This window comes from Miscanthus floridulus, chromosome 5 (genome assembly GCF_019320115.1).
Source record: "Miscanthus floridulus cultivar M001 chromosome 5, ASM1932011v1, whole genome shotgun sequence".
Classification (NCBI taxonomy): Eukaryota; Viridiplantae; Streptophyta; class Magnoliopsida; order Poales; family Poaceae; genus Miscanthus; species Miscanthus floridulus.
This window is the reverse complement of record NC_089584.1, coordinates 105,462,027-105,522,974: the sequence shown is the minus strand read 5'-3', so window position 1 is coordinate 105,522,974 and position 60,948 is coordinate 105,462,027. Positions and strand designations below refer to the sequence as shown.

The window sequence follows — 60,948 nt, the reverse complement described above, 5'->3', positions numbered from 1 at the left end:
ATCCAAACTGCCAGACTGCAATCTTGTTGCAGCTTGGCCGCATTGGCCTTAGACACCTTTTTTTTTAAAAGAAAAAAATGGCAAGAACACTACTTAAATGCCCAATTTTGTAGGATTAATTCACGCCGCCCAAAATGCTACCAATTGACTGAGTCGCAGGAGCCGGCTGGGAGGCCACCTCGAGTGTCTTTGTTTAGCGCGTGCAGATGAGGCCACCTCAAGATCGCAAGATGCATGCAGGATATTACTCCCTCCATCCTCTTTTAATTTTAACTGTTGTTCTCACTTTTTGAAAAGTTAAAGGTACTAAACTTTAGTTAAATATATAAAAAATAATATTTATAGCACATAATTAGTATAATCAAATATTAGATCGTTAAATCTATTTTTATAATATGCTTATTTACATATACAAATATTGTTAATATTTTTATAAAGCTAGATAAAATAAAAAAATATATGACCAATAAAAATGCATAGCTTTCCCTCGGGAAAAATAAAAATACCATAGTGATATTTAAAAAAATACAGAGTAAGTACTCCTTTCGTCCCAAAATATCTATCGTTTTTTTCCGTGTCATAAGTTTAATTGAATTTATAGAAAATACATACAATATTTATATCTCCAAATAAATTTATTATAAAAATAGAATCAACCATCTATCTAATAATATTAATATGTATCATAAATATTAATATTTTTATATAAAATTAGTTAAAATTATTTCTGGGATAATTATCTAAGGAAGGAGGGATTATACGATACTCCAGGTCGCATCGTCTCCGGTCCTTGTGTCGCATCGCATCAGTCACATGAGCAGCGGCCGAGAGAGAGAGAGCACCAGTGCGCACTGCTTGCCTTGCGCTGCTGCGTGCCAGACTGCCAGTGACCGTGAGGCGCGAGGAGTCGTCTTTCTCTTCCCTGTATGGCTGTACTATACACTATACTACACGTCTACTGTATACCTGTACCAAGGCGAGCAGAAGGGTAGGCCTAGGCCATGCCGTGCCGTGCTACTGTTGCGAAGATTTGTAGCTGCGCCACCACTTGCCGTCCCCGCCTCACCCTCGTCCACTGTCCGCCAGTCCGCCCCGAATCCTACAAAATTCTACTGGCCCGCAGGTGCTTGAATTCACTTCCCCGCCTACGTCCTACCTACCCAACAAGGGCGTTTTCCCGTTCCGGGACGGCGTTTTTTTGGGCTCTTTGCCTGTCATGTCCGATTCGCGCCCCCAACAGGCCAACAGTTCGTGTGGAGCTAGGCGCGATTCCTAGCTCAAACGGGAAACTGGAGCCCGGCCGGAGGCTTCCACGATCGACGTGTAGCTCAGGGATTGCGCAAGATTAAGGGCCCGTTAGTTTAGGCTGATTTTCAGCCGGAACGCTTCCGGTGATGATTAACGGGTATAAAATACAGCTGCCTTTCGGTCCGGATCGGTTTCGGCGCTCCGTTCCGCTTGAAACGAACGGGCCCAAAGGGGAAAAAAAAAGGTACTCAGTCGACTAGGAAAGGGGGGGCCAGAGACAAAAGTTGCTTGAAGTCACAAAACTAACATCTAAAAACACTAGATTAAAAAAAAACATCTAAACCTAAAAACACTCATAAGAGTAGCAATAGTGGGGGTTGACAGCTCATGTGGATCTCGGTCGGAATCGGATGGGCGCGCGCGGATGGCCGTGGACCAGGGAGGCAGGGAACACACTCATTCTACAGTATCGATCGGGCATTTGTTTTTTGAACTGTGAAGTGATCATATGTACTAGTACTATGCTGTATGCATGCTAGTAGAAAAGAGAATACCCTGTTCATTTGTCTTATAATCTGTATTTTTTAGCTTGTTTTATTTCAGTCGGAATCGTATTTTTCTCTCACAGTAAATCAATCGAAACAGTATTTCGGTTTGTTTTTTCAACAAAGCGAACGGGACCTATCTTACCATCGTTAGTTTTGGCCGATGATTCGCTTTACTTTGTATGTGACGTGAAGCCACGATAAAATTATGTATGATGTCTAATGTCTTGACCGATGGAAGAATGAAAATAATGGAGTGGTCCATTCTGTCTTATCAAAATCTACATCTATATGTACTTTAATATTAAAGTTCGTCCATTAGTCTCTCAAACATAAGACCAAGGGAGAAGTCGTTCCTCATTCCCATGTTTTTTTTCCTCTCACCAATGGTAACATAGAGTCATAGACCCACCGAAACGAGGAGAATGGTGCAGAAGTCCGAGGAACGACAGAGGGGTAGATTGTATCTTCCTTCATCCCATACTTCTCACTTTCACGAATGGCAAATGTAGACCCATGGCGTGATGGCAAGGATCACGAGTTCAAGACCACCAGAGGTACATTATATATCTTCTTCCACAAAAATTGCACACAATATAGCTAGCCATCATTTAAGCTGAGTCATTCTTCGGATAATTTCTCATACGAAAACAATTATTGCACCTAGTATTCATTATGGGTGTTGAAAGTTAGAGTTAATTGAAGTAATTAAGATTAAGTCAAGCACAAATAAATTCAACAAAGATATCTAGCTCAGTTATCTTTGGTAAGGGCATCTCTAGGTAACCACACAACAACTTTTACGTCTCGTTACAATGCACATACATATTTGCTAGTAGAAGTAAAAGAAGACAAAGCTTATTTGGTTGATGAGGAAATATGTGGTGGAAACTGCTTACTACGTGGAAACATGAAAAAAACTAATTTAAAAAATGCACTCTTGTGACTTGATTTTTTTTTTAAAACTTGACACATATGTAGTGCATCTATATATCTATTCACATGCAAAAGTTGGGATGTAAATTCATTTTTGAAGAAGTCATAAATTTCACTTGTATGTGCACTACAAGACAACCAATTGAAATATGACTTTGCATCTCAGCTTTTTGGTGTGAGTTTATATACGTATGGATGGAGTACATATGTGTTTCCAAGTTATCCTTATCAGAGAAAAAGCAATGCAAAGAAAACGCGAAGCGCATGGGTCACGTCTACTCCTGTATCGTACTCCGTAGGTGCGTGTGCGTACTTGTAATAATACAGCAGCCACCACTATATATACTCTATACTCTACAAGCCTACCGTCACTCCTACGTAGGAGTACTGTAGGATATGATCGATGGATCCACTGTACTCAGCCCTCGACACGTCTCTGTCCCTTCATGCACGTCGCAATGCCAGTCCAGCCATGCCCGTGCTCGGTGCTCCCTCCTTCCCCTGCAACTGCAAAGCTGCAAGGCCTGCAGTACAGTGTGCGACTTGCAAGTGGCAATGGCAACGGGCAGGGGGCAGGGGCCAGTGGGGAACGAACGACCAACCAACTGCCGGCGGCCACGCACTACCTGACACAACGACAAAGCTACCTAGAGGCTAGACAGAGCGTGGAGCAGCTAGAGTAAAGTCACTAGACTATCATGTCTCGCTGCTACGAGCACTTGGCCTCATACTCCTAGGCCACGTTTAGATTGAAAGTTTTTTCAACCTGATGAATAGTATCACTTTCGTCTTATTTGACAAATATTGTCCAATCGTGGATCAGCTAGGCTCAAAAGATTCATCTCGTGATTTCCAACTAAACTGTGTAATTAGTTATTTTTTTTTACCTATATTTAATACTCCATATAAGCGGCTAAAAATTGATGTGATGGAGAGAAAGTGAAAAAACTTGAAATTTTGAAGGTAACTAAACAAGGCCCTAGGCCTCGTTTAGATCGTGAAAAGATTTCAACCCGATGAATAGTAGCACTTTCGTCTTATTTGATAAATATTGTCCAATTGTGGACCAACTAAGCTCAAAAGATTTATCTCGTGATTTCCAACTAAACTGTGCAATTAGTTATTTTTTTTACCTACATTTAATGCTCCATGCAAACGGCTAAAAATTGATGTGATGGAGAGAGAGTGAAAAAACTTGGAATTTTGAGTGTATCTAAACAAGGCCCTACTGCCTTTTGCCACCACCAGTACCCTCGCCGGCTCACCCTCGGGCAACGAATAGCTCGGCTCGGCACGCACCGTCTCGCTCGCTCGCTTCGCCTCCGCTCTCAACTGTTACATCCAGCGAGCAGCTCACGGTGCCGAGCTCAGCGAGGTAGAGCTAGCTCGGTTTCCATATTCTCGCAACAACGCCGTGGTCCGTGGCGGCGCGCGGGGGCAGGGGCTGCGGCGCCGCGCGTTTGCGAGTTGGGGACGAGGAGGGGAGCGACGACGACATGGGTCGGGGCCGCAGCGAGATAAAGCGGATCGAGAACCCCACGCAGCGTCAGTCCACCTTCTACAAGCGCCGGGACGGCCTCTTCAAGAAGGCCAGGGAGCTCTCCGTTCTGTGCGACGTCGACTTGCTGCTGCTCCTCTTCTCCACCTCCGGCAAGCTCTACCACTACCTCTCGCCCACCGTCCCCTCTGTTAAGGACCTGGTCGAGAGGTACGAGGCCGTGACGCACACCAAGGTTTGGACCGACATTCGCCAGGTAATTTTGTTAGTGAGTAGAGCACGTGGCAAAGCATGCATGCTCTTATTAGCAGTAATGAACTAATGATGATGCTCTTGCTCGACGACGACGGCGGCAGGAGCGGCGCGCGGAGCTGGAGAAGGCGGAGCAGATGTGCGAGCTCATGGAGAAGGAGCTGCGGTTCATGACGGTGGACGACGGGGAGCAGTACACGGTGCCGTCGCTGGAGCTGCTGGAGCACAACCTGGAGGCGGCCGTGCACAAGGTGCGCTCCGAGAAGGACCGCAAGATCGGCAGCGAGATCAACTACCTCGAGAACATCGTACGTATCGCATCACGCCTACTGCACACCTCTGCTGTGATGATGTTGATGTGCCCTGGCCAGTCTTCCCCTAGATTAGTTAGATTAGATGGTTGATAGCTTCTCTCGATTCTGCTTGCTGCAGATCAGAGGACGCCACGAGGAGCGCTACGGGTTGTGGGACAAGGTGAGCAAATGATCTTTTTGCAAATCTTACTGTTCAGTCCCTTCTTTCGTGTTCCTATTCCACTATTCGCAAATCGTAACGCACGGCGCACGAGTGCCTCTGCACAAATATGGCATCTTATGACCTGTTCGTTTGGCTGAAAATATTGGCCGATTTGTTTTGAGAAAAAAATAATGTTCGTTAGCTGAAAAAGTATGACTTATAAGTCAAACGTAGCACTGAATTTTTTTTTTTTTGAGCCAGACGCTCAGAACCCCGATACTGCACTAGCATTGCTGAAATAGGCCCATTCTACTTCTACCGGTAGTCCCCGGATGGCGGCTGGACAGTCCAGCCCAGTTTCTGTTGGATACTACAATTTTAGAAGCACTGTTCATATCCATAATTTAACTTGGAAACCACCTGTTATTTTCTGCTACTTGGGTAGATGTGTGGCTACCAAATACGTACTCCTTCCTTTTACAATTTACAAAAGAATGCAACTACTTGATTTATTCAATTCAAACTACTTTAACTTGATGAAATTTATAGTAAACAATAGTATAACATTTATGTCTCCAAGTAGATTTTGTACGAAAAAATATATTATTATTATTAATTAATTAATTTAATGACACCTGTTCTGTATTATAAATTTTAGTATTTTTTATAACTTTGTTCAACTTTAAATTTGTTTGACACTTCAAAAAACGTTAATTGCATCTTGTGGACAGAGGGAGCAGTATAAAGAGGTAGCATGTGAGCTTAACTCTCTTAAGTACATTTCTTTGTCTAAGAACATTTCGGCCTGTTCGTTTGAACTTATCAGCCGGCTTATCAGCTAGAATCTACAGTATTTTTCTATCGCAGCAAAACAGCTTCAGCCGGCTTTAATACCAGCCGAACAAACCATTGATTCGTTGCACCATCCAAACAACCCAACAGATAGTTTATAACAGGAAAAAAAATCTTCCTACCTACGGCTTAGGCTTCTCTTTTTTACCTGTAACCCTAAGTGCCATGTAGGATCGGATAAAAAAATAGGTGCTCTATATTTGTCATGGTGGCTTGCACAAGCTACATATGCTTGAAGAGAGAATGTGATCTATGCTAAAAAAGAAGAGGAAGAGGAAATAAAGGTGATGTATGCTGAAAGAAAAAAATTTCTTTACAAACCACAAGTAGTGATAGTTCACATTCTGTAAAGTAACAGTCTCAACATTTTCTAGTCTACGTGGATCATTTTATTTGTACTAAAACCACTAGGAGTGTTAGTCTTCATTGGTGACGCCCTTAGCCGCTTATAGCAGATAAACAAACAATCTTTCTGAGCTCAGCTTATTTGGGAACTTTATTCAGCAACTCGAGTTCAGCTTTCATCGTTTTGGTGACGGTCGGACTTCTCCCATCTTTCCTTTTGAGATGGAGGAGAGTACAACTTGATAGTTGAAACCGAGCCAAGAGTATGTATACAGATTGTAGCAACTATACGAGTCTATCAAAAATAGGCATTTCCTTCATGCTTGCACACTCAATCCAATGAAATAGGATACTGGTTCCCTACAGAAATAGACGCTCAGTGAAATGGGACGGTGGTTCCCTACGAAAATAGACACTCACAATGGAGTAGTAGGATGGTGATTTCCAGCGAAAATGGAGTATAGGCAAAGAGAAATAGCTGTCCATCCATTCAGAGGAACCATGCGCTACTCATGCTATTGGCCTGTTCGTTTGACTTATAATCTATACTTTTTTAGTCAACGAATAATATTTTTCTTCTATAATAAATCAGTCAACGATACTTTTAGTCCTCGCTTATCAGCCAAACGAACACCAGCGCTGCTCCATTAAGGCCGAAAAAGTGACGCAACGGTCGCCAGGCTACAACATGTAGACCCTTCATGCTCTTGCTCTTGAAGGTGGATTGGTGTAACAGCTTTCGGCTTTCGCTTTACTACAGACTACAGTGCTACTACAAGCAGCTGCATCATGCTATGTACAGGTAGCCGATGCAGCCTAGGTAAAGTGAACTAACAGCTATTCTTGGCTTTGTGAGCACATCAATCAATTTTGTTTCCTTTGTTAATTCTGATTTTTTGTGCGTTTGTCTATAGAAATTTCTATTTTCGTATGTTCTGCATCTAGTGCAGACTATGTTAATTTTGACTTTGTGTACTATAGAAATTTCTATTTTCGTATGTTCTTGCATCTAGTCTCTAATCTGTGCCGAATTTCTTGTATTTTTTTGCCTGCAGCTTGCTCATTCTCAGGCCTCGAACAACAACGGGGAAGGAGGGTCGACCCCACCAAGCAGCGGCCTGGAACTCAAGCTGGGTGGGTACAATCCAATCCTTATGCGGCGGCCTTCTCAACTTCGTTTCAGACCAACTATTTTCAGTAGCAGTACCTAACCTGAAGCTTTCTGCAAACAAGTGCAGGTTTCAACTAACGCTGGCTGGAAGCTCGAGGATGGATCGAAGATTATGCTCTGTTTCTTAGTACTGTTTTGAGATTCAAAGTCACGTCAATTCTGCGATCGATGCCTCTGTACTCTTGTATGCTATGGTTGAGTGGTTGTTGTCCTAGTTGATCAAACAAGTCTCAGCTTGGTGTTAATGTTTTTATTCAGACGGGAGAAATTACCTTTAGCACTTGAGTCTTTCTTCGATTCAAATATATCCTTGTTAGTGGCCAAAAGAAAACGCTACAACCAGGAATGGGGGAAACAGCGCCAAGAATATCGCAGGAAGATAAATTTCTGCGTTTCTGAATCCAAGAGTTATCACGCTAAAACCAGATTGAACCCTGAATCCAAATAGAATATAGAACTAAAAATATGTGCGCATGGTGCTAGGAGCTCAGCAAGAACGTAGCAATATAGAGATCGATAATCACATCTCAAAGATCATACTAAAATGATCTCATCACTGCTCCCAAGATTAAGCAACGAGAAGCAAGGAAGAAGACGAATAGCAACGAGAAACGAGAAAACAAAATCAAACGAAAGAAGAAACATAAACATAGCGTAAACGAATTTGGGGTATCACAATTCACAACCAGTCCGCCGCGCAACGCCTCAGCCGGCACAGGCAGCCCCTCCTGGCCTTTTAACGGCGGCTGTGCTATGGGCGGAGAGGAAACCCTAAGGATGTGTGAAACGGCAACCGTCTGATCATGAGTCGATGAGCAAGATTTTGTTGCTGGCAAGGACTCCACAACTGGGCCAAGCCCAACAGTGTTGGTAGAAGATTGGGCCTGTCTGAAAATTCTGGAATTATACTCTGCTCAATTTTTTTTTTGAAAAATCTTGAATTATACGGTCCAGCCGCATTGTACAGAGCTATCATGAAAGTGGACCATGTCCAATTATTAGGATAGCTAGCTTTCTTTCTTTCTTTCTTTCTTTCTTTTTTACTTGGGCCCAGGTTGAGCAAAATTCAGCCTATCTAGCTAGAGGAACTTGGCACAGCACGCAGGTGTACAACAAGCTTATGTTCCCCGAGTTCGTTCAATAGTTGTCACTTTCTTCTAAGCATACAATTTTTTTTCTAGTTGTATATGTTTTTGTTCAACGAATTTCATGATTTTGTTCCATGTGCATAAATTTTAATGTTCTATGTGAGCAATGTTTTTCCCTAACATAGAGTTTTGTTCCACCCAAATAAATTAATCACAACTAAATAATTCTTCTGTCAATCAAATATAAACTTAGGGAATAGGGAGTGCACAGCCCGAAACGGAACCACGTAGAGAAACAAGCAACCACTCTCTTGCTTATCACAAGACCGTTCAAAACACGAGTGCTGGGCCTTGCTGTCCTTGAGAGAGCAAGAGAGCCAAACAGGGCCTCTCCCACACTAATTCCAATCCCACGGTCGCTCACGCGATTCTAGTGTGGTGAATGACCGTACCTGCCTGGATTGGTTCGTTTTCTTTTCCTTGTCCTATTTTTCTTTCCTTTTCCGGTGCATCACGGTGAATCACAGGCAACGCTGTGTTTAACGGACGCGGTGGGGCTACGCTCAAACAAATTTTTTATGCGACATGTACGGATGTGTCTTATTCATTTTTTTTTACTTTTACTTTCACGTGTACAACCTTTATAGACTTAGCCTTTTCTTTTTTTTCTTATCTTTTTATTTTTATTTAGTTTTGTTTTATGTGATTTTTTTAGTATTCTTTTCATTTTTCATTTTTATCCTTCTTTTAATTATTTTTTTCAAGCGTTGGCAAGTTATATAGAATAACTTATATACACAAGTTGTATAAAGTAACTTATGTACACAAGTTTTGTTTGATTACTTTTTTACATAAGTTGTGCTTCCAAGTTTTGGTATAAGTTATAGTTTTGTATTCTTTTCAATTTTTATGTTTTCTATCCTTCTTTTAAATATTTTTCTTTTAATTTTTTTTGTCAATGTTGGCAAGTTGTATAGCATAACTTATGTACACAAGTTGAATAAAATAACTTATGTACACAAGTTGTGTTTGATAACTTTTTTTAGATAAGTTGTGTTTTTATAACTTTTTGTATTTTTGAGTTTTGTTATAAGTTATAAGTTAATTTGTTACTTTGTGTTAAATAACTTTTGTGTTTCTAAGTTTTGGCATAAGTTATAAGGTAATTCGCTCTTTTGTGTTTAATAACTTTGGTACATATAGGTTATGTTTCATAAATTTTGTGTTTCTAAGTTAATGTTATAAGTTATACGCTAATGTTATATGTTATAAGTTATATGTTATAAGTTGATACATATAAATTGCTACTAGAATAAAATTCTTCGAAACATATGTAAGTGGGGGTCTAATTTTGTTCGTCTCGTCGCATATAACACATCGGTGCAAACAGAATTAAAAAATGGTACACCATTTAGCAGTTATAGTATTTTAAAATAAATATTATGATTTTTTAGATTGTGTCAGGGTGTTGTCAAAGGTATGGGCGTAGGGGTGTCCGTCGTGCACTCACCAAAAGATTAAATCGGAGCGCATAGCAGTATCAAATATGGTAAGACATGGGAATTATTTTTTTTTCTAAAAGAAGAAATTGTAGATGTTCGAATGTCGTTCGCTCAATTCATTGTTAGTGAGCGTTCGCCGATTAGTTCGGTCGCCCTCCCATCTCAAGTATCAAACTAGGAGATGTCCATTAAAAATTCTTCCACAGGAAAATTAACACGAGGAGAAAAAAACACACATCCAAAGGTTGAGGTAGGGGCGGGTTGGGCAGTTTCGAGGCCACTAGGCCTAGTGGGTGCTTGCGACTAGCAGGCTGCAGCGAGCGAACACCCGCTATGCCTGCAAAATATTTTTGTGGGCCGGCTCCGAGACACTGATTGGTGGGAAAATGCAAAGTGAACTAGTCACGCTCCAAAAGGCTGACTCTTTTGAGGGGCTAGGCATAGTTCATCTTGGAAATTTTATAAGGGCCATGAGATTAAGATGCTTGTGTCATGAATGGAATCATGAAGAAAGGGTGTGGGTTGGTTCAAACACCCCATGCAACTCAACAAACAGGTTCCTGTTTTGAGTAGCAACATCCATCTTATTGGGAGAAGGCAGGAGGACCTCCTTCTTGAACAATGCTTTGCTACATGGGCAACGACCTCTAGACTTTGGCGTCAGACATTCTCAATATCTCCAAAAAGAAAAAGATTTCGGTCCACAAAGCCTTGCAAAATAGCACTTGATAAGCGATCATGCAAACTTCACAGCTCAACATTTTTAGAATTTGTCCCGTTTTGGAGCACTGTAAATCAAACATAGCTACACATTGGCCAACTTTAATAGCCTAATTTGGAAAGCCTGGGCACCCTCATAGTGCGAATTCTTCTCAGTGGCTAGCTATCAAAACCGTAGATGGACATCAGATAGGCTTCAAGCTAATGGGTGTCTGATAACGATGAACCTTTTTTAGGATTGCTGCTTCACTAGGCATATTTTGCAGGGTGCTGCAACTTGGTTGGGCAATGCAGAACTTCGACCAATTAGGTGGACACGACAATGATGGTGGGAAAACATGGAGCACACCCCCATAATCGCTAGGGAGTACGCTCGATCACCATTTTGGTGTGTTGGGAGGTGTGAAAAGAAAGAAACTCAAGGATCTTCGAGCACAAAGAGGCTCCAAATCACCTAATCTTGCACAATATCGAAGAGGAGGCAGCACTTTGGGCAATGGCGGGAGCAAATCATTTATCTACGCTCAGACATCACTCTTAAACCCAATTTTTTCTTTGCGGGCTCAATTTCTTTCTTCTTTGATGAAATCATGTACAATTTTTTTAAAAGTCTTATATAGTACCTATTTAGATTTACTTTTTTTAATATAACAGGCAATTCTCTTGCCGGCTCCCTCTCACAAAAAGAAAAAGTTGCCCCATCCAAGGTCTACGTTAGGAACAATGATCGGTAGTGCTTCATAAAAGTAGAGACAAGACCTTGTAGAGTTAGTCCGTCGAGCTTGTTTAACAAGTTTATTAGCCACTTTGTTTATCTCCCTTTTGATCTGAATTCAGCTAAGATTGGTCTTATGGGCCAATGGCCAGGTCTACATTGTGGGTGATCTTCTTTGTGCAGCTTCAGCGACTATTGGTCTGTCGATGAGAAAATTGACGTCTTATAAATTGACATCCTGTCTCTTGCTTCTCCTACATTGCAGAGCTGGTCCTGTTCACTTCATTTAAAAGCTAGACTAAAAAGTACCGTTCGTTGATTTATTTTGAGAAAAAAATACTATATTATAGCTTATAAGTTTAAGTGTAATTCAGGCTGTTCGTGGTCTGGGTTTTTCGGCTTTAGGCGGGTTTGTAACCCAAGCCGCACGCTCGTGCTTTGGTCCGCTTTGGTTGAGGTCTCCAATGATTTGAGATAGAATTGAATTATCTAGTGGGTTGGTCTGGTCCGGGCAGTAGGCGGTTAAGCATTCAATAATATATCCTACAAAAGAACAAAAGTAAATAAGATTATTTTTTTATGTGACTTTTTTTTTTCGCTCTTCCTCCCGTCCGTGCGTTCCGCGTCGCGCCGGCAAAGGAAGGTCAATCACCGCCGAATAGAAGGATGGTAATCACCGGGAAAGTTAACGTCCACCCCGACTCTCTGCCCGCCAGTGCGATCCGCACTTCTCCCTCGCCGCCGCGCCCGGCCGCCGCCTCCTCTCCCTCCCCGTCGCATCCGCGCCGCGCTCGCCCATGCCGCCGCCTCCTCGCGATCTCCCCACGCGCGCGGACGTGGGTTCGATTCCCCTCCCCCTCCACCAGGAGTGCAGGGCAGCCCACCACGCCGGCCAAGTTGGTCACCAGGCCAGTGCTGGCCCCGCCACCAGGACGCCAGGGAGCCGGCCACCAGGGCGCCAGGGAAGGGGAGCGAGACGTGAGGAAACCCTGGTCTCCGGATCCGCCACGATGGGCTGCCTCGGCGGCGACGCGGAGCCGCAGGGCGCGAGGCGGCAGCCGCGGAGCCGCAGGGCGCGAGGCGGCAGCCGCGGTTCCTGTGCCCTCTCTCCCACGACAGCGGCGGCGCCCCCATCCTGCAGCGGCGTGGACCAGATCCGGCGGCGGCACCTCTCGATCCTCACAGGAGGCGGCACCCACCTCCGAGCACCAGCAGCAGCGCCCTACTCGACGTCAGTCACGGCGACGACTTCCTCTCCCCGACCGCCGCCATGCTGCCTGCGCCCCCCCGCTTGGTCGCCTCCCTCTTCCTCTCCCCGGCCAGCGACGCTTCCTCTCCCTCGGTGCCAGCGCGCGTGGATGCGGCGCTCGCCCCGCCACCGCCGATGCAGGCGCCCCGGCTCCGTCCACCCCTGTCGCCAGGCCGGCGAGTGAGCCACGCCTGCTGCCGTGCTGGTTGCCGCGCCGAGCTGGGAGGACGCCACGCCGCCGCGCCTGCTGCCACGCGTCTTCATCTCTGCCCAGGTCTGGTGCACCCCAATTTTTATGTCGCCGCTGTCTTCGACTACATCGACGCCGTCGAGGTTTGTGTCCGCTTCTTCTCGGTCTGGATCTGGGGTTCAATCTCCATGGAGTTGTCGTGGCCCTCCATTTTCATCTCTGACCAAAAACCCGGCGACCTGGTGCCTACATCAGCAGGCGTCTCAGGGTTCAGGTCCGCCGCAGGGACATCAGATTCGAGGCCTCTCCATTGACTCCCCTGCCTGGGCCTCAAGTAGCTAATCTCCGTTAATCCCCAAAGCCTGTTTGTGCGTGTGCAGGACTAAAAGAAATATTCATCCCAATTGCTGAGCCTATTGGCATCCTCCAAACTTCAGATACTTAAGTGCTTCTTTATGATTTTGAACAATCAAAGGTACCACTATAGTACTGGCATATGTGTAATGACAGCTTTTCCCATGTATTTTTCTAACCCTTTTTATTGTTACATCACACAATGAAATCACCTGATACTTTTAGGATATATATACCCTGCATATAGGAACTGAATTAGAATGTCTTTCATGTATGCTTCTTTTAACAATTTTCGTTACAGCAGACCATGGTGCAGTCCTGTATCAGGTCCCTGTGCTTTCCGTGTTCTCAAACCTTTATGGTCAGGATTGGTTGCAGGTGTGCACATCGGCTGTTTGTGCAAATGACTTATCCGTACGCCTACAAAGAAAACAGCACACCGGAGGTTTGTTTCAAACTTGCTTCTTGACTAGCTCGGCTATATTGTGCTTTCAGTGCTAACTGGTGCAGTTTGTTGTTCATGCCCTTTATCAGTTTGTTGGTTAAGTACACTTTCCATTTCTTGGAAAAAACATGCATCGTTAGATGATGTTCACTGGATGAATATAGCAGTTTTCTTTCTCTTTTGGCTTCTACATATGTGATATAGCTACGTTGTATATTTGTTTGTAGAGACTTACAGTTTGGGTCCAAAACTAAGAAGGACGAGTCATGATAACAAATACACATGTTTAGATTTTTACTCTCTTCGTTTCTTTTTAGGTGCAGTTGTGTATGCTTCCATTTGTTTTCATGCCGCACACTACCTGCTACCCTTGCTTTCATGCCTATAGTAATTAGAATTTTACTCTCCTCGTTTCTGTTTATGTGCAGTTGTGCATGGCTCCATTTGTTTTCGTACCACACACTACCTGCTGCCCAATTTCATGCCTATCGTAATCCTACATGGTCAAAGCAATACACTGTTCTTTCTACAGGCAAGCAACAGCATGCCTCTTTAGTTAATCTGCAGATGACTCAGATACCATACTGGCCTGTAGATTTGAAGGATGGCCTGCAGCTATTTTTGGCCTTTTATCCTTTTCTTGCGTATCAACGTATCTTATCATATGCTTCCACCATCGCCTCCCTTCCAAACCAATTTTTTTTTTTTTACAAATGAAGGTTTCCAAGTCACTGTTAGACATGCCCCATGTTCTCTTTAGTTTAATTCAGTTCTCTGTTGTTTGTTATACATGGATCATTTTTCTGAAAAATGATGTATGACGCCCCCATTCCTCCTACCTGCTCAACCTGCTGGTATTATTGGTTACCTATTTTAACGTTTCCTTTCATCTCCCCCCTTGTGTTTTCCTTGCTCTGTTTCATGCCTCATGATTGCAAACCACTAGCCCTAATGGATGTGTTACGAAACCCATCATGTTCATGTTTCTTATTGAAATCATGATAACTTTCCCCCCTTTGCTTCTCTTTGCTATCACATTGACAGTTCGCTACATAGGCTCTTTATTTTCCTTACTAACTTTGTACAATTAATATCTAGGTATGATATTCTATTTCTTACAAGTCTCAGCCTACCTTACATAGTGCAGATATCAAATTTTGGACTATACATCTCAATTTTGTGGTCCACAAGGCAGCATGTTAGTCGATGCCGGCATTCAGCTACCCAAGCTAGAAGGAAATACTTCTACTCCAGCAAGAAAGGCACTCCCTGCCTTACTCCATATCTCCATATTATCACGATACATCTAATGACATGTAAAAATTAGATGAATAATAGTGATAGTCAACGTTCCAAAGAGATATCTCGTCATTTTGTTATTAATCATGTAAATATTAGCTATGCAAAATTTTACCTTTGCTTCGTACATTTCTATTGATCTCTCGGCACCATGTCAATACTAGATACGGTAAACACAAAAATATTTACCCTGTTCAAAGCGTCACTTTTCCTTCAGGTGCTCTAGCTCCAAATATAATATACTTGTTACATAATGATCTCTCGGTACCATGTCAGTTCAAAAATTTCCATCTTCAATATAGCTAAATAATATTATATTGTTGTGTTTGATATTATCACACTGCAACTATTGTGCATGGAAAAAACACTGGCTAAGCTCGTTGATAAGTAAGGTCTGAGAAGAGGTTTACGCTATTTTTGACTAGCTATCAGTATAGGGATTAGCACTACCTATTATATCACTCTATTCTTAAATATGAGTAGTAGCTTGTCAGTTTGAGTCTCTATTTGCAGGTGTATTTGGTTCTAATCAGTTCTGCAGTAGGCGACCTCAGTCACCACCATGCATGGCCGTCCTGGTGTTGCGAACGCAACTAGGAAACCTAGGGGTCTTCTTCGGGCGCGGCTACGTGCAGTGCATGTCCTTTAACGAGGCAGAGCTCGCCCTGGGGTTTTAGGGTCTCTACAGGCTTGTGATGGCCGGAACGGAGCTTGCCGTGGTGGTGCTCCGGCCATGGCGAGCCTTTGGAGCGGTTCATTGGCACCGGCGTTCTAGAGCGTTGTGGGCTCGACAAGGCCGTGCTTGTGCTCGTGCGAGTGCAGAGTGCGAGTGCGCGTGTGTGCGTGTTATGTACCGTGACAAAGAAAAAGGCAGGGTCTTGGGCCTCTTAGGTGGAGAGACCATGGCGGTGGCCATGGCGAGCATATACCGGCGAGCGAGGCAAGTGTGGGGGCTCACTATGGGCTTGAGGTGGCTAGAATGGCGGTGCATTGGCGAGGTGTGGCCGTATGTTATCTTATTGTGCGATCTGTGTGTTTTTAGTACAAAAGTTTTTCTGTCCCGTAGTAACACACGGATACGCTACCTAGTATATATAATATCTATAGATGATGACATCCAGCTGACGTCGATCTCAGAGGAAAGCACCTGCAGGCGAGTGGAGGGCGCCGGCACGACGGGGCCACCGCGGCTCCGAGACGGCGGCCTGGGTGGTCATACATGCGGAGGCCACCGAGAGGGACAGAACGAGCACGAAGACTACCGTGGCGGCCAGCACGAGGACGAACTCCATTGCTGCCAGAATTTAAAATATTTTTCTCTCGTACTAAAACACCTTCGATCGGTTTATCGGTCAGCTTTAGGGCTTTAGGGGGTGTTTGGTTCCAGAAAATTTTAGTCTCTGTCCCATCGAATGTTTGGACACATGCATGAAGTATTAAATATAGACGAAAAAATAACTAATTGCACAGATTGTGGCTAATTTGCGAGACGAATTTTTAAGCCTAATTAGGCCATGATTTGACAATGTTGTGCTACAGTAAATATATGCTAATGACGAATTAATTAGGCTTAATAAATTCGTCTCGTAAATTAATCTCCATCTATATAATTAGTTTTATAATTAACTCATATTTAGCTCTCCTAAAAAGCATCCAAACGTCCAATATAACATGCACCAGTCCCTGCAACACCCCCCTCAATATCGGCCAGACCGCAAGACGCCCTTCTCGGCGTGAGAATGCTAGTGCTAGTGTTTCTACGGTGAAACGGTCAGCGCCGCGATCGATGAAGTTACTACTGGTACTTGCACGTCTTGCACCAGCTAAGCACCTGACACGCAATAAACCAGCGTGTGATGGAGCAAATTGCAGATAAACTAGCGATGCATTTATTGCCGGGGCGCTTAAACAACTGGTTGGCACGCGGAGCTGCTGCCCGCAGGAGGCGCAATGATCGTTACGGTGCGGTCAAACCAAGTCTCTTCTCCGCGCAAACCGATCCGGCCTCGCGCATTCATACGTATTCAGTGCACGAGCGTGTCGATTTCTTTGAGTTCTACGATGCATTCAACCCGCAAAACGAGCTTTCTGAATTCTGACGGGAGAACGAGGCGGAGAAGAACGTTTCTGCCTGTGCCTGATGCCCGCTGGTAAAACCTCCCATCGAACGGGACTTTTTACCGTTCTCTGTTCTCACTCATTTGCTCCAGACAGCCGAAATGGCAATGCGATGGCAAGCTTCTTCTCTACTCCTAGATCAGAGCACTGGACTTGTCTCTACTCCTAGTCTGGCATTAATGCAGCCTGCTCTCTCAAGGCCAACAAAGTCATTCAGCCTGTTCGCTGGTTGATTTTTAGATTGATAAACCCAGTTGATGTTTGTTTGTTGTGAGAGAAAAATATTATATCATGACTGATAAACTCTGGTTGAAATCAACAAGCGAATAGACTCATTAACTGTGAAGGGAATCTGATTTGAGCTGAACTTGCGCGCTGTTCGTCTGGTCAAACGGCAACAAGCTGCCATGTGGACGGAGGCCCAGTGGCTCAGATCGATCGCCCTATAAATTACCTCGTGTCCGAGACTGAGTCCAAGAGCACGCAAGTCACCCACTTCAATATTCCCACTCCAGCTCTTCAGTTAAGAGCTACGGAGTAGTAATTGTTAGTCAAATTAAGAGCGTGCCAAGCCAAGAACCCAGATGGCCTCCGCTTCACTGAGTAGCCGGGCCTTTCTGGCCGTAGCGACGCTCGCCGCTGCGGCGCTGCTGTACCCCGCCCGCCACGCGAAGGTCGCCGCCGACGACAAGGCCAGGGCGCCGACATCAGCCTACGACAGCGCCATGCCGCCGTCGCCATCGCCGCCCGTGAACAATGGTGCGTCACCGCCGCAGTCGTCGCCCGGCGACAATGCCGTGCCGCCTTCAGCCTACAGCAACGCTACGCCGCCGTTGTTGCCCCTCGTTCCGCCGCCGCCGCCGCTTCCCTTCGTCATCGTAGAGGGCACCATCTACTGCAAGAGCTGCAAGGGGAAGGGCTACAACACCGGCATCGATGCGTCGCCTCTGCAAGGTACGCACGCATTATTATGCATAGCTACGTGTGAGCGACAAACGCTAGCTGTTGATCTCCGAGCATATAATATGCACGCATTGACATCGTTGCGCATGCATTGCATGCATGCAGGGGCGACGGCGATGATGGTGTGCTACGGGCGGAAGGTGGTGAATGCGACGGGGACGGTGACGGACGCCAACGGCTACTTCCTCATCATGTTCTACGACATGAAGAACTTCAACGGCAGGACGTGCAAGATGTACCTGCTCTCGTCGCCGACGCCGCAGTGCAGCAAGCCCTACTACCCGCCCAACCAGTGGATCGGGCTCTCCCTGGTGAGGGAGACCAGGACGATCCCGCCGGCGGGGCTGCAGGGCGTCTACACCCCCACCAGCGTCCTCTTCTACGCCCCCGCCGCCAAAGGCCAGTGCCCCTACTGATGACGACGACCTCCTCGTTCAGATGACCACCACTGGTCGGCGCATGGGGCGTACGTGGCCGACGTGCACGTTCAATTCGACGCCAGCCAGTAAGTGATAAGTAGCTGGCTAGGCATTGCGTTCTTAGCTCAATTACATTACATTCTAGCAGTGGAAGTTCAGTTCTAGCAGTGATGACGATACTTCGGTTAATTTATCGTCGATTGTTGTCGGTGACATTGAGTTCTCATAATTGGCTACATTTTTTTGTACTAGTTCTTTATTTCTTTTAAAATTTGTCATTTGTCCTTTCTCATTTTTGTATGTGTGTGTCTATAGTGTGCGGTGTTGACATCGCCGGCTTTGCAGCGGCGAAGTTGCATGCTCGATCTGAACACTACTAGATCAGATCTCGAATCACGCATCTGGACATTGGAAGCATCTGCGCAACGCCGCAACCATGGTTTTTAACCAGCGAGCTAGCTGGACCTCTTGGTTTAATACATTCAGGTCGATCTTCTAGAAGAGTGCATAGCTTCCAATAAACAATCTTAGATGTCACGTGCAAGCGATCCCGTTAAGCATGGCAAATGTTAGTGTCACGTATTTGGAATTTTTTTCATTGTGGCTAGCCGTACCACGAAAACTCTTTCTAAAGACGGTTGAAATAGATTTAGATGCGGCTGCTTAGCTCGTCTCTACCTATGTGCCTCTAGAAATCAATGATTTCTACAGGCGAATATCTAGCCGCTTCTAAAAATTAATTTCTAGAGGTGGATCGAAATCCATAGAATTTACAAATTAGACCAAAAACTTTTAAGCCTTGGGAGAAGCCCACCAGGAGACTCTGCACGTCGCAAGTCACGAGTTAGGTGATTTTTGCTCAAAATACACACAACTCACGGCCTCGCACGTCCCTTTCTAACATAAGAACTTCATGGGCCATTTTAACAAATATTGAAAACCTAGAAATTGGCTATAAGGTAGGCCCAAGCTTTTCGTGCTATCATCATGGGCCTAGCTATAAAGTTCTTACCATATTAAAACAGTCCAGAAGTAACGCTTTTGTTTTCTATATTATGATACCATTTTCTATATTATGATACCGTTTCTGAATTTTGCCAAACATAAAAATTTATTATTTTCAATGGGTTTTACAACCATTTTCATCCATTTTTTTTACTCTTTAATTGCTAATATAGAAATATCCCGAACCGACCGCTTCCGTTTTCTATATTGTAATACCGTTTTCATCCTGTTGTTTCTAAAAAAAACTAATCTCATCTGTTAGACTGTCTCCAACAACCATGACCTAAAATACAAAAATTATTCGTCTTTTGGGTAGCGCTATAAGCAAATGTTTCAATACCTATTTTTGGTCTTCTCCAACAACAATACCAAAAAGACAACCCTTTCTGCAAATGGGTCTTCAGTAGAGAGAATAATCGGATTTGGGTTATGCCTCTCCTGGCACCTAAAATAGGTCTTACATATAGATACTCTGTTGGAGGCTATAAGTATTGCGTTGAAGACCCATTTTGGGTTTATGTTTCGCAATGGGTCTCCTTCGAGCAGTAGCAAAAGAAAGAAGCTGAGTAGCTGAAATCTCAAGAAAAAGAAAAAGCTGACATATACGAATACACCTGATGGTTCCGCTTATCCGATCATGTTACAATGTCCGCAGTTGACCGAGGGTCTGTGTACAAAGTAGCAAGTACACGCATGCGCTAGTGCTAGAGGGAATCATTGATCGTATCGCCTAATCCCTACAGGTATTTTTGCATCACAAGTGTATCGTCGTTCGGTTCCTGGAATAGATTTTCTGCCGGAATGATCGGCTAAATTTGTATAATATTGATCAACCGGAATGGTTTCTAATCCTGTTGGTCTAAATAACGGCCGCCTCTCTGCTTGCTTTAGCGTTTGGCAAAACACAGCTGCCACGAGAGCCCAACTGGGGAAACATGATCTTTGGGTTGACTTTTGCACGCGCCCTTTGGTCGTGGGGCGGCGGCAATTATGTGAACCCAATTGTTGCGGTAGTGATCACCAATCACAAATTTAAAAAAAGGACATCCCTTTGATTTGTATGCAAAGAAAGAAGTATGGCCGCCGCCTTTGCTGCTGCCTGCTGGCAAGTGGCCAGAGCACCTGCAAAAAGTAACGAAATCCTTGCGTGCATGGGACTGTGGCAGCAATGCTGCATGCATGCATCAGCGCGAGAGAGGCTTTCAGGCTTCAAATAGCTGCATCGTGATTAGTTCGTGAGGGTAGTAAGAATGCTTGCTTCACCGGCCGTCGGCGTATCACATAATTTAAGGCCCTCTAAGACTGTTTGGATCCATAGTTTAAAGTTTAGCAACTAAATTTTATACTATTATTTTAGCTCTTAAGGTTTCAATAATAAGAAGTCTAACGTGTCATCGTCTAAAGTTTAACTAACCTCAGAAAAAAACTTTAGACCACATAAGTAGTCTAAAGTTTCTGTCTTTAACTTTAATAACCCACTAAACTTTAGACCATATGATCTAAACATGACCTACCTAAATATTGTGATTAAAATTGGGTTGACCTTTTTTAGCATCTAGGTGTAGTACAGTTAAATAACTGGAACATAATCCACTTATGCAGTTTCCGCATGCAATGCACAGCCGAATCACATGCATATGAATGTGTGATCGGCGGCCAACGTGTGAGCCCCGTTTCCTCAACCAAAGCTGTCACACACAAGCTGACACGCATATTCCTTGCAGAGTGAAAACCTAAACGATCATTTGTTCCTAGCACGGAATCTGTCTGACAGTGACCCACCCCGTCCACCTCGTGCTCCTATAAATTGAACCATCTCTCAGCACATCGTTAAACAGCATAGCTTCTGGCTTCTTCGATATATAGGAGTGCACACCAGCTTACGATCATACGATGGCTTGCGTCGCGAGATGCCTTGTGGCCTCCCTGTCCCTCGTGATCCTCGCCGTGGGCTGCTTGCCATCCCGCGGCGAGGCCATGGGCCTGCCCCAGCCACCGCCGGACATCAACTTCACCGTCGCCGTCGAGGGCATGGTCTGGTGCAAGAGCTGCCGGTACGGCGGCTACGTCCGGTCCATGGACGCGTCGCCTCTACCGAGTACGTAGCTTAGCTAATTAATGTTCGGCCGTCACTATCGTCGTCTTCTCATCTCTGCCTGCCCCGTATACTGATACGACGTACATGTGACCTTTTGATTTTTATGCACGTATTGATGCAGATGCTGCGGCGCTGCTGCAGTGCCAGCGTGGCGACGACGGCAGGGCGGTGTCCGTGTGGAACACCACGGACGCCGGCGGCTACTTCCTGATCCTGGCGGATTGGCAGTCGGCGGCCTTTAAGAGCAAGGACTGCGAAGTCAAGGTGTACGTGCCACGGTCGCCGGCGCGCGGCTGCACAGTGGCCGTCAAACCCAACCCGAAGGGGGCGCCGCTCAAGTTTCGAAGGTTCGTGCCGCTCTCCGGCGAGATGCAGGCGCGCTATTCGGCCGGCGACTTCACGTTCGCGCCGGAGGACCCCACCAAGTGCTAGCTACTACAGTACTCCGTAGCTGCGTAGCCGACTCTGGACGTCGAGAAGCGCGCAACTAATCAGATATATACGGGGTATCTTACATATGTTTGTAGGGAAAATAATTGACGATGTAACATTAATCTGGCCACGGAAAACATCTATATCGCCATTTTTTCCAGCAGCTTGAAGTGTGTCTCTTTTTAGAGGAACATTTTTAGTAGAAATCTCTAAACGTGTCTCATTTAATTTCAAATATCTTATTCCAAAAGAAGCCTCAAGCAAATTCTCAAACCATTTCTACGTTAAAAAATAAAATAAAATACCCCTCTACATTCTGATAAAATTTCACAAAAAATAACCAAGAAATACACTTATTCTATTTCTCTATTTTTACCAATGCAATGCTATTATGAAAAAGTGCACTACTACAATAACTAATTCCAGAGACGATCAAGAAGATTAAAAGGATCCGACAACTCCCTAGCCTTTGATTCAATGTCTGTTAACCAAAGTTTTTCTTTAGAACAAAGAAACTTTATATTACTTCAGTTCTTAACAGGATACATTGAGATAAAAAGTTGGGTATATCATACAACCACATATATTCAGAATTTGAAAGCAAAGCAAACTTGGCTGTATAATGCGCAACCATGTTTGCTTCCCTCCTCAGATGAACTAAAACAAAATGTGTGCATTGTCGACTAAGCTGTTAACCAAAGTTTAATTGTATGACCGTCGCCTTTGTTAATAAAATAAAAGAAAGAAAGAAATGAGCCGCGCGGGGCGTCGATCTATAGGCCTCAATTTGGGCCACAGCCGTGGGCATCAATCTGGGCACCGCCATGCATACCGAGACGTGATGCACTTTGCTTCCACGCCACTGCGCCTATGAGGAGGGGGAGAGAATGAGAAAGAGGGACAAAGGAGAGGAAGACATGGAAAGGATTCGCTCCTGATTTACAATGTATTCACCGGACTCGAGCTCCTCCATGTCAGATCGGGCCTCTTTCTCATCGGATCCGGTTACAGAGTGGTGGGTGGAGCCGTTGACGACGCCTACATTCCTGTGCACCTCTTAACCCAATAGCGCCTCGGCCCAGAGCCCCCTCCCCTAAGCGCCTTGGCTCCAATCTCCGCCATCGCGACGTCCTCCTAGGCTCGGAGCCCCTGCAAAGCCTTGGCCTGCTAGCAGCAGCCACCTTCGGCTCCCTCAAGACCCCGCCATCGCTAAGTTGATGGGTTTAGTTGATCTGTTGCTGAACAAGGCGTCCCTGCCCATCGTCATCCTCTTCATCTCCAACGATCCCCACCATCCTGATGGATTCGTAGTCACTAGAGGTAGGATCGAGGTCCCAGACCCCCTCCATTGACCTGGCTTGTTCGGTTGGCTGGTTCGTATCGTTGCTGATTCGTTTACGTGAAAGAGTGGTACTGCTGGCTTGTTTGCTACTACAGTGCTCATGGGAGGGGGCTGGCCAGCCAGCCCAGCCAGCCCCAGCCCAGCGAACGAGCTGGCATCGGCATGTCAGGTACATTAATGGCACATGCAGCACAAGCACGATGGAGCCATCGACCAACAACCCAAGAAATAAAGCAAACAAGAGCAAATGAGGGACGGGAATGGAGACCAAAGAGAGGTCGAGCGAAGTGTGATGCTACAAGAGATGGTAGGAAGTGGCTGAGTGGAGAAATGACGTTAATTAAGGTGTAAGGTGGGATGCGTCGGCTGACGGGGCGACATTATATACTCCTAGGGTCACGTGCCTCTACGAACCAACTGTTCTATCGTATCGTACCCATGTCATCCAGTGTGTCTCTCTAGGGCCCCCAAACACAACACTAAAGCATCGGCGTGTGCCGCCCCGACACTATAAGAAACAGGCATGCTCATGGTTAGGGACGAGCCAAACATATACAAGCCTCGTGCTGGCCTATTATATTTGGCCGAGTCCCATCTAGACATCTATAATTGCAGCACTATTTTTTTTTGGGTTGACTTGCGCATCTACATCGTGGCACTGGCGGAGGTATCCATCGGCCAACCTGCTCCGCCCAAAGAAAAGTTTACGAAGAGTTCAGCTCATTCGAATGATTCAGATGTTCAAACATGCAACAATTTTAGTATGGTAGTGCTCCATCTAGAAGTCTAGAACTAGAATCAAACACAAGCCTTCGTGCCGTCGCTCACCAGTGCCGCCATAACGCGGTAACCGCGAGCTAACTACTGGTACCCAATTCCATTCTTACAGCCATTCACTGCTTTTCAATCCAGCGAACGATCCGACAGCTGCAGCCTTTCCCACTTGCTCAAGTGATGGGTCACGTTTACCTCCTGGTTCACTCGTTCGCTTTTCCCGTGTCCTTTCTCATTCCCGTGACTTTTCCATCCCCTTCATTTTTCTCGTGTTTTTCATTTTCTCTCTTGGTGTGAGGTCTCGGTTCTCGCCTGGCCACCAGCACTCGGATGTCAGCCATCGGCGACCGGAGGCGGCCACCCGTCCGGCTATCGGCGACCGGAAACGGCGGATGTCAGCCGCACGTCCGGCCATGGGCGCTCGGAGGCAGATCTCGGTTGGCCTTCGCATAAAGTTTTCCAAACGGGCCGCCCGGGCACGGTACGGCACTAGCACGGCGCGACACGGCACTATCAGGCACGGCACTATCAGGCACGGCATCCTGACCGTGCCGTGCCGTGTAGTGCCGCCGTGCCACCACTCCGGTCCAGGCACGACACTAAGGAGTCCAGGCAGTGCCGTGCCGTGCCACAAGGCACGACAGCCCAGCGGATTAGTGCCGTGCCTGGGCACTAAAACCTCAATAACACTTAAAATGTTCACAAACAGCAGCACAATTCTTCAAATCTTCAATCAAACTATCACGCTTAGAAGGGCGATTAGGCCTGCTGCTTGAGCCGTCATCACCAGCGGCTTGAGCTTGAGCGTCGCCCTGGAGAAGAGATGAAGAACATCAAGAAGAAGAAGAAGAGATGAAGAACAAACAATTAAGAACAAGAAGTGAAGAACACCGAATCAAGAACAAGAAAAGAAATGAAGTGAAGAACAAGAAGCAGATCTGAGCTCACCTCGCTTGACGGAGCACCAGAGGCAACGGCGACACCGACGTCGCTCAGATCCGGCGTCCTGGTACCTCAACGCATCCTTGCGGAGCCCCAATGACGCCGGAGTCCGGCGAGGTCGACGAGACCGACGAGAGAGAGACGACGAGGAGATGGAGACAACTAAGCTACATCGCCGGTCAAGGAGAAGAGGGGGGGGGGTGTAGAAGGCCGTGCTGTGTGCCCGTGCCCGCCACCGCTGCCGTCACCAGCCACCGGAGGGCGGGAAGAAGAGAGGAGATCGGGTGAGTGAGCGGCTAGGGTTTCGAAGAAGAGAGGAGAGCGGAGCGGAGCGTGGAGCGGACTGGGAAGCGGCCGAGCGGGGGAGAGAATGAGCACAGTGCTCAGTGGCTCAGCGCAGCCAGGAGCGGCCGCTGGCTTATATAGCCACTCGTCCCAACCCTACATCCAACGGCTAGGAATCGCCGGGGTCTCCATCCAACGGCTCCAAGCCGTGCCGACCCCGTGCCGGCCTCTGGAGCGGGTCGTGCCCGTGCCGTGCCAACGGGCTGGCATCGCGGCCCAGGCACGGGCACGGGGCCGTGCCGTGCTTGGCACGGGCACGGGAGAGGCCGGGCCGGGCCGTTTTCGTACCGGGCCAAATCAGCATCGTGCCTGTGCTGGCCCGATGGGCCTGGCCCATTTGGAAATCTTTACCTTCGCATCACCAACACTTGGAGGCGCTGGATCTCAGCTGCCCGTCCGGCCACCAGCAACCAGAGGCGGCGGATCTTGACTGCCCGTCGCATCATCAGCACTCGAAGGCGGCGAACCTCAGTCGCCCGCTGCGACACCCGCGTTTGGAGGCGACGGATCTCAGCTTCCCATCGCGCCACCTGCGCTAGGAGGTGACGGGTCTCGGTCTCTCATCCGACAACTAGCACCCAAAGACGGTGGACCATGGGCGCCCATCCCACCATGGGTGCCTGGAGGTGGCAGATCTTGATCTCCCGTACAAGGACCAGCGCCCTGAGGTGGTCTGCCACTGTCGCCCATCCGGCCACCGGCTCTCGGAGATAGCTTCCACCTCCTTCAATCTCGTCAGGCCTTCGCTTTCATCGTACATGCATCATGGTGAGCTTAAGCAAACTGATGAGATTTGATACCTTTGTTCCTTTTGGTGGATCAGTTATGTCTATCATGCTTCTGCAAATTAAATTTCCGATGCTCATGGGTTGTGCTTAAATTCATTCATCAGTTGTATTGAAACTTGCAAGTTCTAGCATCAATTAGTGATAAAAAATCTGCTAACTTTGAACAACTATACTGAAACTGGTAACTTGCAAATTCTAGCTCCCAGTTAGTGATAAAATGTCTACGTACTTTGAACAAATCTATTGAAACTAATCATATATAAATCTAAATTATCACTTAGTTATGTATTCTCCTTTTTTGCTTAATATATGTTTTGCATCTCTTGATTGATGAACACTCATGAATTATTAGTGTCGGGTATCGATATTAGGGATACCAAAAGCAAGAAAGTTAGCGCCCACGCTGACTTCCCCGGATGGGCAAGACGTATTAAAAAGTCTCGCCTGACCTCAAGGCCACGGGCTCCGCCTCGCCCGACCCCAAGGCCACGGGCTTCGTCTCGCCCGACCTCGAGGCCGCGGGCTCCGTCTCGCCCGACCCCTAGGCCGTAGGCTCCGTCTCGCCCGAGCTCGAGGCCGTGGGCTCCATCTCGCCTGACCTCAAGGCCGCGGGCTCCGTCTCGCCCGACCCCTTGGGTTCGGGCTCCGTCTCGCCCAAACCCTCGGGTGCGGGCTCCGTCTCGTCCGACGAGAACCCATACCGCCGACAACCACTCTAGATCCAAGCGTATGGGCCTGGGTCAAAACCCTGACACCAGGGAAGAGACTGGCATGCCTTGATATAACCCACGGCCATGACGGGCCATATCTGAGGATTCACATCAAGAACAGCGTCGGGCCTGCCGGTGCTGTTCTGTCTAACCCTCGTACGAACGCTGACAGGCGCGTCAGTTCACCACGACGTCCACTAGGATAGAATGGAATGCCATGACTGGCAGATGACGCCTGCGCCAATGACGAACAGGGTCGCGACGTGAAGCCATCACTGTCGACATCTACAGGATCGGTTGGACCCGCATGAAGGAGTAGAAGGACCCGGCGATCCTGGAAGCCTTCTGCTTCCTCTCGTTCTTCTCCTTTTTCTTCGCTGTAATCCACGCTTTCCCTTCGCCTATAAAAGGGGAAGCAGGGCGCCCCATGAAAAGGGAATCCAGATCCACACGAGATTGAACCATGAGATAAAAACACAAGAGCACGAGACGAACACATGCCTGAGGGGCGATCGAGCTCTTAGCACCCGTTCACTCCTTCCATCAGAGACTTGGGATCCTTTCTCTCTGTCGTCTGTTTGTAACCCCTACTACAAATTAAGTGCCAGTAACACGAGCAGCAGCAAACTGGACATAGGGGTGTTTCGTCCGAACCAGTATAAACCCTTGTGTCCTCTGAGCACACCATCCGAGGCAGACGCGCAAATACAAATTTACTCATCGGTGGTCCAAAAACACCGACAATTAGCTTGTATTTTTAGGTCATTGTTGAATGATTTTTCAAGGAGTAGGTCATTGTTCCATTAATAATGTCTTCAAGTAATGTCATTGATTATTCACTTTGAAGATTGCAACGTAGTAACACAACTTTATTCATGGTACAGGTTCCTGATTCCCTTTGAAATACCAGTTATGCAATTCATTTTCATACTGTGTTCCAAGTTACACCTGTAAACAATACTTTTGCCCAAACAGGTGAGATTTGTTGTCATCATATAATGTCTTTTGTCCTTCGATAATAGTGACCCTAGCTGAAGTTTCGGATGAAAGAATTTTGAAAGTAGAAATGGGTAAACTAATGAACTTTTATGTTTGATTGATAGTGAATAGGCAATGTTTATCCATAGCTTACCTGATTGGAAGTGTTAGGATGATGACTTTCTTTACATATTCTATCCCATAGTAATAAGTTATGCAAAGTTATACTACTAACTTTTGCCACTAAGTTATACCGCCAACTTTTACCATTAAGTTATAATGTTAATTTGTAAAACTTAGATTATGCTACTAACTTATTCCACTAAGTTATGCTATTAACATATTCCAATAAGTTATACGACTGAACCTTTTTCATTAAGTTATGTTACTTAATATATATATAGGTTCCTATGAACACTAGCATAACCAATTAGGTAATTACCATGCTTCAATTTGAAATACATGGATATTGGCTTTTCTTCTAGCTACAAATGAACAGGCATTAAAACTTTATGAAGTTGTCTGTACTTATTTACACATAACTTGTATGTATGAAGTACAAGTAGCAACTGCCCTAATATTTTTCTTGTATCGAAGTTGGTTTTTTAAATTATATGCATGTAACTTCTATATTCAAATTACTATACTAAAGATTCTACATTAACTTATATGTTTAAGTTTTGTTTGCAACTATTATGTTTGACTTAATATATATACTCAAATTGGTATGTTAAGTTCTTGACTAATTATTGTAACTAAGTTGTTTTATATGAAATAAAAGTTCTTCTTCTTTATACTTAGAATTTTGTAGTTTTGTCTAAGTGACCTTGAGGTTGTTGCCTTTTGGTAAAGCTATTTCTTATTGATCTAGGTCGTAATTGCCTTTGATGTGCGGGTTCTCGGATCTTGGTACCTGTTCATCAATTTTTTTTGCATAGTGATAATCTAATAGAGCACCTGAAAGGGTTTTTTTCTACTTAGGTCATATCATTTTCTTATGTTTTGATTGGATTGGGTCATACGTATTAATTTTGTGTTCCTGATGGACTATTAAAGTAAAAGCAAATTAGTTGGTCTCCCTACCTAGTTGCGTGACAACAATTATCTAGAGTAGGATGAGCATGTGGTGGTATTAGAAGTGACAAATTTTTCTTCATTTTTCTTGTCATGTTATTCAAGTATAGTTTTGGTAAACTAATTGTTTTTGGTTCAATGTTTTCACGCAAGGAAAATAATTTAAATTAAGGCTACCTATGGTGGTTATCTTTGTACTTTGCAAAGATCTTGTATATCATAGTTACAAGATAACATGTACAAGTTATGTACATAGCTCGTGCTGTATAGCTTATGAATATAAGTTGTGTAGCATAATTTATATACATAAGTTCCACAGACTGACTTATGTGCATAAATTGTTCTTCATAACTTATTTGATTAGCTTATTGTACTTAGTTTATTGTTTATCACACTATATATGTTAGATAATCATCTTAGTTTTGCTATTAGCTTGTGTTTGTTGTTGTCAAATTTGTTATTTTTATTTATTATTTTAACTGGAAACATACGGAAAACTTCACAAGCTTTCCAAAATGTTAAATAATATAGTTTTCTGTGTTCTAAAACTCTTGCTACAATTTATTCTTTCGACTGTACTGCTGCTGTCATGAAATTTTAGATCTTGTAATTGCATGATTTTCCTATTTGTATAGCTTCAGTAGAGCAACTTGTTTGATTTGTAGTTATGTACATACAAGTTGTATTGTGTAACTTGGTTACACTATTGCTGTCTTTGGTAGTTTTTTTGGTTTAGGATCCTTGTTAGATTACAATTGGTATTACTTGATGACCTTCAGGTAGTTATCAGGGTGATGAGTTAACTTGGCATTAGTTGTAGTTTGTGATTTGAAGCATTTGGTTGTTTTTAGGTAGGCCAGTAATTCATGTTCATATTTTTGCTCTGAGCAACTGGTCTTACCCTTTAGCCATTTCTTCAGAAACAACGGTTGAGCTCTTAGCAAGTTGATAGTTTCAGAGTTAAGACTTGTGCAATTTGCTCTCTTTTGTTCAATCTGTGCTTGTGGATGTGTGTTTGGGTGTTAGTGAGATCATCACTCACTTTTTGAATTTCATGCTATGAATTCCATGCTTACATGGGATGGCCGACAAAATCTTCCTATTCACAATCTATGTTCGTCTTACAATATTGATGTTTTATTTTTTTCTTTAGAAACTAATTCCCATGTCTTTATACTTTCTTTTCTTTTTTTGCAAGAAGATATTTACAATCTTAGAGTAAAGTATGGTGCATTCATGCTTACACACAGAGGAAATGTGCACTTCTTGCCGGGAGATAAACCTGGTAATATGTATGATTTTCTACTTAACTTATTACATCATTGTTATTGAAATAGTTTCTTCTGTGCTTTATGAGATTTCTTCAATCAATGATGCTTCTTAATTTGTATAGTTATGTATCTAACTTATGCTTTCATGTGTATGTTACCTAACTTATTTAACTAAGTTATTGTACATCGTTATGTGTCTAACTTTTCTTTTCTTGTGTTTGCTACCTAACTTATTTGACTAACTTAGTGTTAAGAGTGATGTCTTTAACTTGTGTTTTCATGTGTATGTTACATAGTAATCTTACTTTTCCTATTGACTTATGTTTTTTTTTCTTTTGGTGTCATCTTTTTTGTTTTGTATTTGTTATTTTAAATATTAAAATATTTTACAGATCTTTCAATTGAAGAAACAGATATGCTCAATGTTATAGTGATAGAGATGCTGAGACTATCGTTGCAGAAGTTATAAAAGTTATTATTTATCTAGTTTCGGAAGTTTGCATCATATTATGAAATTTATCGTGTAGTATAGGTTGTAAAAGTTACTTTTATTTCATCCCCACCCTTTTATAAACCATTTTCCCATGTTCCCGAATGATTAGTTTCTGAAAAGAAAAAAAATGCTAGTCAATGTTATTCTCGCAGGCATTTTTAAAATGTAAATTTTGCGCTAAAAGAAAAGGTAGTATTGTATAACTTAGCACAGTAAAGTTATTCGTCGAAGTTATGCTGTCTATTTCAGTTATCTAAGTTATGTACGCATTGTTCTAAAAAAAGAAAAAGAAAATATGGGAGTGCGTGAGATCCAACACGTCCACGCCTAGCACGTGCGCAAAAAGAGAACGTAATGCCTGTGCGCTCACCCGAAAAGAGAAAGAGAACAGTATGTCATTAGACTATCCTAAAATGGTGTTTGGTGAGAATGGATGCTTCCTATTAAGACAAATATGCTGATCGGAGAATCGATCGCTGGGTTCATTTTGAATGAACGTTCGCCAACTGTTGGCGTCGCTACTGGTATACTGTAGCAATTGCCCCCTTGGATTGACTGCGAGCTCCGCGCACTGCATCGTGGGGTGGCTTTAATGTGATCAAGGCAACTTGGTCATCAAGAGATAGCGATCCTCAATGAATCCAGACATCCTTCACACGCAAAATTGAAGTATCGCCGCCCCTTTTGCTGTTAGCAAGAGCAACAACTGAATCCATGCACGCTGCATGCATCACCCCGCGGTGTACGGCGCCACATGCTTTGAGACTTGCCTTTTTGGTTTTCAGGGATTCCCTGTTGTATGTACGTACTATCAATCACGGGGGTGCTAATGACTTGACCTGTAAAACAATTTAGTGTCTTTTTCTTTGCAATGCATGTTTCTTTTCAGTTAGATTTAAGCAAGTACAGCTTTATCCACCTGTGGTAGTACAAAGTGCACTAGCCGCGATCACGTACGGATGCTACTCGCTTGCAATGCACCACCAAGCCACATGCATGTAATGCAAGCCCTATAACCCGTTTCCCCAATCAACCATCAAATGCACGCCGCATCTGTCGAGCACACGCAAGCATCTGACGGTATCTCTAAGCTTGATGAGCCCAGCCGGCCGGCCGGAATCTGCTCTCTGACTCGATCCACGTGCTAGCTAGTTGGCTACAAATTGCGCTGCTCTTCAGCTGGGGCTTGCATTGCCATGATCACTACTATTCACTAGAGAACGTCATAGCTTCCCCTTCGATAATTGGTGCAGCACTCACTCACCCTCAGCATCAGTTACAAATTACAATGTCGTCTTTTCTAGCGAGAAGCCTCGTCCTAGGCTGCCTGATCCTTGTGATCCTCCTGCCATCCCCAGGCTCGGCGTGGAGGGCGTCGTCTGGTGCAAGAGCTGCCGGTACCGCGGCTACGTCGAGTCCAGGGACGCGTCGCCTCTCAGAAGTACTCAGTTCCTTCGTCCGGCTGTACGTGCTCATCATCAGCATGAGCATCGATTTCCGCTCATTCCTGACCACAGTATATGCGTGCAGGCGCCGCGGCGCTGCTGCGGTGCCGGCACGGTCACCGGGCGCTGTCGGTGTGGAACACCACGAACGCGCACGGCTACTTACTGATCCAGACGGGGGCGCAGGCGGCGCCCTTCACGAGCAACGACTGCAAGGTGTACGTGCCGCGGTCGCCGTCAGCCCCGGCGCCCGGAAGAAGGGGTCGCCGCTCAAGTTCCGCAGGTTCGTCACGCTCACCGACGGGCTGCAGGCGCGCTACTCCGCCGGCCGCAGGACCCATCCAAGTGTTAACTAATGACCGTGACCGACGACCCGCTAGACTTCCAAACGGCTCGATCGCGCGCGTCGCGTTCATTCGCATCCCTGGGGGCTGGGGCTGTAAACTGGTACGTAATTAATAATATGGTCACGAAGCCGATGTATCTTTGTGCTTCGTTCCTGTACGTGTGTGTTGAAGTGTTGCTCCATGCATGATCCATCAGTTGGGGGAAAGCACGCACCTCTGATCGTGTGCTGCGTCACACAACATGTCTGCCGCCGACTGCCGTCGAACGCCAGGGCGCGCGCGGCTATGACGACGAGTCGACGACCTCGAGCGTACCATGGCAGGGATTGGATCGTAACCGCCACGCCACGGCCCACGGACACGAAGACGAAAGGCCCAACGGCACAACCGAGCCGCGTGCAGGATGCGGCCAGACCGCCAGGCCCCACGCCCACCCATGCCACAAGCTAACTGCCGAATGCCTGCCAAGGGCTGCAATGAGTTCGCGCAGCGACCGCACTGGGCGTGCGTAGCTGCTGTCGTGCTGTGTGGTCCTCGAGACAATTCAAGCCCTCCTCACCTCACGTACTACACACGTAACACACGCCTTTCCATAGGAACGTACGAGTACGTCTCATCTCATAAATCGCCATCACTCGTACGATAGGATTATACTGTACACCGTGCTAAACTGCTAATGAGCGGACGATGTCCCCTCACAGAGGTAAGCTGTGTGCTGTGGACTGTGCCTATCGAACGACGTCGACGTCACATCAGGGATCCAGCAATGGAGCGCGGACAGTTCGGCTGGTATTAAAGTCGACTGTTGTGAGAGAGAAATACCGTAGACTATAGTTGATAAGCCGGCTGATAAGTTCAAGCGAACAGGCCTACGTAGATTTCAGGGAACCCATACTACTCCTGCCTACGGTACCAATTGGTGCAGAACCAATCAGACAACCGCTGAAGACACACAATCGCGGGCTCATCTGCCATGCGTCCCCTGAAACCTCTTCTCTGAAAGTTCACCAGAATTATAGCTGGCCATGTAGCCCGAGGCACGATGGCATGGCACGAAGCTCGCTTTTTTAGCCCGACACGAGCACGGCACGCCCCGGTGACATGCGGGCCCGAGGGAGCAGGCCATGCCCGGGCCGCTGCTCAGGTCCGTGGGCTGGCATGGCACGGCACGGCCTGTGTCACCCGGCCCGGCAGCGGCCTGGCCACCCCCTCCTCACTCCACCTCCCCTCCCCGTGGCCCAACGCGGCCGGCCCAGCCTAACATCCCCGCCTCCCCCCTCCTCAGTCCTCATATATAAGCGGAGCCGCACACCGCGGCCGCGGGCAGGCTCTCCCCCGCGCAGCCCCACGCCCCCACGCTCCCACCCCCGGCCTCGAACCCTAACTCCCCTCCCCTCCCCCTCCCCGTCGCCCCGCGCAGTCCTCCTCTCCCCCACGACCGCACCCCTCCTCTCCCCCACATCGTCACGCAGCCGCACCCGCACCCCTCCTCTCTGTCATGCGCAGCGCACCACCCGGCCGCACCCGCACCCTAGAAGCATCGCCGCCGGTGTGCCCCTACGGTCCTACCTCCTCTTGCCGCGCGTAGCCGTCGGCGTCGGGTGCGGCCGGATCCGCCACGGCCCTCTTCCTCGTCTCCACCCCCACGCCTCTGGAAGCCGGCGACCCCGTGGGGGCAGATCTACGGGAACAGATCCAGCGGCTCACCACCATGCTCCCCACGAATGCCTCCTCGTCTGGGAAGCTCTTCGCAACGGCCACCATCGGCGAGGTCCCCGACACCGTCAACGGGCTCACGCTCTGCCGCGGCGATGCCAACTCCTCCTCCTGCAGGGCCTGTGTCCCCACCGTCTTCTACGGCTCCTGCCTCATTCGCTACTCCGACCAGAACTTCCTCTCCATACCCTTCTCTTCTCACTAGATCTGGCGTCGAGCGCCGCCACCGCCTCCCACCTCTCTCAGCCAGCGCCGCCCCTTTGCCACCCGCGCCCGGCCTAGAGGCGACGACGACGCCTCCGTTCCCCTCTCATCGGTCTGCTGGGCCGGCACGACCTGCTAAGACGCTCGGCCTTTTTAGGCCAGCCCGACCCAAAAAATGGCCCGATAGGCCGTGCCTGGGCCGTTGGCCAGGCCCGACGCCCGGTTTGGCCTGGGCCATGAGGCATGGCGTGCCGTGCCGGCACGAGCACCTATGGGCTGTGCTTGGCCTGGGCCGGGCTGACCCATTGGCCAGCTATAACTAGAACAAAGGTGGAATCGTGGGACGTATCAATGACACCTGCGCTGCGTCTTCTCTGGTCCCTGCCCCGGGGCCCGGGGGACAACCTGATGAGAAGGAACACATTGCTGCGCCGTGCGACCTCCTCTTCCTCTCATCCTCTACAAGGCACTCGTAGTCATGAGTTTATGATGGTAGGGCCTCTTGCCTCTCGCCCGTCATGTCGCACCGCGCGTGTCCATGTTCCTGGCCTGGCCGTGCTGCACCTACGCCTATGCAGGAGCCGGGGCCTGGCGTCCATCATAGCTGGAGTCGACTGGCAGCTTTGTTTGTCCATTTTTTTTGGTGACCTCCAGCTTCCGAGATCTTGCTACATTCATGTTCTACAGTATCTCTTATTATCAAACTAGGGGACTTTGGCCGCCAACCAGGGTGGCCACGTCGCCCGAAATTCCCCTGGCCGTCTGATTCTCTGATCGACGGCCCGTATTGGCTCCACCACCTGCGACAGTACAGCCCGCCCGCTACGAAGCCCTCGGTGGCTCTCCCCAGCCCCAACACCCTCCTCCTCTCTGCTCTCTCTCTCCCTCCCTCACCACCGGCTCACGGTGTGGCTCAGGTGACGGCACAGGACGACCTCGGTGGTGGCCCGCCCTCCGCGCGACGGCGGCCTCCCTCCTCCTTCTCCTCCTCCTCCTCCTCCACCACCACCATGCCACTTCCTCCTCGTGACGCAACATGGCGGAGGCCCTGACGCGCTGGAGGCCTCTGGCGGTGGAGAAACCTCCGTGCTGGCCGTACATGACGACAGGGAGATCACGTTAGCAACCTCGGCGGTGGATCTAGAGCGGCCGCTCGTGGGGCCCCTCCCGACGACCGATCTGAGGCTACAGCGCGGCGTCGACCTCGTGCAACCAACGGAGGCGGTGGATCTATGGTGAGCAGCCGGATCCAACGCGAGCCCTCCCTGTCTCTAGTAGATCCGCCTGCGTGGCCTCCACCGATGGCCGGTGCGCGGCCGGCACGATGGCACACGTCCATGACCTGTCCCCCGTTGCCCCCCGTAGGTGGCCGGGATGTAGCTCCTTTGACCTCACCTTGCACCTGGACCTCAAGCTCGCCCGCCGCATCGAGAGCAGCCCGCCCAGGCCCGCCGGCCAGGAGGTGTTTCATCATGGATCGCCATTTTGGGTTAGGTGGTGGCGGTGGCGGTGGCGGTGGCGGGGTCAGGCGGTGCAGGCACTGGGTGGCAGTGAAGAGGGTGCCCCTGACCATAGGGGACGGGCTCTAGGTTGTTCAGGAGGAGGTGAAGTGGCCGAGGCGCGCCTCCACATGGTGTCAGAACGTGTGCACATTCCATGGTGCTGTGAGGGTCGACGGCCACGTCTATTTCGTCATGGATTGCCATTTCGGGTCTATGCAGGTAGAGATGCGACAGAATGGTGGATGTCTCATGCTGGAGCAGATTCTTAGGTCTGTCATTGCATCTAAACGTCAGTTTTTAGTAATATTGAGTAGCTATTCTTTCTGCTTTTGTTGTGCCAATTATCACTGCAAACATATCACGTTGCAACATAGCGCTCACTTTTATTGTTACTCAGTACTCAGTAAGAACTAAGAAGCATGCCTAACTAGAACCTTCACTAAAGGTGGCAAACTGTGTAGTATGGCAACTTGCTTTGAGAGGTGTGAAGTGATTGCCTTGTTAATGGTGTTATGCATTTTGATTTTGTTGGTGTTGGTACCTGTTTTGTTTGCTTAGCTTCTATTGTTGTAAGGAATGTAAAATTGGTCACAATTAATGCTCATCATGTTGATTGCCATTTTGGTGCAATGCCGTGATATATTTTGTGAATATCATAACTTTGCCTTCCAATTTGCTCGCTGAGTCAATTACCATCAGGTTATCAAGCTGTGGAGCTTCATTTTTTTATCTATTATCAGCTCACAGTGTGGCTAACACTAATATATATATATATATATATATATATGCTCAAATCATTAAAGTTCCTATGACATGCTTATGTGTGAGTAAAATTTCTACAAGAATTAATATCGCTGCAGGAAATTTATGAAGTGCTGTGTTTTTCCCACCAGTATTAGGCACTGGCATATTTAACATTTCTTTGCAAGACCCATGTGGTCTTTAGAATGTAGGTATCTCCTTTCATACCTTGCCGGCGCGCGCGATGGCGCGCGTGATGAACTAGTACACCATTACACCAATACACCCTACTGGTCCGCGGAGCAATCAAACCATTCTCACGGCTCAGCTGAAGGTCACACAGACCACCACCAGCTGAGGTGCTTTTCAAGACATAGTAAGAATATCTATGGTGGAGGGTGGTGATGGTGGTGTGGGCTTGTGGGGCATAGCGAGTGGATAGCATGTTCATCTAATCATCTACTGACCCCATTTTGAATGGTAAGAGCAACTCCAACATTCGTGCTAAACTAAATAACCAAATTTTATAGTTTAGCTCTTTTGTAAAACTAGGTAGCGTGACCTTATGTTGCTATGGGCCAGCTAAACTTTTGTACTAAAAATAAACGGATCGCACGATAAGATAACAATACTGTGAACATCATTAATTAAGAAACCCACAAAGCAAGTGCACACTCATGACTTCTGGAGGGACACATAGTAAATTACCAGATTGAACTCATCAGACAAATCATTCCCGGTTCAATACTCCATAAAGGTTATTAAGAATAAACCGCATGAAAAACTACAAACAACATTCATAGAGGTTCAGGCACACATTAGGTCAAAGAGGTCAAAGGCACACAAAATTCATTATTTCTGACATACCTGTCGGTGTTTTGAGTTGCCACCAACAAGTAAGTTTCTAATATTGCGCGTCTAGCTCGGATGGTGTGCTAAGAGGACGCGAGGTTTATACTGATTCGGGCAGAATGTCCCCATGTCTAGTTCATTGCTGCTGCTCATGTTACTAGCACTGAAAGTTCATAGTAGGGGTTACAAACAGTCGAGAGAGGAACATATCCCAAGTCTCTGGTGGGAGGAGCGAATGGGCGCCGAGGGCTCAGTTGCTTCTCTGCTAGGTGCTTGTGTGTTCTAATTGGTTTGGGGTTCGAGTTTGAATCGGTGTGATGTGCTGTGATCGTTGGTCTAATGCCCCTTAATGGGACGCCCTACTTTCCCTTTTATAGGCTAAGGGAAAGCACGAGTTATAGCGGAGGGAAAAAAGGAGAATCAGAAGGATAAGAAGTCCTCTAGGACCGCCGGGTCCTTCTTCTCTTCTATGCGGGTCTCGCCGACCCTGTAGACATCAACAGGGACAGCTTCACGTCACACTCCTGTCCATCAGTGGCGCCATGTGCAGGCATCATCTCCCGGTCATGGTGCCCCACTCCATCCTGGCAGACATCGTGGTGAACTGACGTGCCTATTAGTGTTTATACGAAGGTTAGGCAGAACAACACCAGTTCGCCCGACGCTGTTCCTGATGAGAATCCTCAGGTATGGCCCATCACGACCACATGTTATATCGGGGTGTGCCAGTCACCTCCCTGGTGTTAGAGCTTTGACCCAGGCCCATATGCTTGGACCTAGAGTGGTTGGCGGCGGTATGGGTCTCCATTGGGCGAGACGAAGCCCCCGACCTTGGGGTCGGGCGAGGCAGAGCCCAAACCTAGGGGTTAGGCGAGACAGAGCCAACCCTTAGAGGTCAGGTGAGGTGGATCCCATGACCTTAGTGTTGGGTGAGGTAGAGCCTGCCCTCAGGGGTCAGGCGAGGCAGAGCCCGCTGCCTCGATGTCGAGCAAGGTGGAGCTCGCCCTCAGGGGTCGGGCGAGGTGGAGCTCAAGGCCTCGGTGTTGGGTGAGGTGGAGCCACCCTCAGGTGTCAGGCGAGGTAGAGCCTGCGGCCTCAGTGTTGGGCAAGGCAAAGCCACCCTCAGGGGTCAGGCAAGGCAGAGCCCATGGCCTTGGTGTTGGGCGAGGAGGAGCCACCCTCAGGGGTCAGGCGAGGCAGAGCCACCCTCAGGGGGTGGGCAAGGCAGAGCCACCCTTAGGGGTCAAGCAAGGTGGAGCCCATGGCCTCGTTGTCGGGTGAGGTGGAGCCATCCTCAGGGGTCGGGCGAGGCAGAGCCCACGGCCTCGGTGTTAGGCAAGGTGGAGCCAAGCTTAGGGGTCGAGCGAGGCAGAGCCAACCCTTAGGGGTTGGGCGAGGCAGAGCCCATGGCCTCGGTGTTTGGCGATGAGGAGCCACCCTCAGGGGTTGAGCAAGGCAGAGCCCGTGGCCTCGGTGTCGGGCGAGGTAGAGCTAACCTCAGGGGTCGGGCGAGGTGGAGCCCACGGCCTTGGTGTTGGCCGAGGTGGAGGCAACCCTCAGGGGTCGGGAGAGGTGGAGTTTGCATACCTAAGGGTCGATTGGAGCTATAGTCATGCTCTTGACTGCTCGGGTGAATCAATGTTGATGGTTATTAGCTCCTCCTCTTCAAGTACCTTGGTATTGGTCCCCGACAGTAGCCCCCGAGCCTGCAGAGGAGTAGAATACTCCTTCAGAAGTTTTTCTGAATGGGAGGACTCTAAGGGCCTTGGTCTTCTTTCGTTGCCCACGGCATGTCCCGGGGACAGTGATTCCCTCTCATCGAGGTCGGACCCTTCCCGGGTATGGCCATGAGATTTTGGTGGGTTGGAAAAGGTCTTTCTTGATTTTTGACCCCCGCGGGGTCTGTTGTTCTATGACCGCACGTCAGGTCTCCTTGCAAGTCCAACTTCCCTTGAGCCCCCATGCATAGCCAAGGTCCGGTCGAAGGTCGACTCACCTTTGTGATTATCACCTCATCAATGGTTTCCACAACTAGAGGGGTGAGCTGTGCCCTGATTTTCATCTATGGACAAGCCGTGGTGCTTGATGGGTTGTTAGCTGGCTAGTTTGAGTGGGGTCCGAGCATCCCATTCATGGGGATCTGGCTAGGGTCAGCTTGGTGGCTGACTTTAGATTCTGAGCGGTCAATCCATATAGTTCTCGGGTCCATTCGACTGGTCCTGAGGGCTCTTTGCCTTTCTTTAGGGAAAAACCATAGATCGTACCCGCCCGAGACTTGATCGTGGGCCAGGATGCCCATGGCGCTCATGCGCCTAGGTACTGCCCGCTTGCAGGCCCATCCCTTTCCATCTCTTACTCTAAGGGTGCCCGGAGCGGTTGTCGAGCCCATCGATGGGCCAACCTTTGAACTCCTGGGCCTAGACAGGCCATAGAGGTGTTTTTTATCCGTATTCCTCTTACCTATGACCAGTCATGGCCCATCTAGAGAGGCGAAATGTTCGGCAAGTTTTCCAAAGGAACAGATAGAGATTGCGTGCGCACTTCCCACGGTGAGACGTTGTGGCTGATCATGGTAGTCATGGAGATCCAGGCGGATAGTTGGTTTCCTCGCACCCATCACCCCTATAAAACCAAGTAGTTCGCTCTCCGGGTTCCTTACCTTGCATTCTTGCTTCCATAGCCACGACCGCCGCCACCAATCGCCTAGGGTTCCCCATCTTTGCATCCCTGCCATCACTAAGCCCACATCCAACCGTCCCCACCTCCAATGGATCCATGGTGCCATTCTGACATCACCTTCCAGCGCATGGAGTGCCTCATCCATCGCGGTCTTCTCCAAGCACGGACCTCGACCGAGGAGTGGTTGCTACCCGATGATGAGGATCTACCATCACCGCCCAATGGCTATGTGGTGTCGTTCGCCCACTTCCATGAGCATGGGTTCATGACCCCCGCCCATAGATTTCTTTACGGGTTGCTGCACTACTACAAGATCGAGCTGTAGCACCTCAATCCCAATGGGATCTAGCACATGGTGGTGTTCGTCGGCCTATGCGAGGGATTGCTGGGGATTAGCCCCCACTTTGATCTGTGGAGGTTCTTCTTTGCCGCCACCCTCTAGAAGAAGAGGGAGAAGAGTGGTAGGTAGGAACTGCACATACCGATGGGGTGCACTAGCATCCAACTCCAAAATGACCAGGTCGATGAGTACCCACCGATGTGGCTGTCAACGTCCAACAAGGGGTGGCATTCACTGTGGTTCTACCTCAAGAATGACGCCACCACCCCTCTGTCGTAGTTCACCAGCCATCTGATCGAAGAGGCCCCAGAGTCATGTAGGAAGTGGGGCGTTATGGAGAAGGACAAGAAGAAGATCTGGGACCACATCACCGCCATCCACATCTTGAAGGAGAGTGGCCTAAAGGGGCTGGGCATCATCAGAGCCTACCATGCAAGGAGGGTGGCGCCATTGATGATGCACTCGGTCTAGCTGTATGTGATGGCGCCCGAGGCATCGTTCGACGGAATGACGCTTGCTGAGGGAGCGCTCCCCCACTCTGAGGTCACGCAACACATTAAGGAGGCGATGGAGCTATCACAGGATGATGTGGTTGCCCCCCTCAATTTCGTCTACCTAGTGCCAGGACATCCTCTGATGCAGTCGAAACTAGGCCATGTCATCTTTGTAAGTCTCTCCTCCTCATACTTCCACTTCAATTGATTTCCTGACCCCTTGATACTAACTTTGAGAGGGATGGGACCAGCCAAGGGACCTAATCTTCATGGATCACCCAAGGTCATTGTTGAGGAATTTGTTCATGAGGGTGGCGAATTGCGCTGAGGGCAAGCGGCTGAGGAAGGTGAAGGAGGACAAGAGGAAGAAGAAGCAGCAAAAGCTAAAGGCGTGGGAGCAAAGGGAGGACACCAACAGTGATGGTGATGATGATGGAGACGATGATGAGATAGTTGACGACATCGAGTGGGATGACCTAGACAATGAGGATGTGCTGACAGGTATCGGTTCATCGTTGCAGGAGTCGAGACCCTTCCTATTCCACGAAGGGGAGGCACGTCCAAGGAGCCAACAGAGATAGGTCGTACCATCAGCTTGCCCTAGGAGCCAATAGGGGTGGGTGGATCTACCACCACGCCCGAGGTACCAGCGGAAGCTGGTGGCTCCACCATCGTGCCCCAAGATTCAAGGGGAGTGAGACCCTCTACCCAGGAGCAGGGGGTAGGCTCAAAACTGCCTTACCCCAATGAGGTGGAGCAAAGGTTGGGGGGTTCACCCCCCAAACGTATCCGCCGCCCTATGACGCTGAGGTGAGTCATCAACACCTCTATTTTTTCCTATTTTGGTTAGATTTCATCACAACTTATGCTTTTCGTCTCTTGCAGCGTCGAGAGGCAGTGTACTCCTTTGGCGCTGGCGCCAAAGAAGAGCCTCACCCTTCAAGCGAGGCGGCTGCCGTCGGCTAGCGTTGCGCCCATTTCAGGTGGGAACTGCACCAGTGTGACTGCATCACCATCTAATCAGGCACCGCCCGTGGTATTGCCCGTGCCCTTGGTAGGATGGGTGGACACAGGGGCTCAATTGATGCCTTCGGAGGTCATAGAATAGCCATGATGGCGGTGATACCGCTGCCAACATCAGGGCGGACGAGGCATCCGACCGTGCTCATGGCGCCAACCATGGTGGGTGCAACACAGCCGGTCAGGACCCATCAATGTAGGCAGAGGTGGCAGCAGCTATGATAGGCAGGTCACAGCCAGGCGCTATCATGGTGATGCTTGAGGAACCGACGTGACCCGCACCATCGGTGGCCCAAGTGATGGCGTCTAGCATGGGCTAGATGGAGGGGGACATGGTCGAGGGGTCTCCAAAGGTCATGGTTCTAGGAGAGGAGTCAGCGTCCATACCTCTGACCCCTTCCATCGCCGGAGGGAGTCTCCCAGTGGGGACATCACGACGAGAAGGGTTGGCGGTGATCCGAGCCGGTGGGGAGCCATCCCTGGCCCTAACATTGGTAGGTAGTGACTTGCCTATGCAGGGCAAGCCCCTGCTTCGGTGGGTGAGTCCAGAGGATCCGATGTCAACGCTCTTCACTCTTGATGATGTCGCATAGAGCATGGAGTGGGAGAGCCTCGACATGGGGGTCACGTCCATGCTTCAAGCCCTGGACCACACCCGAGGTGCCTTACACGATGTTGTCATTCCCTCCGGTGGGTATTTGCTTGACCCTACTTCTTGCCCTTTTCTTTCTCTATATATTTTTTGTATTCTGACCATTGTCTCCTTTTAGTCCCTTATCGCTCGCAGCCTAGGGAAGTCTTGGTTCCTTCGTGAGCAAAAGGAAACCTGGGACTGCCTCATCGAGGAGGCGTGGTTACGCAGGGAGGTGACCACTTAGCTTGTTGCCACCTAGTAGAGGGTGCCCAAGCTGACTTCCCTTCATCGAGGAGGCGGACAGTCTTTAGTCATAGGTCTGATGCCAGCGAGGCTAGGAGGGCATTCGAGGCCCTGTCAGTGAGATCGAGGAGGGATGATAAGGAGGCCACCAAGGTCAGGAAGGAGTGGGATGAGCTGCTTCGAAAGGATGCCAATACCCACCAGTGAATCCTCAACCTTCTGGCCGAGGTTGAGAAGGAAAGGGACCTGAAGCTGGGGGCCGAGGAGAAGCTCGCGGCCTTGGAGAAGAGGGCAAGTCTAGATGCCATAGTGGTCGTCTAGCTACGCAAGGAGCAAGATGAGCTGCTCCAAACCACGAAGAGGCTCTGCTCGGAGTGTGGCATAGCTCACGAGGAGCGCGATCAGGCCTGGTGCGATGACGCATAGCAAAAGGTTGGATCCCTCTAGGTCGTGCTTAGAAACGCAATGACCCTAAAGCTAGAGGCCGAGAGCGTCTCTACCGGGCTAGCCATGGACCTTGCTGAGGCGAGGAGGAATCTTCAGGTGTAGAGTGATGAGCTCGGTATCCTAATCACCACCCTCAGAGTGGACTACGATGACCTTAAGGTGGTGTGGTCAGAGGGGACCAGCTCACTCATGGCCCATACTGTTGAGATCACAGCTCATGTGTGCTAGCTCTAGAGGAATGTGCTTCGCGCCGGGGTCAACCAATCCTTCATGATTGGTCATTCTCATTACAGGGACACCATTGACCTGGAGGCGATGAGCCATGACTTCACACCTGGCTATGAAGCCCATGAGCTGGAGGAGATGGAGATGGCGATGGCTCCCCTTTTGCAGGACCTGGTGGATAGAATAGAGAGCATAGTTCACCCCCAGAGGGGTTAGTTTGCTAGATAGGTCAGTCAATCATTCATGTAACAAGCGAACAAGCTCTGACCCCTTTGTACTATCCGAACAAACTTATCATTTTGTTTTGTTTGATCGAATTTGTTTTTCCTCCCTTTTTATGTGTGAAAAGGGGTTCATGTGTTCCGACCCTTCTATTTGTTAAGACCATAGGGCCCGAGGTGTAGGAGGGAAACTCTAATCACGCTGGTAAGCAAGAGTGCCATAGCTGCTGGGGTGTAGGTTTCCCGTAGTCTGACCAACCTTACTCAGTCGTTCATTTCTGCAGACCTTGCCGCTATGTTTTTTAACGTGGGGAATGGGTCAGGTGCGGTGACCATTTTAGAAAGGGTGTATATATGCCCTTATCAGCCCCTGAGTGAGACCCGATCCCTTGCTATTGCTAGGGTTAGGTGTCACTGAAGATCGAGGAGATGATAGCAAAACTAGTAGGAAAGAGTGTCTCTTGTTTTTGCACGTACCCCCTCCCTAGGATCTAAGCCATCATTCTGCGACCATGCGTTCGGTCTCCTTGCGAGTCCAACTTTCCTTGAGCCCCCGCACGTAGCAGGGGTGTGGTCGAGGGTTGGCTCATCTTTGTGATCATCGCCCCATCCATGATTTCCACAACCGGAGGGGTTGAGCTAACGTCACTTGCCTCGATGGCTCGAGTGACGCACTCGGTGAGCTCGCTAATGGGCATGTTCGAGTGGAATCTGGGTCTGTCATTTGTGATGGGTCAGCATTCCACTGCTCCTTGACCTGCCTCTCGGTAGATGCCCGAGCCATTCTGGAGGGTGACTCAGGTGGCCCGCTGACCTCTCCTTGATGGAGATTCTATGGGCTTCGCTCAAGGTTAGGATCAAATGAGAAGGTTGAGATGACCCTGTCCGCTTCTGAGTAGGTCAGGCAAAGGCCACTAGGGCTCCTCTATGTTTTCTCCCCTGGCTTTATTCAACGCGAGGCGGTCTCGGGCCCTTCGCGGTCTAGCCTTTGAACCCCGGTCAGGTAGATTCCTGAGTTTGGGTCGGGCGGCTGGAGCCCCTGAGCCCTGTGGGGGTCAGTAGGGGTCGACCATATTTCATGCATCACCCTGTCCTTAGTTTCCACAACCAGAGGGCCCGAGCTAATGACACTTGCCTTGATGGCTTGAGTGTCGCGCTCGGTAAGCTCGCTAACAAGCATGTTCAAGTGGAATCTAGGTCCGTCATCCGCTGATAGGGTCAGCATAGCCCTCATGTAGCATTCCACTGCTCCTTAACCTGCCTCCTAGCATATGCCCATGTCACTCTAAAGAATGACTTAGGTGGCCTGCTGGCCTCCCCTCGATGGAGATTCTGTGGGCTTGGCTCGAGGTTAGGATTGAACGAGAAAGGTCAAGATGTCCCTATCCACTTCTAAGCAAGGTCAGGCAAGGGCTGCTGGGGCTCATCTCTGTTTTTCTCCCTGGCTCTGTTAGATGTGAGGCGGCCTCAAGCCCTTTGTGGGCTAGCCTTTGAACCCCGGTCATATGGATTCTCGAGTTCGGGTCAAGCGGCTCGAGCCCCCAAGCCCCATGGGGGTTGGTAGGGGTCGGCCAGATTTCATGCATCACCTTGTCCTCAATTTTCGCAACTAGATGGGCTGAGCTAACAACACTTTCCTCTATGTCTTGAGTGTCATGCTCAGTGAGCTTGCTAATGGGCACGTTCAAGTGAAATCTAGGTCCATCATCCACATACAAGGTTGGCATAGCCCTCATGTGGTATTCCACTGCTCCTTAACCCACCTCCTGGCATATGCTAGTGTCACTCTAGACAGTGACTCAGGTGGCCCGCTGGCCTCCCCTCAATGGAGATTTTGTGGGCTTGGCTTGAGGTTAGGATCGAACAAGAAAGGTCGAGATGTCCCTATCCACTTCTGAGCGGGGTCGAGCAAGGGCCACTGGGGCTCATCTCGGTTTTTATCCCTGGCTCTATTTGATGCAAGGTGGCCTCAAGCCCTTCGTGGGCCGGCCTTTGAACCTCGGTCAGTTGCCGCTCATGTCGAGTGAGACAACTACCAATTCGTGACGCGACATGAAGCGTTGTGATGCAATGCTTGCATATGCAATGCTTGCATGTATAAGATGAATGTATGAATGAAAGAATTTATGAATGAATATATGAATGAATGTATGAATGCATCCATGAGAATGGATGAATGAATGCTCATGTATTGGAAAAGTAAAGTGGGGGTTGGTAAAGTTACCTTGATGGCACAAGTGACGGGTTTAGGGAGCTCTTACCGGATATGTCCGTGTGGGGTTCGGGTTCGATGTTCGTGATGGGGCCGGCGTAACCTACATGAGGCATCCCACTTCTCCATACCTATTTCTCGGTAGTGGCCCGAGTTGTCCGACCGACCTGGGTGACCTACCGGCCTCTCCTCAATGGAGACTCCACTGGTGGGTCCCTCTGAATCCTTCCAGGGAAGGTGGAGGCTAAAGCTTGGGGTGTGGGGACAAAAACTCTGATCATGCTAGTGAGCAGAAATGCCATAGCCGTTGGGGCATAAGTTTCTAGCGGTCTAACTAGTTTTACTTAGAGTTTGTTTCCGCACACCTTGCCTCTAGGTTTTTAGCCCAAGAAAGGGGTCGAGCATCGAGAATGTCTACCGAATCGACACTCTTGCTAGGCCCCGAGTGAGACCTGAACCCTTGTTGTTGCTGGGGTCAGGGGCTTGATAACAAAATTAATGCATGTAAAGTAAGGGTGACCCATCTCGATAGTGGCCTGAATCGTTTGATCGACTTGGGTGACCTGCTGTCATAGGAATTACCTCGATGGCATGAGTGATGGGTTTAGGGAGCTCTTACCGGATATGCTCGAGTGAAATCTAGGTCTATCATTCATAACGAGGTCCACATAACCCGTGTGGGGCATCCTGCTGCTCCCCACTTGTCAACCCACACCACCCGTCCCTTGGTAGCGGCTAAGCCATCTGGTCGACTTGTATTGCCCCGCTAGGATAGGACTTACCTATGGAGATAGAGGATGAGAATATCCCACACAAGAATTTAGTAAGACAGATAAGCCAGGTAGTGAACTTGTAATAAATGGACAAGCTCTTAAATTTCATTATAGTTAAATAGCTTTTTAGCCCTTCTACCCATTTGTATAAAAAGGTTAGCTCATTCTGACCCCTTCCATCATTAAGGTCATAGAGCTCGGGGTGCGGGTGAGCAAATTCTAATCACGCTGGTGAGCAAAGGCACCGTAGTCGCCAAGATGTAGGTCTCATAGTCTGACCAGTTATACTTAGAGCTTGTTCCTGTAACCCTAGTTCCTAGGTCTTAACATGATAGGGGGTCGGGCACAGAGAAAATTGGCCAGGTGGACAAACTTTTAGACGTGCACCGACTCTTCTCATGACTAAGGCCAAAAGGCCCAGGGTGCAGAAGAAAACTCTAATCACACAGGTGAGCAAAGGTGCCATAGCCACTGAGGCATAGGTTTCTCATAGTCTGACCAGTTTTACTTAGCGTTTGTTTCCACAAACTTCGCTTTTGGGTCTTAACCATGAGAAAGGGTCAGACGTAGAGACTATCTACCGGATAGATACACTCTTATTAGCCCTCGAGTGAGGCCCGACCCTTTGTCATTGCTGGGGTCGGTTGTCACTAAAGGTCAAGGAGTTTGATAGTGAAACTGATAAGAGAAAGTGTGTGTTTATTAAGGATAAAAGTGACGTAGCTGCTCGATGTTCTAGGCATTGGCGAAGACATCGTCGTCGATGGTCTTGAGCTTGTAGGTGCCTAGCCAGAGCACCTTCATGATGATGTATGGTCCCTCCCACGGTAGAGAGAGTTTGTGGTAGTCCTTGCTGCTCTGGATTAGACGGAGGACTAGGTCTTCGATGTTGAAGGCTTGACCCCGCACTTGATGATTGTGGTACCATCACAACGCCTACTGGTACTTGGCCGAGCAGAGGAGGGAAACATCCATGGCATCCTTGAGGGACACCTCAGCTCCCTATTCATCATACACCCTGACCCTTGGCGCTCCATAGTCAAGGTTGGTCAGGAGGACTGCCTTGGAACCTAGACCATGAAGAGTGGCATGTAGCCAGTGGCCCAACTAGAGGTCGTCCTTAGGCTCTAGAGCACCATGGGAAGCTCCACGACCCATCGTCCACCAAACTTGTTCAACCGGTTGAAGATCCTAGGCTTGAGGCCTTGTAGGACCATGCCATTCGCACACTCGACCAGCCCGTTCGTGTGGGGGTTTGCCATGGTAGCCCAATTGACCTAGATGTAGTATTCATCATAGAATTAGAGGAACTTCTTTCTGGTGAACTGCGTGCCATTTTCCGTAATGATGGAGTTTGGGACTCTAAAGCGATGGATGATGTCGAGGAAGAATAGCATGGCTTGCTCGGACTTGATCACGGAGATCGGCTAAGCCTCTATCCACTTTATAAACTTATCTATGGTGACAAGCAAGTGGGTGTAGCCCCTAGGCACCCTTTTGAGGGGTCCAACCAGATCAAGCCCCCGGACCATGAATGGCCACATGATGGGGATCATCTAGAGTGCTAGGGCCGGTAGGTGAGTCTATCGAGCATGATACTGACACCCTTTTGCAGGTGCGCACAATTTGCTCGGCGTTGGCTACTGTGGTTGACCAGTAGAAGCCTTATCAAAACATGTTTCTAACCAGGGTTCTAGGCACGACATGGTGACCGTAGGTCCCAGCATGGATATCGCTCAGCAAATGCTTCCCCTGTTCAATGGGGATGTAGCGCTATAGGATCTTGGTGAGGCTTTGCTTGTAGAGTTCGCCCTCAGCAAGGATAAAGGACTTGGTGCGATGCACGAGGCATCGAGCCTCCATCTTGTCCGTCGATAGTGCCTCATGGAGGAGGTAGTCAAGGTAGAGCGTCCTCCAGTTGACTTTAGGGTCAGATGGAGCCGACAGTTGGTCAACCCCCAAGCCTAGGGTGGGTGGGCCATCATTGGCTTGTTTCGGCCCCTCATAGCGAACCGAGTCCTTGTGCTGATCGCTGGCGAAGACACCCGTTGGAACATGCTCTTGATCGGACGCCGCTTTTGCCAGCGCATCGACCACCTCATTTGAAATGCCTTGGAATGTGGTTGAGCTCGAAGTCATCAAACTTGTCCTCTAGCTGGCAGACTTCTCGGCAATATGCAGCCATCTTGGCTTTGTGGTAGCTTGACTCCTTCGTGACTTGGTCGATGACTAGCTGGGAGTTGCCCCGGACGTCGAGGTGTTGGATGCCTAACTCGATGGCAATGCATAGGCCATTGATGAGTGCCTCATATTTGGCCACATTGTTGGAGGAGGGGAAATGGATGCAGACCATGTACCTCATGCATACTCGAGAGGCAAAACAAAGATCAGCCCCATGCCGACGCCTTTCTTCATCAGTGATCCATCGAAGTACATCGTCCAGTACTCTTGGTCGATGATCGCTGGTGGCATTTGGACCTCGGTCCACTCTACAATGAAATCAACTAACTCTTGAGATTTGATGGCTGTCCGAGAGGCATACGAAATGCCTTGACCCATCAACTCGAGCGCCCACTTCGTGATTCTCTCCATGGCATCCTAGTTTTAGACGACCTCAACAAGGGGGAAGGATGTCACAACCATCACCAGATGTGACTCAAAGTAGTGACGCTGCTTTCTCTTGGTGATGAGGATGGTGTATAGAAGCTTCTAGATTTGGGGGTAGCAGGTCTTGGAATTGGATAAGACCTCGCTAATGAAGTACATGGGGTGCTATACTTTGTGGGCATGCCCCTCATCTTCTCGCTCCACTGCCAGGGTGGTGCTAACCACTTGTGTGGTTGCCACAATGTAGAGCAAAAGGGGTTCTCCATTGGTCGGAGGAACCAAGGTCAGGGCCTTCGTTAGAAGCTTCTTGACCACATCAAGTGCCTCCTAGGCCTCAGACATCCATTTGAAGTGGTCAACCTTCTTCTGAAGTCGATAAAGGGGAAACCTCATTCGCTGAGGCATGAGATGAAGCGGCCAAGCGTGGTGAGCCACCCTATAACTTGTTGTACCCCCTTTATGTTCTAAATCAGGCCCATCCTTGTGATGGCTGAGATCTTCTCTGGGTTGGCTTCGATGCCACACTTGAAGATGATGAAATCAAGCAGCATACCCTCAGGACCCCAAAAATGCACTTCTCGGTGTTGAGCTTAATGCCATTTTCTTAGAGTTTTGTCAAGGTCTGCTCAAGGTCGGTTATGACCTGGTCAGCCCATTTGGAATTGACCACGATGTCGTCCATGTAGGACTCAATAGTCCACCCGATGTGGTCCCCAAAACACTTGAGCATACAATGCTGGTATGTGGCCCCAACATTCTTTAGACCGAATGACATTGTGATATAGCAGAACAATCCGAATGGGTTGATGAAAGATGTCACGAGCTAGTCGGACTCTTTCATCACAATTTGTTGGTACCCGGAGTACGCATCAAGGAAGCAAAGGGTTTCGCACCCTGAGGTAGAGTCCACTACTTGGTCTATGCGCAACAAAGGAAACATATCCTTCGGGCACGCTTTGTTGAGACCCGTGTAGTCAACACACATCCTCCATTTCTCACTCTTTTTTTGTACAAGAAGGGGATTAGCTAACCACTCAGGGTGGTACACTTCCTTGATGAACCCAGCCGCCAAAAGTTTCACTATCCCCTCACCGATGGCCCTATGTTTCCCCTTGTCAAAGCGACGTAGGCGTTGCTTCACTGGCTTGGAGCCTAGCTAGATCTTCAAGGCATGCTCGGTGACTTCCCTCGGAATGTCTGACATGTCCGAGGGTTTCCATGCAAAGATGTCTCTGTTGGCATGGAGGAAGCTGATGAGCGTGCTTTCCTATTTGGAGGAAAGCATGGTGCCAATGCGCATCACTTTGCCTGTGGGGCTACTAGGGTCTATGAGGACCTTCTTAGTGCCCTCCACTGGCTCAAAAGACCCAGCCAATCGCTTGGGGTTGGGTGCTTCTTCGACGACCTCCTTCCTGATGACCGCGAGCTCTTTGGAGGCGACGATTGTGACGGCGTGATTGCAGCACTCGACATCACATTTGTTGGTGTGCTAGAAGGAGGTGTCGATGGTTATGACCCTACCTAGGCCTAGCATCTTTAGCTTTAGGTATGTGTAGTTGGGGACGGCCATAAACTTCGCGTAGCATTGTCGTCCTAGGATGGCGTGGTAGGTTCCATGGAACCCAATCACCTCAAAGGTGAGGGTCTCCATCCTATAATTCGATGGATCCTCGAAGGTGATGGGTAGATCAATCTGCCCAAGTGTCATGGCCTACTTTCTAGGCATGATGTTGTGGAAAGGCGCTCCGGTCGATCAGATGCGCGCTCGATCAATGCCCATCGCATCGAGCGTCTTGACGTACATGATGTTAAGGCCACTACCTCCATCCATCAGTACCTTGGTGAGCCACTTTATGCCGATGATCAGGTCAACCACGAGTAGGTATCTCCCCAGTTGTAGGACACTCTCCGGGTGGTCGGTCCAATCGAAGGTTTTGGTGGACTCTGACCATCGGAGGAAGGTATGCATGGTCGGCTTGGCTGTATAGACCTCATGGTGTGTGAGCTTCTGACAAAGCTTGGAGTCATAGGCTACTAACCCTTCGAAGATCATGAGGTAGCCATCTGGCATTGGAAAAGCCACCATCCTTCCCCTCGGCGTTGTCCGTGGTTGGGTCGAGGTCCTTCCTATGCTCCCCTTTCTTGGAGCCTCCGAACAAGAACTACTTCATGAGGTCACAGTCCTTGTACAGATGCTTGATAGGGAAGGCATGGTTCAGGCATGGCCCCTCGAGTAGTTTCTTGAAGTGGTTCAGGGTGCCCTCCAAGGGCTTTTGACCCCCCTATGATCAATGATGGCCACGAGCAAGCCCTTGCACCGCTTCTTGTTCTTCTTCTTGATGGGACAGTTGGAGACGCCTTCACCGATGTCCTCATCCCATTTCGCCTTGCCCTTGAGGCAGTTGAAGATCGCTCCAATCGCCTCCACACCTAAGGCGTGGCTGGTGGCGATGTCGAGGAGCTCCTTAGTGGTTCATAGGCCCTTACCTCCTAGCTTATGAACCAGGGGCTCGTAGGTGGTCCTAGATAGGAAAGCTCCTATAATGTCGGCATCGGTGATGTTAGGCAGCTCATTGCATTATCAAGAGAAGCACCGGATATACCCACGATGGGTTTCCACGGCCTTCTCTCAGTAGTTTTTGAGATCCTATGGATTCCTAGGGTGCTTGTACATGCCCTAGATGTTGCCCACAAAGATCTCCTTTAGTTCTGCCCAACTTTGGACTCTGTTGGGCGGAAGGTGTTCCAACCATGTTCGTGCCAAGTTGACTAGGAACAATGGAAGGTTGCGGATAATGAAATCATCATTATCCGCTCCACCTGCTTAGCAAGCAAGCCAATAATCCTTGAGCCATAGTTCGGGGTTTATTTCCCTAGAGTATTTTGGGATGTTGGTTGGTGATCGGTACCTTAGCGGGAAGGTAGCTTTGAGGATGTGTCAGTCGAAGGCCTAAGGTTCTGATAGGCTAGAGCTCGAGCTTTGGTCCTCGCCACTATCGTAGCATCCACCATGATGAGGGTGGTAACCATGGCTAGCTCCCTCCCTCGGATCATTGTGGGCACGCCTACAGGCATCAAGGGTGTCGTGTGCATCATGGTTGCGGCCAAGATGCTCATGCATCAGGATCGCGGTGCACAGCCTACCACCTTGCGGTGCCTAGTGGACTAATGCATCCTAGTCAGGTCGCTTTGAGGACGTGTGCTGGCTAGCATCGAGCTCGCATCGCCGAGACAGCGAGCTCTCGGCCTGTTGTGCCACCGCGCGCTTGAGTAGCGTGCAAATCTTGTGATGGGCCTAATGATACTCGGGCGTTGTGGGCCCTTGAATCCCACAAAACAAGGCTGTCATAGCAGCGATGTTCTAGCTCACCCGGGAAAAGTGTGGGAGGGCTTCATCGTCCACGATGATCCTCTGGTTCATGTCGTGGGCCATGGCGTGTGCGCCCACTGTCTCCATGGCGTTCGATTTCCCGATCAAGCTCCGCGCGTTCCTACTCAAGCTAGAGTCATGCTTCCTCAAGCTCTAGGTGCCAGGCCTTCAGCTGCTCCACCCACAGGCGAGGTGGGGCCCCTATCTCTCCCTCGACCTCATCATCGAGGTCATTCGTTAGGGTAGCCTCCTCTTTGTGGACGCTTTCGACATGTCCCTCAGGGGTACCTTCCATGAAACACTCACGAGAGGGGTGATGACTCCCCCTATTGGAGTCAGAACCAGAGGGTGACTCTGATTCTCCAGCGAGGAGGTCGTTAAAAGACTCCACGACATATTCGGTCATGCCCATGAACTCATTGTTCATGGGGGATGGAGGCATGCATTGCACCATAGGGTGGCCATCGGTCTCTATGGCATTGCGGAGACTGAATGGGAGCACCATCGGGGCGCTCTAGAAGAGGTATTCCGAAGAGAGCAGCTCCCATCCGACAAGCTGCACCATGACATTGGTGAACAAGAAGGAGAGGTGGTGCATGTTCTCCTGGGATGGCTAGGGTCCCAGGAAGATGCCAAGCTAGTGGTCAAGCCTCCTATAGTTGAAGTTGAGGATCTTGTTGCTTCCTGGGGCGTGGGCCTCTAGGACATGTAGCTACAGCTCCTCATGCACCTTGGCGATTGTGTCAAGGTTGGTGGAGTGAAGAGGTTGGACGGTGGTGGTAGCCATCGCCAACTCTCCCTCCGTCATGATGATAAAGTCTAGGTCCCTAAAGCGCACGTGCGTGCTTAGAACCAAGCTGAGGTTATGACTAGTCATTCGAGGCCTGGTGTGGATGCTGAGATGCGCAAAAGGCCCCTACCTGGCGTGCCAACTATCGGTGTTTAGAGTTGCCACCAACAAGTAAATTTCTAATATTACACGTCTGGCTCAGATGGTGTGCTAAAAGGACACGAGGTTTATACTAGTTTGGGTAGAATGTCCCTACGTCTAGTTTGTTGCTGTTGCTCATGTTACTAGCACTAAAAGTTCATAGTAGGGGTTACAAATGGTCAATAGAGGGATAGGTCCCAAGTCTCTAGTGGGAGCAGCGAATGGGCACCGAGGGCTTGGTCGCTTCTCAGCTAGGTGCTTGTGTGTTCTAATCGGTTTGGGGTTTGAATCCAAATTAGTGTGATGTGTTGTGATCATTGGTCCGATGCCCCTTAATGGGACACCCCTCTTTCTCTTTTATATGCTAAGGAAAAGCACGGGTTACATCAGAGGGAAAAAGGAGAATCAGAAGGAGAAGAAGTCCTCCAGGATCGTTGGGTCCTTCGTCTCTTCTATATGGGTCCCACTGACCCTATAGACATCAACAGGGATAGCTTCACATCGCGTCCCTGTCCATCACTAGCACCATGCGCATGTGCTGTCTCCCGGTCATGGCGCCCCACTCTGTCCTGCGGAAGTCATGGCGAACTGATGCGCCTATCAGTGTTCGTACAAGGGTTAGGCAGAACAACACTGGTTCGCCCGGTGCTATTCCTAATGTGAATCCTTAGGTATGTTCGTCATGGCCATAGGTTATATTAGGGCATGTTGGTCACCTCCTTGGTGTCAGAGCTTTTACCCAGGCCCATATGCTTAGATCTAGAGTAGTTGGCAACGGTATGGGTCTCCATCGGGCGAGATGGAGCCCTAGACCTTGGGGTCAGGCGAGGTAGAGTTCCTCCCCAGAGGCTAGGCGAGGCAAAGCCCAAACCCAAGGCTTAGGTGAGGTGAAGCCCGCCCTTAGAGGTCGAGCGAGGTGGAGCCCGTGGCCTCGGTGTTGGGCGAGGTCAAGCCAGCCCTTAGAGGTTGGGCAAGGCAGAGCCCGCAGCCTCGGTGTTGGGTGAGGGGGAGCCTGTGGCCTCGGTGTCGAGCAAGGTGGAGCCACCCTCAGAGGTTAGGTGAGACGGAGCCACCCTTATGGGTCGGGCAAGGCAGGGCCACCCTTAGGGTTGGACGAGGTGGAGCCCATGGTCTTGATGTCGAGCGAGATGGAGCCACCCTCAGGGGGTGGGCAAGACGGAGCGACCCTCAGGGGTTGGGCGAGGTAGAGCCCATGGCCTCGGTGTCGGGCAAGGCAGATCCGATGGCCTCATTGTTGGGCGAGGCAAAGCCAACCTTAGGGGTCGGGCGAGGCGGAGCCCATGACCTCGGTGTCGGGCGAGGTGGAGCCAACCCTCAGGGGTCGAGCGAGGCGAAGTTTGCGTACCTGGGGGTCAGTTGGAGCTGTAGTTGCCCTCTTGATTGCTCGGACGAATCAATATTGATGGTTATTAGATCCTCCTCTTTGGGTACCCTGGTATTGGTCCCCGACAGTACCCATCAGTTCGTAATAATTTGCCACGAAAAATCTCCCCAATCGGCTAGGTATCAACCTCAACATCTAGCCAGTTCTGCTCTTATAGGCCTGTCTGCTCCAATATAAAATCTATGTCTTCCCGCAATCCAACTTGCTATTTATTCATAGAATGAATCAATTAGCCTTTCTAAAATATAAAATGTGTACAAGTACCTGTGTTCAAAAATACCCACAGTTTTACTGAGGTAACAACGTTCGAACATCTCGCCCAAAGAGCCTAGCACTTGTAACTCATGTTTTTAGCCATAGAAAGCACAATATATTTTATGGAAATAATATATCTTGTGGATCAACATCAGGGTGTCAAAACATTTTATGGGAATAATATATCTTGTGGATCAACATCAAGTTACCGATCAAGAGTACGATGCATGTTTAGATTTAATCAAAGTTAAGGTACCGATATTTTGGCTAGGTGACCAGACCTTGGCTTTGTATGGATTTGCTGCTAGTCAGCCAATTAAGGTGTTTGTTTGACAATGCTATGAGATTAGCGTACGCAAGAAGCTCGCATCCATGGTCGTATGTGTATAAATTGCAAATTCAGCTACACTCAACCTGAATTCAGACATTTAGTGGCTTTTGAAAAAATAGATGACCATAAAAACAAAGCAGACATTTTTTGACCATAAATGGAATCAGGCACCATTTTGACCCGACAACAGTTTGGGAACACAATTACACAAACACCGTGACCCTGAGCCCCAAGCCCCGAGAGGCATGACGATCAAGGGTAGGAAGCATTTAAGCCAGATTGAATTAATGCTTACAAAAGTTCCAAGTACTCAGAGAGTTCAAACAAGTTTGGCTTGTGTAGATACATTAAGCTAGATAACAAGGTGACTAAATGGCAGCATGGCAAAAGGGTAGAGTGGTCTTGCTTCAATATTGCAAGAAGCTTCACGTGAACTCACATATTCGGAATTTCCCAAATAGGTAGGCTACAAACCTCTTGATGGGACCTTTGGTTGTCCACTTTCAGTTGTCCATGGTGCCCATGCAACGATAAAAAATACTCTCAAAATTAGTACACTATTTTTTTTAGAAAGGCGGCAAAAGCTTTGCTGAATTTTTATTAGACGAGGAAAATTAGTACAATAATTCTTCAGATGCTTTCTTAATAGTTGCCAATCCATTTCAAGGACACTCAATTCTATCATCCATCAATAAGTATAATGATGTGTATAATTATGTTTGATTTGCACTCACAAAAGCTAACAATACAAGACTGATTATCAGAATTTTAATGCAATATACATGCAAATACATAAAGGCTATGTCCTTGCCATTGGGCCAATTACCATCTTAATATTTGCCATCGCTTTTTGTTCATGCCATCACTTTTAGTAATTGTTTATAGGAAAGTTTAAGTAATAAGGTCTACCTAAGAAAATGTATTAAGTACATAATTTAAAAAATAAACCATCCTCCATAATAATACTTTTAAAAACCCTTTTGTCTAAAAAAATTCTTTAAAAACCCCATTCTTACCTCATCTTTCCAATACAACATGGCAGTCATGAATTTATAATCCATCTGACCAATAATTGAATTACACCAGCACAGATCAGTAGAAGTACCCATTCGTTGTATTGTACACCAAGCATCTTCAACGGTGTGCGTTTTGCCAAGCACACAAGGGGCTGCATGAGACAATTTCTAACATCTGAAACCAGATGTAAGTATCATCAGCCATGTATTGATAATGGAATGCATACTTGATATGCTTGTAAGACAATAGAAAGGAAATGCAAATACCTTCTCTGGTCAAGGAGCCATTAGGTTAAACAGGGTTAGGGAAGATATGCCCTTCATGGCTTTGTTTAGCTTCTATTGTTATCCCAAATACCTACAAAATAATTAGAGGATGAATTGCATACAACCATCAGATAAACAAGCCTTGTAACCAACTAAAATTTGAGCATGTCTGCTCAAGTTACTATGTCGCTACCAAGGATAATGGCAAAGATCACCGGGAGTATTCAGAGTTAAACCTACAACAGATGCAATGGTCCCATAAGAAATCATGAAACTTGTTTGCAAAATAGTACAACAAACTCACAGTGAAACTTGTTTGGACAGTTTCGAACTTTCAGTGCATCAGTAAATATATGTTACCATTGAGGTACTCCATCTTCTTGAAGTCCCTCAGCATCAGCCTCTGTTGCTGTCGTGTCACTGGAATGCTCCTCAAGATGACCTACTGATCCACCTGGAAAAAGGAGAACGTATCAATCAAACTGATCCACAGATATCAGGAAGAACACATCTTCTATGTTCAGGAAATTCAGATTTACCATCAGAATAGTTTGTTATGACTTGTGAACTCAGCTAGAATAAAAGAACATTTAGAACAAAAATAATCAATTTTAATGGTCATTAGAGAAGTTTTTAACAATGACCCAATTAATTAAATAGAGAAATGAAGAAGGCAGGGGTTGACCAGAACTTCAGTATAGCACGCTCTAGCCTATGGAGGCTCCCTTGAGTTTCTTTATCGTCTCCTCATACCCCAAATATCATCTAGTAGCAGCAACATCAAATATGTTTTATCAAATTCCACAAGCAAGCAACATGGCTAGAGGGAAGTTAGTATCAAATTCGTTTAAGTTCTTAATCCTGAAGTTAGTATTTTGTTATACAGTACATAGCATGCATATTGAAGTGAAATTCAAAGTTTCTTTGTCAACTACATGGGGGAAAGTGTGGTCTATGGAACATAACAGGGCAAGGTTATCGTCAGCATAATTGGTGTTATGATGTTTATTATTACATGGCACTGTTATGAAAGGACAGATCAAATGACCTAAAACACAAAAGAGATCTCTTTATAAAAAATGACCATTCAGACAATTGTTAACCCTGAATGTAGTGCAATTTTATTTGGTCCCCGTATGAGTGAGGACCCTGTTGGGGACCACCCTTTCACTTTAATACAATGAAACACAGCTCTCCCATGTTTAAAAAAAATGTAGTGCAGTTAAGCCGCCTGTTGGAGCTGAGGTGAACCCACTATAAATTGCAAGAAAGGTCTGCGTTGAAGGGATCCCAACTCTAGAATGATTTGCAATAATTGCAGTGTAGTTTGTATTGAAATAACAGACCTCCATTAATGTTTGACAACATATGTTGGCAATTTCGAATATCTTGGCTAGAGGAAACTTACATTGATGACAAGATTGGTGCTGGAAGTGAAGCCATGAAGTAATTTGAGAAGTAATTCTTAGCGCTTCCTACAAAAGCAATGAAGCACACAATAAGTAACGAAGATGGGAGAGGTATAGGGAAACTAACTGCATTTTATCAGGAATTATCATGAAAGAAGGTCTTAAGAGTAATATAGGGAGTGGAAAGAAGGAGAAGGTTTAGTAGTTCAGGTTAGAATCACAATGCATTAAGAAATAAAATGCAAGATCCATATAAGTAGAGAGTTGAGAGGTACCAGTAGGAGTTCGTACAAAATAGGTTCAGCTTCAGCATCGTGGCGAGGCTACAAAAAAGGGGAAAACATAGTAAAACTTTAGTTAATTTGTGAGCACCTGACAACACACGAACCTGTATGAATTTGGTGCAAGGCCAACACTCTAAAGCAGAAGTATTACATTTGTTGGTCTACAGATCATGTTCAAAGACGTTATGCAAGAAAATCAAGTAAAAGAAATATATGCTAGTGCCACAATATCGACATGATCTATGGATCCTCTACTCGTAATAGATAGCATGGTCATGCATGTCCTATACAAAACATATAGGCAATGGTCTACAAAATATTACGATAGTGTTATCTGAATCATGTTGCTGTCACTCACAATGCAAGCAACTAATTGAAAGTAAAAGACGTACTTTAGGATAGCCGCAAAATTAATTTGAGGTGTAACAACGTACCAGAATATGAAAACGCCCTTACACTTTGTAGGCTGGATACTTGTCTACAACTAAAGGATGTAGTATACCATTCAAAATGTAGATTTGTACAAATTAGAGAGTACCACATATGGGAATAGTACTGACATTAATTCAGATACATCAACATAAATGACAAATACATATATGTTTTTCACAAATTGCAAATCTGGGAGTATATATAATAGCCCCTGACTCTAGTGGCAGTATGTGATCACCCAAGACTCGTTACAGGGCCGATGGTACTGGTGGATTTGGTAGAGAGAGAGAAAATATTGTATGCCGTGCGTGTGTCTATATATATATATATATATATATATATATATATATATATATATATATATATATATATATATATATATATATATACTAACATGTAGCGGGCTATAAAATAACTTATTCTATAGCCACTTTGAGTTACGATAATTACTATGTTAATTTATGAGATTATAGTAACTCCTTGCTAAGTGGTTTACTATAACGTTATGGTAAATATCCCTATATATATACTCTCCCTATATATATATATTGTCACACCCAATTTTAAGGATAAATTCGAATGCACTAAACTCATGTGTGCCCAGGGATCAGTCACACACAATTTGACAAATTATAAGAAGTATCATCATGGTGTATCTTACATCACGATTAATAACATCACATAGTCTTACACAACACAGCGGAAAATAAAAAGATAACTCTCTCGTGGAAGCTCCAACACAGGGACGGTCAACTAGTTGACCACAAGCCTAATAGTCCTCAGGAAAATCCTCATGCTCATTGACATCTGTTACCCATCCAGGATTTTTATCCAAATATAGAAAGTAAACAAGCGTAAGTACTTCCCGTACTTAACAAGATAACATGGGGTTATGAAAGCTCAAAAAGGTTGACTCTGGTTTACTGTGGTTATGCCCTTTTAGTAAGTCAAGATTTTATCATTAGTTATTATCAGGTTATGCTTAAGCCCCAATTAAACCCATGTGATCAGATATCAGAATCAATTGTATCATATTATCCTCATAGAACATCATAAATGAGCAACAATAAATATTCAGTTATTCTATGAGTTTTTCGGCTGCTCGTGACCGTGAGCACGGCTGTTATAATAGTTTGTAACCCTCTGCAGAGGTTGTGCACATTCACTGCAAGTCATGATTCCCATATGCCCAGGTTAATTACTCCCATATCACTACCAAGTTGAGCAGGCAGGGTACACAAGAAGCCATTTCATAGGTTTCTCTAACAAGTAAGGGCCGCTAGATTTCCTCGGTAGGCAGATGTAGGAACCCACCCTTTCCTATGGCACATATCCATCGCGGCTATACACATAGGAACAGAGGCAATCCTATACCCAATGTGGCAAGCCCTTTTATGCCATAAAGGTAACCTCTAACAAGCTAGAAAAGGGTCATATTACTGAGCTAAAGTTAGAGCCATGTGACCCTCATGGTTGCACTGTCAGTCCTAGCTTTTGCCGACAGATAAGTCTTTATGGAGGGCCGAGAGCATCATGATCGAAAGTCATTTGCTCCTTCGCCCTATAATTTAGTTGTTTAAAAGTCAATTTTACCTTTTCATTCCATAGAACCATTATTTCGTTATGTAGATCATGTATAGTTATTTTGAGCGCTAGCAAACTATCCATATGCATATAACCCATAGGAGAACAAGGAACAGGATAATCAAACACTAGGATGTCCTTACGGGTATCAAAATTAGACACATGCAAATGAGTAATTAATAAATGTGAATAGGCATCAAGGTAGATTCCATGCTATACTTGCCTTGGTTAGCAAACTCCTACTGGTCCTACTGGTCGTCAAAGAACTCTTGGTCTCCAACGTTCTCCTCACCGTCTGAACGCGACCAACACTCCAACATACAACATTCCAAAGGCATTCATGCA

The 60,948-nt window shown here is 47.6% G+C and overlaps 4 protein-coding genes and 1 pseudogene across 20 annotated transcripts; all 5 read left to right on the top strand.

The window, feature by feature from the left end:
* Positions 1 to 4,019: 4,019 nt before the first annotated feature.
* LOC136452888 (MADS-box transcription factor 32-like) lies at positions 4,020 to 7,521 on the top strand. The gene is made up of 5 exons (XM_066453472.1): positions 4,020 to 4,483; positions 4,584 to 4,787; positions 4,912 to 4,953; positions 7,188 to 7,266; positions 7,371 to 7,521. The coding sequence occupies exons 1-5, from the start codon at positions 4,226 to 4,228 to the stop codon at positions 7,379 to 7,381; spliced, it is 594 nt and encodes a 197-aa protein (XP_066309569.1). The 5' UTR covers positions 4,020 to 4,225; the 3' UTR covers positions 7,382 to 7,521.
* Positions 7,522 to 11,951: 4,430 nt separating this feature from the next.
* Positions 11,952 to 15,047, top strand: LOC136450400 (uncharacterized). Of its 17 annotated transcripts, none has more exons than XR_010758336.1 (4): positions 11,952 to 12,910; positions 13,148 to 13,242; positions 13,500 to 13,566; positions 14,714 to 15,047. XR_010758336.1 is itself a non-coding variant. In XM_066450817.1 (4 exons), exons 1-4 carry the CDS (start codon positions 12,599 to 12,601, stop codon positions 14,891 to 14,893), a joined length of 663 nt encoding a protein of 220 aa, XP_066306914.1. In that variant the 5' UTR covers positions 11,952 to 12,598; the 3' UTR covers positions 14,894 to 15,047. The 17 variants fall into 17 exon arrangements, 8 of the variants coding, with proteins under 8 accessions (XP_066306914.1, XP_066306912.1, XP_066306913.1 ...); XR_010758335.1 differs by having other exon boundaries at positions 13,488 to 13,566; XM_066450817.1 differs by lacking the exon at positions 13,148 to 13,242 and adding an exon at positions 13,995 to 14,098.
* Positions 15,048 to 17,567: 2,520 nt separating this feature from the next.
* Positions 17,568 to 18,362, top strand: LOC136452887 (non-classical arabinogalactan protein 31-like). The gene is made up of 2 exons (XM_066453471.1): positions 17,568 to 17,937; positions 18,052 to 18,362. Exons 1-2 carry the CDS (start codon positions 17,568 to 17,570, stop codon positions 18,360 to 18,362), a joined length of 681 nt encoding a protein of 226 aa, XP_066309568.1.
* Positions 18,363 to 21,263: 2,901 nt separating this feature from the next.
* Positions 21,264 to 21,900, top strand: LOC136452885 (non-classical arabinogalactan protein 31-like). The gene is made up of 2 exons (XM_066453470.1): positions 21,264 to 21,468; positions 21,590 to 21,900. Exons 1-2 carry the CDS (start codon positions 21,264 to 21,266, stop codon positions 21,898 to 21,900), a joined length of 516 nt encoding a protein of 171 aa, XP_066309567.1.
* A 10,005-nt stretch (positions 21,901 to 31,905) lies between these two features.
* Positions 31,906 to 34,330, top strand: LOC136455073 (uncharacterized; annotated as a pseudogene).
* Positions 34,331 to 60,948: the final 26,618 nt, after the last annotated feature.

Excerpts from the sequence above, each read along its gene's own strand:
- LOC136452888 (XM_066453472.1), top strand. The coding sequence starts at position 4,226 with ATGGGTCGGGGCCGCAGCGAGATAAAGCGGATCGAGAACCCCACGCAG. Across the intron at positions 4,484-4,583 it reads TTTGGACCGACATTCGCCAG|GAGCGGCGCGCGGAGCTGGA; the intron begins GTAATTTTGTTA and ends CGACGGCGGCAG. Across the intron at positions 4,788-4,911 it reads TCAACTACCTCGAGAACATC|ATCAGAGGACGCCACGAGGA; the intron begins GTACGTATCGCA and ends TGCTTGCTGCAG.
- LOC136450400 (XM_066450812.1), top strand. The coding sequence starts at position 11,995 with ATGGTAATCACCGGGAAAGTTAACGTCCACCCCGACTCTCTGCCCGCC. Across the intron at positions 12,911-13,147 it reads ACTACATCGACGCCGTCGAG|GACTAAAAGAAATATTCATC; the intron begins GTTTGTGTCCGC and ends GTGCGTGTGCAG.
- LOC136452887 (XM_066453471.1), top strand. The coding sequence starts at position 17,568 with ATGGCCTCCGCTTCACTGAGTAGCCGGGCCTTTCTGGCCGTAGCGACG. Across the intron at positions 17,938-18,051 it reads CGATGCGTCGCCTCTGCAAG|GGGCGACGGCGATGATGGTG; the intron begins GTACGCACGCAT and ends GCATGCATGCAG.
- LOC136452885 (XM_066453470.1), top strand. The coding sequence starts at position 21,264 with ATGGCTTGCGTCGCGAGATGCCTTGTGGCCTCCCTGTCCCTCGTGATC. Across the intron at positions 21,469-21,589 it reads GGACGCGTCGCCTCTACCGA|ATGCTGCGGCGCTGCTGCAG; the intron begins GTACGTAGCTTA and ends GTATTGATGCAG.